At 40.1% G+C, this 72089-nt stretch overlaps 2 protein-coding genes and 1 pseudogene across 2 annotated transcripts in view; all 3 read right to left on the reverse strand.

Annotated features, from left to right (window-relative positions):
- The window catches only part of dph3 (diphthamide biosynthesis 3), a 4635-nt gene extending 3003 nt beyond the window's left edge, over positions 1-1632 (reverse strand). The window contains exon 1 of the mRNA XM_087836181.1: positions 1443-1632. Within this exon, the coding sequence (XP_087692307.1) occupies positions 1443-1550 (108 nt within the window). The 5' untranslated portion in view covers positions 1551-1632. The remainder of the gene's footprint in view (positions 1-1442) is intronic.
- Positions 1633-15285: 13653 nt separating this feature from the next.
- On the reverse strand, positions 15286-34264 carry LOC102776907 (adhesion G protein-coupled receptor G7-like). The gene is made up of 16 exons (XM_087835821.1): positions 34180-34264; positions 23311-24084; positions 22948-23052; positions 22743-22852; positions 22438-22578; positions 22271-22359; positions 21147-21295; positions 19932-20045; positions 19656-19846; positions 18967-19119; positions 18741-18853; positions 18138-18177; positions 17353-17671; positions 17178-17259; positions 16601-16889; positions 15286-15450 (listed from the first exon to the last, which is right to left on the reverse strand). Exons 1-16 carry the CDS (start codon positions 34262-34264, stop codon positions 15286-15288), a joined length of 2919 nt encoding a protein of 972 aa, XP_087691947.1.
- An 8510-nt stretch (positions 34265-42774) lies between these two features.
- On the reverse strand, positions 42775-43661 carry LOC148096035 (uncharacterized; annotated as a pseudogene).
- Between the last annotated feature and the right edge of the window lie 28428 nt (positions 43662-72089).

Consider the following 72089-nt stretch of genomic DNA (forward strand, 5'->3'; position numbering starts at 1 on the left):
ATGGGGACAACAGCCCTCTCTCAGCTATCTCCAGTAGTTCTGGGTTCTCCCAATAGGTCGTGATCTTAACACCTAAGCTGCCTCCTTTTAATGTGCAGGAGTAACATCTTTACCTGATACCCTCAAACTGACTGGCCTTCTCACCCAATCTCTGAGGGAAAGGCCAGCCACCCTTTGGAGAAAACGCATTACCTGATCAAAACAATTGCAGGATTAAAAGTACCACAGGCCACCCAACACAAATGCTGCCTGTAAGAATAAACTCTCCCCTGAGAGCACCGCAGCAAAGCCGCCAGGTCTGAGGAACAGGGTTCAGACAGAAGTGTAGGGACAGTGTAAAAACTGCAAGACACTGACTACAAGTTTGGGATGCTTCGCGAATTACGAATAAAGAACTTGTCATGAAGTCGGACTTTCCTGGATGAATCTGAATTTGGATGGTGCTGAGCAGGCAAACACTATTAAAACTGATAAAATCTGAGTTTCTTCTTGCTTATTCTGAGTATCTGTTTCAGTTTTAGAGTGTTCAGGTATGCCAGATGCATCCATGCGTGCATTTCTTCCAAACTATGTTTCTTTGTTTTAATGTTTCAAAAAGAAAAGAAAAAGAAGATCATCTCCATCAGTATATGAAATATCACTAAAAACACTCCATTAGAAAAAGTCTAAATTTCCCTCCTGTACACCCGTGTATTCTACCTGCAAAGAAATTAGATATCCTTCAAGTGTCAGATCTCAGCACAGAAGAGCCAACTCTTAGTCACTGAAGGCAGAGACCCACAAATAAGCTGCAACTCACTGCAGTTTTAGGATTTCTTCAGCCTGCTAACATGAAGGAAGTCTTGATATGGTTAACTGTCATCTTGTTCCGGAATTTAAGAGAGCTAAAGTTCACTTCAGCTACAAGTTTCTACTATTTCAGAAAAAAAAAAAACCTACTCTCTTAAATTTGAAGACTTTTAAATGGAGTTTGGTTCCGTTCACTGGCGTAATTTCACTGCTGAGAATAAAGTATGGTGCTGGTTTATTATGTTCTATTCTTGTGTTTTTCTTAATTTTTGCTGCTCTTAATTTTTTAATTTGTACGGTCCACTTTTTGTCGTGACCAAACAAATTTCTCACGTGTGGCACTAATAAAAGTTTATCTTATCTTAACACCAAACCAAACTTCAGTCAAATAATGAGAGATTTTACGTCCCACCTCTGCGGCAACTCAGAAAGGAAGGTTAAAATACTTTTTTTTTTTTTTTTTTTTTAAAACGGACATATATCAACGTGTCATCAATAAACCCCTGCCGAATCCAGAAGAAGACTGTATCGATGAAGGGAGTGGGGAACTCTGTTATGTCCTCCGTGTAAATCACCCACTATATGAAGATGTAAAAACAGGAGATTTCAAACTGAAGTTTGGTTTGTAGCTGTTAGCCGTGAGCTGAACTTACTTTGGTGATGGCGAAGCGGTCTCCGCAGGGACACGGGAAGTAATACGTCTCCGTATCCTCGTCGTATTCAAAGTCCTCGATCTCCACTTCGTCGTGAAACACCGACATTTTCCCCTAAACACACGCAAAGTCCACACAGAACAGCGCCAGATCCGCACCGGCAAAGCGTGCCTGCAGCGCGGTGTGATGACGTACACAACCTCTGACGCAACGCTGACGCAACTATCAAAACAATAACACAAACGTGGTCAATGTAAAATAAGGAAAAGTGAAAAATAAGAACAGTAAAAGAACAATAGAATAAGTTATAGTGACAATATTGAGTTTTAAAGAGCTAGAAATTTTTTTATTGTGTTTTTGTCATTTTTAACTATGACTGTAGCTTGTAGTTCCCACTCATGTCCACTATAAGGAGCCAATTGATCAGAAAACCCAGCTCATATAATTTCAACCGTTGTACCTTTATATTCATAATAAATACTAAATAAATACATATGTAAAGGATTAATAGATACAACAAGTCAATCAGACATTTAATAATAATAATAACAATAATAACAATGACAATAACAACAACAACAACAACAATAATAATAATAATAATAATAATAATAATAATAATAATAATAATAATAATAATAACAAGAAGAAGAAGAAAAAAAAGAAGAAAACGAAGACATTTAGATGATGTTGAGGATCAGTTTTAAAGGGCAAACTCTGGAAGCCTTTAGACTGTTTTTCAGTGGCGTTTGTTGTTTTATGTGCTGGTGAGGCTCACCATTCAAAAATGTTTAACTTTGAGCCCAACAGAAACTCTGCTGACATGATTTCAGTGTGATTTAAGACCAAGGCTGAGATTGTCGAGGCTAGGCTGTGTGGCGGGTCCAAACTCAATTTTCATTGATGGTAATTTGCAACAAACAAAGAAAAACGTACACAGAGCAGAGCAGGAGGAAAACAAACACACAACCTGAAAATAAACAGAACACTGAGCAGCGTGACAGGGATGATGGATTGAAATGACCTGAAGATGATTTCATGAAAATGTTTTTATACTTTCTGGTGACACGGCTTGAGGTAGCAACACTGTCGACAAAAATAATTTTAATAAAGATTTCTTTATTTAAAAAATTAAAATAAAAGCCAACAAATACAAATGAAACCTCTCATATCATCACTGAAATCTTCTAACTGTTGCAAAATTAAATACAAAGGAACATATTTTATATGTTTGGATCAGTGAAAAGTTATTAAAATAACATTTTCCCCCAAAGGCCTCAGAATCACCTCTGATTACAACGAAGGCCCAGCCCACAGCCTGTCGGTCTACATGAAGCTCTCACTTCCTCCAATCACAAACAAGCTGAGTCCTGAAACTTTCTCTGCACATGCTCAGTAGAGGTGTGGCAGCAGAAGTTTGAACATAGAGCTTATATTACAGGTATGAAAGTTGAAGATATTCAGTATTTTTTCTTCACCTGTTTGTAAAGTTTAAAAGACTGAAGCTTCAGACTGACATCAATTTAATCTTCAGGTTTGGTTGAAATGATTTTTCTGTGATTTCTTGTTTTTATTTTTGTAATCTTCTGATTTCTGTGTTTGTTAAATTGTTGGATTCTTGTTTTGATTTGTTTTGTTTAACTGTTGTGATGATGACTCTGTGATTGCTGTTGATTGTTCTTGTAGTGATGACTTTCAGTTTTTTCATCCTGTGTTTCTGGTTTCATGGTCTTGGTCTTCATGGTATTTTTATTAACTGTGGTGGTTTTAGTTTCCTCTGTCTCAGTCTTCATGTGACAGGATGTGTTGTTTTGCTACAACATGGTGGTAAAAGCTACCCTGAAGGCCTGTGATGGGAGTTTTATGATCCTTTATTTGAGATGGCTTTTAATCTCAGCGAATCGTTATGTTTGGAGCAGACGTTAATATCAGATTGAAACTTGCTAAATTGACACTTACATAAAGGAAAGTTGTATTTTTGCTTTTTTCAGAAGCTTTCTTAGATTATATTAAATTATATATTATATATATGATTATTTTCACTGGATTGTCTGCAGTCTGTAAGTTACTGCTTTTTCCACCTGGGTCACTGTAGTTTGTTACAAGGCCAGTGTAGACACTTTTACCAACATGAATCGCTTCAGATCGGTACAACGAGCAGCTTGCAGAGTAACACTAATGCTTAAAATGACAATAATATATATTGTGGGGCGACCGTGGCTCAGGGTGGTGGGAAGCGTATCTGTAACCGGAAGGTCACCGGTTCGATCCCCGGGCTCTCTGTCCTGGTCGTTGTGTCCTTGGGCAAGACACTTTACCCTACCGCCTACTGGTGTTGGCCAGAGGGGCCGATGGCGTGATATCCACATCACAATTTCACTGTGGCATATTCTTGCTGCCTGACTGACAGAAGTCTGCAGACTGACAGAAGCCTCGCTTCTGTCAGTCTGCCCCAGGGCAGCTGTGGCTACAACTGTAGTTTGCCTCCATCAGTGTGTGAATGTGAGAGTGAATGAATAGTGGTATTGAAAAGCGCTACATAAATCCAATCCATTATTATTATTATTAATAAAATCTTCAATCTTCATACCTGCAGTCTGTTCCTGAACACGTGACTGTCCTGGAGGTTTATTGTTGATGTGATCATGACTGTGATTTTCAATTGACTCTGATGCAGTTATTTTGTTTATGTCCACATTAAAAATAATTTAATGCAGACCCTCTTAAAATCATCCCCAGGTCATGGGTTAGCTGCTCGTCATGACCTCATCCTTGTGTTTCTACGAATTGGCCTGGCTGAAGAAAGGTACTGAACTGATCGGGACATGGCGGCTCTGAAGGTCGGTGTTGTGGCTGTGATGATAAAAATATGAAAACCCTAAAAACACAGAGCAGGAAAATAAAAGTTATTCTTTTCAGTCTTTTCAGTCACCTTAATGTTAGGAGCTTATTTTATTTTATATGTAGTCATATATATATATTCATATCAAAGCTCCTTACCATGCATGGAGGGTTTCACCCCAAGTCCAGCACCCTGAGGCTGTACGCTAAGCGGAAGGAAGGGGGCCGGGGACTGGTGAGTGTCAGCACCACAGTCCAGGGTGAGACAACGAACATCCACGAATACATCACAAAGATGGCCCCAACTGACCAAGTGCTCAGTGAATACCTCAGGCAGCAGAAACCCAAGAAAGAGGAGGGAGACGAGGAACCATCATGGAAGGACAGGCCCCTGCACGGTATGTACCACCGGCAGATAGAGGAGGTGGCTGATATCCAGAAATACTACCAGTGGCTGGACAAAGCTGGACTGAAAGACAGCACAGAGGCACTAATCATGGCAGCACAAGAACAAGCTCTGAGTACAAGATCCATAGAGGCTGGGGTCTATCACACCAGGCAAGACCCCAGGTGCAGGCTGTGTAAAGATGCCCCTGAGACATCTGTGCTGAATATGGCCTGGAAGTTCCGAGGTCAAAATGGGAGACGCCACCCAAGGGTGGTGGAGAATGACCGAGCTAAGACCTGTGGGACTTCCAGATACAGACGGACAAAATGGTGGTGGCTAACCAACCGGACATAGTGGTGGTAGACAAACATGAGAAGACAGCCGTAGTCAGAATCTGAGTGCTGGTTGCTAGTGTCTCTAAGTTAGCTGGACTTGTGAGCTGAGGTAAGAAAGACATGATTTTACTCATCTGGTTCTTTACTGAATCTGGAATCCTCTACATGTTACCTCAGAGCTGCATTTCTACAGGATCACCTCAAAGAGAAATACTCAAACTTTTTAAAAGTTAATTTAAAAAAAATCACAAAAGTAAAAAAGACTTTTAAACAGTCTTTTAAACTGTCTGTGTACACCATAATACATGAAATACACAACTGGCTGTTACCTGACACTTTTATTTCAACAACAGCAAAAAGCATTAGACAGTGCAAACCTCTACCAAGGAAGCTGTGCAGCATTTACATTGACGTGAATGGCATTGTATTATGTATATATGAATTTAGTTTTCTTTGTTATTTTTAAGTCTAAAAAAGAACTGTGAAGAACCATTTATAAAAAATATTGGAAGTGGCAAAATGTAATTGTCTGTATTTGTTTTCTTTTACCTTCTGAGCATGTCTCTCCAGTCCATTCATCAGGACAGATGCAGACACCGTTCTCTGATTTTCCCCCATTATCACATATTAGGAAAGTGGTGGTAGGAGGGGTAACCGTAGTTGGAGATTTAGTAGTGGTAGTAATAGTAGTGGTAATAAGCACAATAGATGAGGTATAGTCAGTAGTGGTAGCAGAACAAATTGCTAGAGGAGTACAAGGTAAAGTATTGTTATTGTGTGGGCTCGTAGCATTAATACCAATTGTAGTAGGAGTACTGTAAGTAGCGATATTTGCACCACTATTTGGGTAGAAAGTAGCAGTAGTGTTTGTGTAAGGAGTAGTTCTATTAGTGTCACTTGTAATAGTAGTCATAGGAGAATAGTGAGTAGTACTAATTTGATCAGTCATGGGGTTGGAGGTAGTATCAGTTATCTGACTAACAGTCCTATCAGGCCTGGTAAAATCTGTAGTTGTAAGAACAGGACTGGCACTAGCAGGAGGAGTTTCTGGATAATCTGGTGTTTCCGAGTCAGTGGTTGGAACTGTATCTTGTGTTGTGGTACTGAAATTAGAAGTATTAGATGAAGTGGTATTGTTAGGAACTGTTGTTATAGTAGTGATATCCCTTGGAGTTACAGTAGTAATGCTTTGTTCAGTAGTTATAGTTTATGCAGTAGTATAATTATCAAGTACATCAGTAGGAAGTAGTGCAGTAGTTACAGTATCAGGGATGTCTGTTGTTGTAGGAGGCTAAAGGAACAGCTGTGGGAAACACATCAGCATTGCAATGATCAGTTAGTTCATTAACAATGCTAATATTTAGCACGTATAAAAGTTACTATGCTCACCCTGATCTGTTATTAGCATGATTAAACACAAAGCCCAGCTGAGGCTGATCCAGATACTTTTGGAGGTACTGTTGATCTACACTGGCTACAATTTGTGAAATCACCATGAACATCTGAACCGTGATACCACAATCCATCTTCCCAGTCATTTAAATTTTCCAGAAAACTATAAACAAGATGATTGATATTGATGCTATTCTGGCTAAGAAATGTACACAGCCCCTGAAACATCTGGATAATATTTGTTTTCTATAACTCATGGAGAAAATTATCAGTGACCCTCAGCTGTGTCTTTAGTTGAAGTGTTTATTTTCAATACTAAAAAAACAGGAGTAGGAGTAGGACAACATGGGTGCCAAAAAAGCAAAACACACACACACACAAAAAAACAATGTAAGTAACCATCTATAATTGAATGTATGTCATGTGTAGTATGTGACAAGAGGTGCTGCATGTGTGCATACATTCTCACTTATTCCCATTTCGCATGAGAGAGAGAGAGAGAGAGAGAGAGAGAGAGAGAGAGAGAGAGAGAGAGAGAGAGAGAGAGGAGGAAGAAAGTAAAATACATTAAAAGATGAAAATATATATAATCAAAATACTGGCAGCCACCAGATCCACCTATTGTATCAATTTGAAAGTCCTAGGTGACATATTTCTCAAGTTGTAATATCATCAACCCAGTGGGATGATGACATTACCCCATCAGCCATAACAACTATTACGAAATATTGATAGTTATAATAAATGTCAGAAACTGAGAAGCTCAGTTTTTCTTACCCAGAGTGAAAACACACCAAATCCAGCTGTCCATGATGATGAGCAGCTGCAGATCAGGTTTTCTGAGTCGTCACAGTCCAGTTTTTAAAAGTTTTAAAAATCCTGTTGCTGTGGGAGTCTGTGTGAAAACACCCAGTTCCAGTACTTCAACAGGAGCCACCGATAAAATAATAATGAACATCAAAGCCGTTCAAAGGTTCATTTTAACTGCTGCAGGCATCTTTCCAATGCCAAAGTTTATGGTTTCTTTTTTTCATTTGATATTTATTTTATTTTATATTTCCTGTTGGTTGCATTGTCTATTTATTAATGATTCACTTCAGTAGAAGAATGCAGAGTTTTAACTGAGTGCTGCAACCACTGATGTGGTCTTATCAGCAGGACAAAAGGATTTTTCTTTTAGTGCCTGGTGGAGCCCACAGTTGTCAGGTCTGATACAGACCAGTTGTAAAGTGCATTCAAACAGGTTTTATGACCAACCTTAACTTTCATTCTTTGGATGCATGTGGCAACTCCACTAAATTGTGGTAGTTCACTGAAGTAATCTTCAGGGCCTTGATCTCAGCTATCTGAATCAAAATGATGCACATGTTTAGCTACGAGCTCAAGCATTTAAGAGTGTGGACACTATAACTCCTTTCTGGAACAGGCAAGAATAAGCTGGTACTACTGGTATGTGAATCATGTGGCACTGTTCTCTGTGCTGAGAGCTTTCATACATAGATAAAGTAGACAGAGAGTCAGAATCTGAGAGTCTGTGATTGACAAGGCAGTGGCAGCCTAAGTAACATTTAGGTTTTCCACAGGAAGGGCTTCTTCCAGAAACTAGGATCAGCAAGCTGTAGTAATGGATGAATGTAAGCAGATCGAAAAACAAACAAAAAATACAAAGCAGGTATGAAATTATTTCACAAAGAGTAAACAACTGAACTAGACTTGTTACCACAGTATCAGTTGTAACAGTTTGGCAACAGGTGAGTGGAGAACTGGCTCTTGTGCTCCAGGAGGTCATGAGTGGATGTGAAACAGATGTGTCCACCTGCCACTTGGCACACGCGAGGAAGACATACCTCCAGGCTAACCCACTAGGAAGTTTGACTGCCATTTAAACTCACATGTACACAAAGAAAGGGAAAGAGGAGGCTATAACTATCACATTCATAGAGGTGTAGAGAGGAGGCTGAACAGTTCTGGAATTTTTTAAGTCCCCCTTTAGCGTCTGGTTAGCAGGTGTAAATAGACCGCGGAGTGCTGGCCTGATGAGTTAACTCTTCTGTGTTGTGCTAACTCATCAGGCCAGGACTCCACAGTCTATTTACACCTACAGGCCAGTGGACACTGTTTCAATGATGAGGATGTACACATCCTGGACAGGGAGGAACCCTCTTTTGAGTGTGGAGTCAAGGAGGCCATTCACGTGAAAAGGGAAAAACCATCTCTGAATCAAGGAGGGGGCCTAACGTTACATCTTTCACCATCTTACAATGCTGTGATTGCAGCCATTCCCCAACTCTCTGTGAATGGTACTCATAGCCACTGATTAATGGCCATGATCAATGGTCATGACAGTTTGCATATTAATAATTAAGCAACTGACCTCATAGCCCATTTTTTGTCAGCTGTGCTAGTTTCAGTCATTGTGCAAATGTACTGTTTATAAGATTATGGAAACCTGCAGTCAGTTGAGACTGAAGAAGTCACTTGGATGAGTGACAAAACGTTTCTTGCACTGAAAACACCACGTCCAGATGAGCAGAATCAACCTTTTGGAATTTCCTTACCTGGATTATTGAGCATGCTCGATATTACCGAGTTATAATATTATAGAGTAATGATATACCAATACGAAAATTATCCAATAATATTTAATCCATCCATTTTCTTCCGCTTATCCGGGGCGGGGTCGCGGGGGCAGCAGCCCAAGCAGAGAAGCCCAGACCTCCCTCTCCCCAGCCACCTCCTCCAGCTTGTCCAGTGGAACACCAAGGCAATCCCAGGCTTGCCGAGAGTGTCCTGGGTCTGCCCTGGGGCCTCCTCCCGGTGGGACATGCCCGGAAAACCTCACCCAGGATGCCCCCAGAAGGCATCCTTGTCAGATGCCCGAACCACCTCAACTGGCTCCTTTCGATATGGAGGAGCAGCGGCTCTACTCTGAGCCCCTCTCAAATGGCCGAACTTCTCACCCTATCTCTAAGTGAGATGCCAGCCACCCTTCGGAGGAAGCTCATTTTCCGCTGCTTGCATGCGCAATCTTGTTCTTTCGGTCACTACTCACAGCTCGTGACCATAGGTGAGGTTAGGGACGTAGATCGACCGGTAAATTGAGAGCGTCGCTAGAGTGTAGAGAGCTGAGTGTAAAAAAAAAAAGAAAGAAAATTTAATCTCAGACCAAAAAAGTTTTACTCTGCTGTTCTGCTTTTTCATTGGTGTTAATTTTGGTCTGCTGTATTGTACAACATGATCCAACACATACCGTGGATGCTCTTTATGTTCCTCCAAACTTTGCCAGAACTGCTTTTAGCTCCACTGCACTGCAATCAGGGGCGATTCTAGGTTTAGAGCTTTGGGGGTGCTTAGCACCCAGAGAGCTGCCCAGCCAGGCAAGATAAACTTTACTCATCACGACGAGACTTCTTCCCTGTCTCTGTGAGTCCCTGCATCCTTAAATGTCTCCAGTTGTCCCGAGTTCCCTTTGACTGTCTCCTTGGTGCATTTAAACCCCTGTTCCTCCCTGTCCTCATCGTCTGTTGTCTTCATCTCCGTTATCACTCATCATAATCTTACCATCTCTGTGCAAGTCTGCAAATTTCTTTATTAAATCATAAGATTCTTAAATTCATCAAGTCTCTCTGTGCCTGGGTCCTCGTCACAAAACATGGCATCACTGTTTTGTACATTTTAACACAATTGAATCCCCATATTTGTGAAAGAAAAGCAAAACACCTTTTTTAAAGTCTGTAACAAAACCATCAAATCTGATAAAGGTTATTTAAATGCTGCAAAAGAAGAATGGACTGGAATAAAAAAAAAATACATATTGTAACATTAATTACTGGGGGAAATGATGAATGATGATCATAGTGAGTAAAAAGTAAACTGAGTGCATTTTTTGGACAGAGATTCACTTTTAATATATATGTATAATATAATAAAGATACATAAAAATACACTCCAAAAATAGAGTCCTTGAAATGTACAAAATATTGATAAAAATAATTATAAAAATGGAGGCAACTTTGCCTATGGTACAATGTACACAATGTATGAAAAGATCTTTACTGCAGATACTACTATAGCTCTGCAGATGTTTTTCTTTTATTTTAATGTCGCCTCACCTTGAGATTGGCAAATCACTTTTGGTGGTCAACTCTCTCAAGCAGTTTAACAGTTTCTGTTTTGCCTGTCACTATTCCCTCTCTGTTTAAGTTTAAGTTTTAAGTTTTAGATTTTAGATTTTAAATAGGCTATATAAATTTCAATAGGAGCAACAGGATTGTCAAATGTCGCTGATTTTACTACACGAGGGCGGATTATAGGGTAGCAAACATCGTTGGAAAACACGTTTTCAACACTGCAGGTTACCTGGTGTAATGTTTTTCAGCTAAAAAGAAACATGGTCTGACTCCTACCTAACTATATAAAGAGTAACTGAAGGTTAAATGCAGCTAATATGTCCTGTTTTAAACCAGGCACTTCCACCTCCACAATTTTTGTGGGGTGCTGAAGCACCCCACAAAATGGGCTAAAATCACCCCTGACTGCAATTACAAGCTTTTCTCAAATTGGAAGCCATCAGTAACCAAAGTGTGAATGTTGGCACCCTCTGCTGTTCAGAGCAGATACTATAACACCATCTCTCTCCATGTGATGAAGACAAAACATGATTTTCAGACCTCTTCTTCACTAAGAGTTTTGTACCAAGCTGCTCACTCTTTAACAAAGTTGTTGCAGTTTTTGATCTTCAAACAGACCTTCTGTTGAGTTTTTTTTTTTATCTTAAACTTTTATTTACATTTAACCTTTTCTTTTTCTATAATGTCTGTTTTGGTACCTAGCATTAGTTTATTTTAGCCTTTTTGGGTACAGCACTTTGTGACTGCCTGTCTATGAAAAGCACTAAAATAAACGTTACTTACATCATGGAGAGTTAAAGATCAACTTCAGATTACGATGTTAGAACTCTCATTGCAAAACATAATCCAGTAATATGTTTTTGTTAGGGCTAACTACATAACTCCAATGAAAATGTTAGGGGCTGTTAGACAACCTCTTCAAAAATGCAGAAGACCTGGTTTCGGAAGTGGACCCTTGAGTGAAAAACGACAGAAAAAAGAGCGTTTCTCTAAGGGGAGAACAGTCTTTAGACTTGGGACGCAAACACTAAAGAACTGGACCCTAAAAAAACAGGGATAAAGAGGTTCAGTGAATGTTGTGTTGAGGTGGATCAGAGTGTCAGAGGAGACTATGTAGAAGGACAGAGTGCCAGCAGGACAGTCCACCTACACTGCTACTCTGTTAGAGACAGAGAAGGAGGAGTAGGAGTGTTCTTCAAATATTGTGCCAGACAGAACGAAGGCCATAATCAGAGTAGCTCAGATGCTATGAATGTTCATTAAAACCAGGGGGGTCAGACCAGCACAGTCTTTTTCAGCATGCACACATGGACATTACATCACTCTCATACACATACTGTTAGACACTGATAAAGGAACAGTCCAACATTTGAACGGATTCAAACTGTGATCTCATCTTAATATTTTCATTTTTCTCACATTTATGTTCTTTGTATCAACCCCTGGTAACACAAAGAAATAAAAACAGTAAGAAACTAACTTCAGTAGCATCTGACACACACCCCTTCTGTTAATCACTGTTGAAGAGGTGCCTGTTGTACATGATAATGTGTGTAATTTTGCATGGCAGCTTAAAGACTTGTGGTTATTTGCCTTTAACCTGCAGTATGATCTCAGCTGGACTTACTAAATAACTTATTCTGCATGCTTGCGATCTATATATCCACAGTCAGAAACAGCCAGGCATGCTGACAGACTGATAGAAAAATAGTTAAAAAAGGGTTAAAGCTTTTTAACTATTAAAGTTAAAGTTTCTGCTGGCTCCATGTTGTGTGGTCGATGTGTTTCCCTAAAATGTGAAAATCCCAGTTTTGAGACCACGAGGAAAAATAGATCCCTGTGAGAGTTGTGCCAGAAAGGGCATCTAGTGCCTATATTTGTCATATCAAATATGAATATCAGTCTGCGGTGGTGAGTCAAATGTCTCTGAAGTGGGTTTGGTCCTACTTTTAGTCATTGAAGGCAGAGACCCACAAACAATCTGCAACTCACTGCAGTTTTAGGATTTTTTCAGCCCGCTAACACAAAGCAAGCCTTGATATGTTACCGCAGCAAAGTGAGCTGTCATTTGTGAGCCACGATGAAGCAAGCCGCCTTATTTCCGCCACATTTCTGCACTAAGCTTTACGGTAGCACTTCTTCTTTGTTGTTGATCACAAAAAAAATGCACGAGCACACCCATGCATGCACGGACATCTCACACTCACGCAAGCACGCATGCACGCATGCGCACACACAAACAATTTGGAGGTTTTTTCTGCAGGAAAAATGAAGATGAAGCTCAAGGACAACTGTTTTTCCTAGTGTTAATTTATTATTTTTTCAGTTTGGTTAGCAATCTTCATTCATCTCAATCCTCAGCAAAATTCCCGACAAGTTTAAGGTCAGTTATGCTCAAATTCAATACAGTCAATGCAATATAATCACATTATATTAAAAAAATCATTAAAAAACATCCTGATAGTTGATGTGACACATTCTTCCTCTCTTCCACCTACTTTATGTTCTGTAATATTCCTCAGAAATTATAGGATAGTTATACTCAAATTCAATACAGTTACTCAGTATGGCATCATATTAAAAAAAACAAAAAACATCAAGCATCGTGAATAAAATCATAATTTTCCAGTCAATGGACAAAGGGCAAAAAAATGCCCCCCCCCCCAGTAATAATATCATGTGACCACAGTCCATTTTAATGCATGTGCAATCCAAAAACACAGAAAGAGACCAACAAATGAAAAATAAACCCCTCAGATCATCACTGAAATTTTCAAACTGCTGCAAAATCCATTACAAAGGAACATATATTATATGTTTTGATCAGTGAAAAGTTATTAAAATAACATTTTACCCCAAAGGCCTCAAACGGAATCAGCCCTGATTACAACTAAGGCCCAGCCCACAGCCTAACGGTCACAGGAAGCTCTCACTTCCTTCAATCACAAACAAGCTGAGTGCTGAAACCTTCTCTGCACATGCTCAGTAGAGGTGTGGCAGCAGAGGTTTGAACATAGAGCTGATATTACGGGTATGAAAGTTGAAGATATTCATTTTTTTTCCAGTTTTTTTGGATCAGTTTAATCTTCAGGTTTTGGTTGAAATGATTTTTCTTTGATTTCTGTTTTGTTGAATTTTTGGATTCTTGTTTTGATTTGTTTTCTTTAGCTTTTGCGATTGCTGTTGATGGTTCTTCTAATGATGGCTTTCAGGTTTTCCATCCTGTGTTTCTGGTTTCATGGTCTTGGATATTTGTATTATCGGTGAGAGTTTCTGTCTTCATGTGACAGTATGTGTTGATAAAAGCTACCCTGAAGGCCTGTGATGGGAGTTTTGTGATCCTTTGTTTGAGATGTTTTTTAATCTAAGCAAATCGTTATGTTTGGAGCAGACGACCTAAAAGTATGCAGCCAGAGTCAATACAATAAAAATGATTATAACATAAAAGGTAACATTCATGTTTGTTCATATAAATAAAGGCTGTTTTGAGCCAGACATTATTGCGGCTGTGTCTGAGGAAGGTGATGTAGAGCATAACAAAACCCTGTTCTAAGAAAAAAAATACAACCTTAAAAATGCATAATGTCCAGTTAAACACATTTTGAATGAAAACCGGTATTGAATTTAATGAATTAATATCACATTGAAACTTGCTCAGTTGACACTCATATAAACAAAAGTTGCATTTTTGCATTAGCTTTCTTAGATTACACAGTGTAAGACCTCATTTAATGCACTAAATCCACCATCTGTAAGATGACATCAATCAAAGCAGCCGGCAAAAGATTAAAAACAACAAATTGTCAGATAATTAACAATTATTCCAGACACAGATGATAAAATTTGTTTTTTTGTAAATAATCATCATTTACTAAGAGTGAATTACTCCATTAAGCAATCAAATTCTGTTTTGCTTTTTGTTTTGTTTTGTTTTTTCCTTTTTCTTTACATTATTGATACTTAAGACTATTAAAAACAATTTAGACAACACAGATAAGCATAAAATACCAGTTCACAGTGTTATAAACATTTGATCTAAAGTGACACAGCTGTCATCCTAAACTGACAGCTTTTGCAACCATTATATTGAATCTGTTCGGAGTTCTTATCAGGCTCAGAAAAGCTTTATTTTTAATGTTTTTACACATTTATTTACACACACACACAGTGTGTCTGATCTCATTCCAGAATGTTCAGGAAGCAGGAATAGTCACTGCTTTTTTCCACCTGGGTTACTTTAGTTTTTTACAAGGCTAGTGTAGACATTGTTACCAACATGAATCACTTCAGACTGATACAAGATGCTACTTGGAGAGCAATGTTGATGCTTAAAATAACAATAAAAACCAGTCTTCATACCTGCAGTCTGTTCCTGAACACGTGACTGTGCTAGTGTTTGGTTTCTGTCTGGTCAAAGAAAATCTGCCTGCAGCAAAGCAGCCCAAACATCCTGGAGCATCGTCTGTGCATCCTGGGAAATTGAGCTCCTTTAGCAGATCTGCTTTTTGTCCCTACCCAGAAAATTATTAGGGAAAACTTGTTCATGAACAAAACAAACAAAATAGTCTAATTCTGCTTGTTCCACAGATTTGAATGAGTTTGAGGAGATTTCTGGAGGTTTATTGTTGATGTGATCATGACTCTGATTTTTGATTGACTGTGATGCAGTTATTTAGTTTATGTTCACGTTAAAAATAATTGAATACAGATGCTTTTAGAATCACCCCCAAGTCATGGGTCAGCTGCTTGTTATGACCTCATTTTTCCCTGTATTTCTCCGAGTGGTTCTTGTCCCAGTTCTTCCATAGACGGTACTTCACATTGTTAAACGAGATGCTGGCTGAGGAAAGGTACTGCACTGATCGGGACATGGCGGCTCTGAAGGTCGGCGTTGTGGCTGTGATGATAAAAATCTGAAGACCCTGAAAACATAGAGCAGGAAAATAAAAGTTATTCACTTCTTTTTGCTTCCTTTGCTGAATATGTAGCCACGCACACACACACACACACACACACACACACACACACACATATATATATATATATATATATATATATATATATATATATATTAGGGGTGTGCAACAATACTCGTACTGATATTGAACCGTTCGATACAGTGCTTTCAGTTCGGTACGCATGTGTATCGAACAATACAGAATTTTAAATTTATTTTATCAACTTTTCTTCTGTCGATGCTGTCTGTGTTGAGAGCTCAGTGGATCTGCGTTCGACTACTCCGCCTAGGCTGCACTGTCGAGCGCAGATCCACTGAGCGCAGCGCAGGCTAGCCAGACAGAAGTTAAGCTCGTTGCAACGTGGCAACTGCCTCAACACTAGCCGAAATTGAACCTCCACCACCCTCATTCAGATCTGGCGTTTGGAACTATTTTGGTTTTCATGTGAAGTATGACCCTGATGGTAAGCGCGTCATGGACAAAAGTAAAACAGTATGTCGGATGTGCCACGCAATGCTCAATTACATTGGTGGGAACTAGTGCGTTAGCGCGGTTAGCTCGTTAACGTGTTGATGCTGTCCAGCCCCACCCACAGGGTGATCCGTGGTAACTCATTAATGGAGATTTGCCGCGTTATGGCGTTAATGTCATTTTAACAAGATTAATGCTGACAGCACTAGTGGGAACACAACGAATATGACTGCACATTTACGCCAACATCATCCTGGTGCAAAGACAAGTGGAAGCAGACAAAAGCAACAAGCACGCGTGCTACAAACTTTACCCGAGTCATTTAGACAGCCGTTAGCACGTGATTCTCCTTATGGGGACCTGATATGTTTAATATGCTGCTAAGAAGATTATTAAAATCAAAAATCAAAAATTTTCCTTGAAGCAAAGCACAAAACACAAACACATTCAGTGGACATAAAAAGTGCACACACCCCTGTATAAATGCCGTGCTTTTGTGTTGTTAAAAATAAATCACTCCAAAACTTTTAATGTGATAAATAACAATAATAAAATAATACGATAAGCTGATTGTATAACCCTTGAAGAACCTTTTGATTTAATCTCTCAGTTGAAGTTATAAAATCAGCCGGTAGAGTCTTACCTGTGTGGTTGTGCAGAGGCAGAACAAAATGCTGAAGACCAGGTTCATTTTTCCTGAAGTGACGAGGACCAGATACCCAAAAACCCAGGACACACCCAGTAACACAGCCAGAGTGAAGCATTCAAGGAAACTCTTCCTGAAGCAGGACTTCCTGGTTGCTTTAAGTGAGACATAAACCAGCAGGATGATGTTGTAGATCAAGATCAGGCCAACTGGAAGGAGGAAACCCCAAAACAAAGGTTTCTCAAAGCTGAAGTGTTTGTTCTTATCCAGCGCTGCCAGCCAGCAACTTTAGTGACATGAAAAAGAATTATACAAATAATATGAATAAATAACTTTGTCTAAACTTTGATCAAAACGAAAAGGAATTATAATAAAGTTTGTAAAGATAAAAAAAATAAATTACAAAAGCTGTATAGGTACATCGAAAAGAATGGTTGTATCAAACTGAACATCTTTTAGTAGCATCATACAACAACAACAACAACACTGTAATATTGGTAAAAATGTGACTTTTGTTCATTTTGAAGTACAGGTCTGTCTAAAGTAGATAAATGTGGTTTGTGTGATTACCCACAATTCCTCCTGTCTGTATCCCAGAGGATTGTCCACTCTGTAGGTCACCCCCAGTGTGATGCCCATGAACAAGGCTGGCACTCCTAACACAATAATTCATTAATTGGGACAGAGTGAAGGGTTTTCAAGAATAAACAGCTTGTCAGATTTAAGTCCCCACTTTATAAATGTTTTACCCCATCCCAGAGCCATGCCCAGCAGAGTCCAGTGAGGTGGTAGACTGCGGCGTATTTTCTGAATCAGGATCTGAGTACCATTCACGCTGTTCCACATGAAGGTGGCCATCAGGAGGAAGTGCAGCAGAGCCGCTACAGCCGTACACGAACCGCGGTCTGGTTCTATGCGTTCATCCGAGTCAAGGAAGTCGTTGGTCCGATCGTCAGTCTGCACCTCAATGTCAATTTGTCTGCTGGAGTTTTGGACTCCAGAGACAAAGGTGATGATGAAGGCCAGCAGGCTGAAGTAGATGCACAGCCGAGATATCAGGGTTTTCTTCTGTTCATTCTGAAAACTACAGATGAAAATGAAAAAGTCACACATGATAATATGAAGTCTTACAGGAAAACTGTAAAAGAATAGAAATACACGGGAATGTAATTTTAAATATGACATAAAAAAATTATCAATTAATAAAAGGCTGAAAACAAGATTGTGATGTTGCAAAAATTAATTGCTATTTTTGTCATACAAAGTAAAAATCTCTTTAAAATGTTTGACTTTTCTCAAAACAATAAATTGCATTCATGTTATTTCTTTAAATGTTATTATTATTATTATTATTATTATTATTACCTTTTTTCTCTGTTTTCTTTCATTCTAAAATATTAATAAATATCTTTTTTTTGTTTGTTTTTATTTTATATATAATTCAGACCTCCTTCGTTTTGTTTGTTGACACTTTTGGCAGCAGTTACAGTCTTGAGTTTGTTTGTGTAATTATGATTCCACAAGCTTTGCTCACCCGATTGAGAGATTTTCTGAAATTCTTCTTTGCAAATACTCTCAAACTCACTCTGTTTTTTTTCCTCCTTAGATTTAAGTTAAAGGGGAGATATAATCTAAGGACATTTGGTCAGACCTTGGGTATCCTCTGGAACCTAGTGGTGATTGAATGATGGTGTTATTTTCCAATTATTTTTCCCAGGGCAACAAACTGTGTTGGTTTCACATCAAGGAGAACCCAGGAGCAATTTGTCCTTCTGTTTAACTTCAGCATCCAGACCAGAAATCTAATTTATCTACTTTGAGAAGGTAAGATTGGACCACGCATGACCATTAGGGTAGTAGTAGAAGGATCCTAAAACTATTAAAATATTACATTGTAAAAATGTGGAGAAAAGTTCTAGAAATAATTTAAAAATATTAAAAATAAAATATCTAGATTTATGGCTCAGTTTTTGTCATACCAATTTTTTTTGACCAATTTTGACTCTGTAGCTAACACTTCTGTTTCTAACATGTTTGCTGCATGTTAGTTGCAGTCAAATACATTTTAACTTGTTAGATAACTACACCTTTTTGTCAAATGACACATAAAAACAGAGGTGGGGTGGTCTAGTCTTACATTTCTTTAATGTTATAAATGATCGTCACAATCAAACCCAGAAAAGAAAGAGAGAGTCCCACGATGGAGATGGCACCCAGAGCTTCTGCATACTCGTAGTTCTCTCTGAATGACTGAAACACAGACATGATCAAAAGTCTCACTAAATATCTGTAATTTGCAATTGTTGATGAAGAATCAACAAACTGTGGCTTCATCTTTCAGTCTGCCGAGTTGTGATACTCACCCAGAGAGCAGCAAAGTTGGTGGTGTGGTTACAGAAACATTTCATTAGTCCATCTGAAGTGTTTCCTTTAGAGCAGCCGCTGGTGCTCCAGTCCTTCTGACTGTAGTTCCAGAAAACGCAGGAGAAGTCGTACAGAGACGTCCCACTGATGTTCTGAAACAGGAGCGCACAGACAGCCCTTTAATTTAGATCATTTAGACTTAACACATATTTTTAGTGCAGTTTGTTTGCTTTTCTTTTGTTTTGTTAACACTATTGATATTTTTCTTACAGTATTTGTGTTTGCTTTGAATCAATTCTGATATTGTATATTTGATATCAACATGACATCATTGTATTTTAACATACAGATTGTTAAAGGTAACACATCTACAACATATTTTTTATTATAATATCCTGGCAAAAATCCTTCCACTCCATACAGAACTAACATGCATAACATGCAAACTTTTTCTGCAGTACCTACAACTTAAAGCATTTAAATCCATTCCTCACACGAAAACAAGAAACCAAAACCCATTCTCAACAATATACAGAACAACATATACAGACTGGACAAGTTAGCTTTTGTGACCAATTTTACCCCATTAACAGCAGGAGGAACTGCAGCTGTGCTAAAGACATTAAATTATAACCAGCAGACATCAGTCATTAGATTTATATATGAATGAAGATACTGGATTTCTTACTCTTGGTCTGAACAACATCTCCACATGTTGTGGCACCATGTTGGGTTCCTGCCCTCTGATGCTGGCTGACAGGACCCTTATGGTGGCCCGTCGCCTCATGTAGTGTTTTGAACGAAAGAAACGATCGTTCTGATAGAGAACAAAACCCAGAGAGACGTTCAAGTCTGTTTGACGACTTCTGACATCTTCGCCTAACATGAGAGAAAAGAATCCACTGCTATTAGTAAGAACTTTTTAAAATTAGAGCATTTTTCAGCTTTAAAAAGACAGACTCACCTGGCGGGAATCGTATGTAAATGAGGGCATCAGCTATGAAACTGTTTTCCATCACGACCTGTGTTGCATTTGTGTTCAGATGAATTCTGTTGGGCAAAAAATTCCCAGAAATCCCTGTAGTGACAAGATGACTGCATGTCAGTGAACACATCAAAAATGTACAAATTTACTGTCGGTTCTTCAATTTTAAAGTGTAAGTTCAGATTAAAATTAAAGTTAAGAACAAATTTAAGATAATTTCTTCACAACACCATTTTTTGAAAACAAGGTCATTTCATTTTATTTTATCTGATTGGAGAAAGTAACTTGCTTCTAGTATCTCTTTGTAACTTTGAAGTAGTCTCGAAGAATTGAACTCTAATCCTGACATTTGAAATGTTGAGCACTACTTTTTAAATCTTGATGAATTTGACAATTTTATTGCTTTTTTTATTTTTCAGCAGAGCAATAAAGAACCACCAGCCATGGACTTCAGCCATAAAAATATTCTTGGGAGCTGTCCCACAGAAGAGTTCAGATCATATTTATTCAATGGCAAATTAACTGGATCAAAGTGATACTAGTTGACAAAAGCAGACAGAATCTCGGGTAGATTCTTATCTTCATCTTTAGTTTCTGAGGACTTTATCAAGTTTTTTTTTTATTGTTGTTTTCTGTGTTTTGAGTCTGAAAAAATACATTATTACATGCAAATTTAGAGAGTGAGGCCAAGTTATTTACATCATTAAGTTGAGTTCAGGTTTATAATCCTCCCACAAGTTTGGAGGTCTCAAAACTATTTTGTGTTTTCAGTCACGGTAAACATGAGTCCATCACACGTGTTAAAAATACAGCAATAAAAAGACTAAATAGTGAACAGGACACAGAGCACAACAACAATGGTAAAACCATCAAAGGACACAAACAAACTTGCTTTATACAGAAGATAAGAAATCACCACAGCTGGACTTTAGAGCCGTCAACTGGGCAAACATGTCAACCTTGAGAGTTCACTCAAGAGTTCAACTGCTGAAAGTAAAGTAGAAATCATAACCTGGTTAATAAACTACAAAGTAGAAGCCAACCTGGTCTCTCCGGCGTTCAAATCTTTGCTTTTAGATCTGTCAGTTACATTATTTGATTAAACCTGCAGGTATTTGCTTTAGAATGCTTTATAATTTAATAAAAACCAGTCCACGGGATGATCACTGCTGTTCGACACAGTTTCTTACTGACCTCTGAGAGAGGTGAACTGGACTCCGTGAGTGTCTGTAGCAGGGATCTGTGCCGACTGGACCACCAGGTTCGGCTGAACCACTTGAGATTGAGATGTATTTTGACTGAGGCTGAGGTTCACTGAGAGCTGGTCCAGAGTCACCGTAAGCCTGGACATAAAAAAAAAGACCCCCCCCCCCCCCCCAAAAAAAAAAAAAACAACAACAAAAAAACCCAACAAATAATAATAAAACAAACAAACACAGAAACACAAAACATTGTTTGTCTTAATCAGATTTGTAGTTTCTAATATTATAATGGATTGCATTTATATAGCGCTTTTCGGGGCCCTCAAAGCACTGTACAATTCCACTATTCATTCACTCACTGGTGGAGGTAAGCTACAGTTGCCCTGGGGCGCACTGACAGAAGCGAGGCTGCCATATTGCGCCATCGGCCCCTCTGGCCATCACCAGTAGGCGGTAGGTGAAGTGTCTTGCCCAAGGACACAACGACCGAGACCGTCGAGCCAGGGCTTGAACCGGCAACCTTCCAATTACAAGACGAACTGCCAACTCTTTGAGCCACGATCGCCCCAGTATATAATATTGAGTTGTACCAGTCCATTTTTGGCTTACCGCTCCCCCTGAACTATAAGTGTCAGTTTAGAGCTTCAACTTTACCTTTATTACTTTCATCTCAAAAGGAAACTCACCTGAATACCACAGATATTTAAGGTCTAATGAGAATATTTACAATTGGAGGTCTGTACAGTTTGAATTGGAACAGGAAAGACTAAGACTGCTGACACTCTTAAAACAGTGTCACAGTGAAATATTTCTTTATACTGCTTCTTTAGCTGCTTAGACTGGTTGTTCGTCTAATATAGAAAAAAGTGAATTATCACTGAATATGAGTTAAATCTGGTTCACAGAACTTTAGGGAAATAGATACAGCTGATGTTAGCACTTTGGTCAAAGCTCCTTTGTATTTCAGTTTAACCTCAGCACTGCTAGCATGACTGTAGTTTCATGATGAATATTTTAATGATCTTTCCCATAGTGCCACCTTTACAGCAGTTTTTAACAGTCTTAGCTTCACTGCTGATGAGATTATTTATTTGTTTATTTACATATTTAGTTTACCCCAGAGTTGCGTTGTTTTCCTTGGTATCATCTGCTACAGTGGCGTTCAGCAGCTGACTGACTGTTGCTACTGCTGACACTCTGACACTCTGCACAGACACAAATATGAACTGAGATTAACATCTTACTTTCTTTTTTCCCCCTTACGATTTGCTGAATGTTTGTACCTCTGTGGCGTTTGCAGACAGCAGCAGTGTGTTGACAATCTCAGCCGCTGCTGTAACATTTTCAGCCGTCAGCTCTTCTGCTTTTGATGTCAGAATCTGAGTGCTGGTCGCCAGTGTCTCTAAATCAGCTGGACTTGTAAGCTGAGGTAAGAAAGACATGATTTTACTCATCTGGTTCTTTACTGAATCTGGAATCATCTGCATGTTACCTCAGAGCTGCATTTCTACAGGATTACCTCACTCAAACTTCAGCCATATGACACTTTCAATCTTTCTTCAGAAGAAAAAAAAACTGCTGTTCTTACATTTTTTTGTATGTCGCTGAGCGTCAGGTCACACTGGAAGATCTGTGGAGGGCTGAAACCTGGTGATCCATTCATGGACAAACATCTGGCTGAAGATTTAGATTTACCAGCTGAATGGAAATGGTGATAGAAAGATAAACATCAATACACTAGAGTCTACGTGAAGGAGTGATGTTGGACTGAAGGGAAGATGTGGATGACTTACTACCACTCGTCCCTACTTCACATTTTTCCTCAGAATACGCAAACCAGCCGATGGGTGTACGAGGGAACCTGAAGCCTCCTAACTGCTGCTCTTCGCAGAAGTTTTCTACGAAAAGTTTGTTAAAAATAAATATTTTTTCTGTTTGTTTTTTAAAATACTAGGAATTTTATTTGTTTTTAATCACAAAAGAAAAAAAAACTTTTAAATAATACATGCTGAACTTGATTTCAGGTTGTAGAAATCCTTACAGCTGGTACATTAGACATTTTGAGCAAATTATAGTTTTTGGTCTCTGGCATTCTCTCTTTCGTTCTCATCTGAATGTTTTTGACCCATCATACTCTAGTCGGTAAAACTTCATACCTTCTGAGCATGTTATTCCAGTCCATTCATCAGGACAGATGCAGACACCGTTCTCTGGTTTCCCTCCATTATCACATTTCAGGACAGTGGTGGTAGGAGGGGTAACCGTAGTTGGGGATATAGTGGTCGTAGTAGTATTAGCAGTAGTAATAGGTATAGTAGTTGAATTATAATGAGTGGTGTTTGCTGAAGGAATTGTTGTAGGATTAGGAGGTAAAGCACTGTTAGTGTATGGGCTCGTAGTACCAATTGTAGTAGGAGTACTGTAAGTAGCAATATTTGCATCAGTAGTTGAGTAGAAAGTAGCAGTAGTGTTAGTGTAAGGAGTAGTTGTATTAGTATCACTTGTAATAGTAGTCATAGAAGAATAGTGAGTAGTACTCATTTGATCAGTCATGGGGTTGGAGGTAGTATCAGTTATCTGACTAACAGTCGTATCAGGCCTGGTAAAATCTGTAGTTGTAAGAACAGGACTGGCACTAGCAGGAGGAGTTTCTGGATAATCTGGTGTTTCCAGGTCAGTGGTTGGAACTGTATCTTGTGTTGTGGTACTGAAATTAGAAGTATTAGATGAAGTGGTATTGTTAGGAACTGTTGTTATAGTAGTGATATCCCCTGGAGTTACAGTTGTAATGCTTTGTTCAGTAGTTATATTTTGTGCAGTAGTAGAATTATCAGGAACATCAGTAGGAAGTAGTGCAGTAGTAGCAGTATCAGGGATGTCTGTTGTTGTAGTTAACCCTGCTCCAGCTGTGAAGGAGGCTAAAGGAACAGCTGTGGGAAACACACAAGAAGGGCAATGATCAGTTAGTTCATTAAAAGCGCTATGAATGCTGATACTTAGCACGTATGGTTTTCATTATACCTGATCTTAGTATGTCATCATTAGTGTTGGGAAGGTTACTTTTAAAATGTATTCCACTACAGATTACAGAATACATGCCCCAAAATATATTTTGTAACATATTCTGTTACGTTACTCAATGAGAGTAACGTATTCTGAATACTTTGGAATACTTAATATATTATCATGCTTTTTACAACTACATGAATGTACTATTGTTGTGTGATTTATTACTAATATTGAAGGTTACTCGCCATACCAATACCAACTACATTTTTAAATCTTAACCTCCTAGGACCTGGCGTCCACATATGTGGACATCACATTTTCAGTTGTCTAGATCAAAGTACAAAATTTTGCTCTACAAGGCCTGATATCCACTTACAAGGACATTATACTGCCACTGTTCTATCGGAATTTAAAACAAATGTCCTCATATGTGGATCTAATTTTTCTCAGAAACAAAAATCATGTAAAATATATATATATATATATATATATATATATATATATATATATATATATATATATATATATATATATATATATATGGAAATTCTTTGTTTTTACATTCATCAGGTCCCAATCAGCCCAAATAGCAAAGAGAAATTAAAAATGCATGCCATGAAAGAGTTCGGGTCTTAGGAAATTAATATAAGGTGGACATTAGGTAAGACTGCACTTTTTGCAGCGATCTTGTATAGAAAACTATTCCGCGCGGATATAACACAGGTCCGTGGCTCCGAACCGCAGTAAAGGGACTTCTGGCTAATACGTCGGGTTCCGTGTTGGGCTTGTAGCTGAAAACTACCTTTACTTTGTTGTCTGGGTCAACTTTTTTTTCCAACAGTGTCTTTATTTATTTTGAACATAGCAGTGTACATATCTATGAAACGTAACAAAACAAGAAGCTAAACTTACAGAAACTACAAGCTACATATACTGCCTTTATACACATAACACCATATAGGAGAGGATGAGAAAAAAAACCCCAGTAACGACAAAACTACAAAAACAACACACAAAAGCAAAACAAACAAACAAGGGAAAGAAAAAAAAAGAAAAGGGGGGAATAACTGTGTGCATCTCCCATAAATTATGCACCCTCACAGGTATATGTTAAATGTAAATTAGAAAGTAGTTGTTCAATGTCAAGCAATAAACATATTCCCAAATGGCCAGCAGAGGGCCACCTATGAATCCTTCCCAAATATTTCCACCAAGTGGGGCAAGTCTTTACTAGCAAGGAAGTTTTTGAAGGGGCCCCAGATGCTATCAAAGTATCGCCGCTTACCCCTGATTGCGTAGGTGATCTTTTCTAAGGGCAGGGTAGATGTTAACTCTGGAATCCATTTACTTCTTCTCGGTCTATCTAGCTCTTTCTGAGTAATGGCAATCACTCTCTTAGCCATCAGCAGCCCTATGTCTAAAAATAAGCTATGTTTCCTTGTTATATTACAGTTAGCTGGATAGATGCCCAGCAAAAAAAGTTTTGGTTCTAAATGCAGTTTTATTTCTAATATTTCTTCAGTACATTGTTTCACTTCTTCCCAGAATTTCCTAATTTCAGGACACTGCCACAAACAATGGAGAAGTGTGCCCTTTTCCTCGTCGCATTTTATACAAACATCTGGAATGGTACTGTAGAAAGCATTAAGTTTGACTGGAGTCATATACGTACGCATTAACCAACTGTACTGCAAGAGATTTAAACGAGTGTTCACTGTTTGTGATTGTGCCCTGGCGCAAGCCCTCTCCCACTCTTCAAGGGAGATATTCTCCTATAAGTCTTCTCTCCAGGATTCAAGCTGTCTGGGTCAACTTTGCTAGCGAGAGACAGAGAGAGGTGTTGAAATACTGCTCCAACAAACTTATTGTTTTGGAGGAAAACACGAACACAGTGTACAGTTGAGTCTTAACAGCTTACTTACAACTGGGCTCGTCAGGCACTCTTTTTGGCTGCAGTGGTTATTATTATGTTCACATGCTTCATACATGCCATGCCTGTAACACTCTGCCTATTGCCTTCATATTAAACAATGCAGCTGTGACTGACTTTACAGTTACGTCTGTGACAGTAACAGTGACTGTGACACACTGAATACACACAGTATAAGCTGAAGTCCATACACTGACCAGAGCTTCAAGAACAGCAGCTGTCGGAGGTCAATATATGTATAACAAAACAATAACAACACTTTAAAACGTCTCCAGATGGGAAGACAGTATCAGCAATGTATCCTGACTTTATGTGTGGACAGATTTTACTGTTCACGTGGATCAGAAGAAATGTAAAATTAAAAAACAAAAAAATGAATAAATACCTGACCTTTCAGGGGCTCCGTATATTCTAACTAGTTTATAATACTCATTAATTTTGTATTCATTAATAATGAACTTAGACATAACACATTATCAGTATTATTCTCTTATTCATGCTTATATGAAATCGATGCTTGTATTATGTTTGAGAAGAGCAACAAAAAACAATAAATTTTATCCTAAGCTGTCTGTGTAACTTAATAGATCATACATATAAACTTTATTTGAAAACTCAAAATGAGAGAGTTATTGTGCAATTATGACCTCCTGACTCAACAAACTAATGGCTCTGGTAATGTCAGAAACCGAGAAGCTCAGTTTTTCTTACCCAGAGTGAAAACAAGCCAAATCCAGCTGTCCATGATGATGAGCAGCTGCAGATCAGGTTTCCTGAGTCGTCACAGTCCAGTTTGTTAAAAGTTTTAAAGATCCTGTTGCTGTGGGAGTCTGTGTGAAAACACCCAGTTCCAGTGCTTCAAAAGGAGCCACTGATAAAATAATAATGAACATCAAAGCAGCTCAAAGGTTCATTTTAACTGCTGCAGGCATCTTTCCAATGCCAAAGTTTATGGCTTCTTTGTTTTATCTGACGTTTATTTCAGTTTATATTACTTGTTGGTTGCATTGTCTGTTTATTAATGACTCACTTGTAAATGCTGGACTTTGAACTGCACTCAGCAGAAGAGAGCAGAGTTTTAACTGGAATGCTGAAACCACTGATGTGGTCTTATCAGCACGACAATGGGATTCTTCTCTTAGTGCCCGGTGCAGCCCACAGTAGTCATGTCTGATTCTTGAAGGCTGTGACTCAAGTTGTGAAACAACTTTAGCTTTCATTCTTTGAATGGATGTGGCAACTCCACTAGAGTGTGGTCTAGTTCACTGAAGTAATCTTCAGGGCCTTGATCTCAGTTATCTGGATCAAAATGTTTAGCTACAAGTTCAAGCACTTAATCCTCTAGGCTCTATGGTGGCCATTTGTGGCCACTTCACTTTTCGTTTTTCAACCATTTTTGCTGTGTTAATGCAAATGGAATTAAACTTCCAAAGGGTCTAGATTTTTTCTGATTTTTATTTTTATTTTTAACTTCAGCTGCTTAAATATATCAATAATATACACTATACATCAAATTGTTACTCTTGGCTCTATTGTGGCTATTTTTGGCCAGTTGAAACCCATTATAACCACTTTTTTTGATTCCTTGTTATTGACAGTACTAAATCATGCAATTTAGGTAAAATTGCTTTCATTCTAAACTTGACACATGAAAATTGTAGTTTTTAATGTTTTTTACCAAATAACATAATTTACCATTTTTGGCCAAACAAGCAATTTCATGTAATATTCTTAGTTTCCAATAAGGAAACTGATGGCTTAACACACTCGAATGGACCAATAGAATGACACAATTTTGACATAGGTTTGATCTTAAGGATCTAATAGTTTGTGTTTGTGCATGACATTGTAGCACAAACATGTATTTGCAAGATAGACTGGAATAAATTATGATGCATCAAACATTACACAGGCTGCAGTGAATTTCTGTAGATGCAGGCTATTGAGCTTTGAGGTTCCCAGTCAAACGTAGCTTTGAAGCACATGCTAAAAGCACTTTTACTGATGTATTTTTCATAAAAAGAGACCATACCCAAAATATTAACACTCAAACGACCAAGAAAAACCAAAACTCAATCACAAGACATTTTGCAGAGTTCAAACCTGCAGCTGCAGCGTAGCCTGGAGTTTATGCAGGTGCAGACAGTGCTTTGTATGATCTGGTCAGAGAGCAAGGACAGCAAGCAGTTCTCTGCCCTTGAAGAAAAGACATCTGCCCAAGATGAAGAAAACGTCCTCTCCAGAAGATGAGGGGACAATCTCCAAAGAGGCTGCATCACCGCTGATGATGAGTACTAGCCAATGCCTGAATCCTCTTCTTTGAGGGAGGATTGGGGTTGGGGTCATGGAGGTGGAGGCCGAGCAGCTGATGGAAAAGAACATAGAAGCATTTTCTGAGAACGAGGAGCCGGCGTCTGAGTGGATCCCTCATGAAAGGAAAACCATGTGGGTCCCACTACTGAAGAGAGACTGCTCTACAATCCAGTAACCACTGGTATCAAACCAGGGCTCATCCTTTATGCAGTTCCCTTCATTAGCAGCCTGAGATCTATTTTTGACTTTTTAATGACAAAGGAGATCTTTTAGCTGCTGTGCACCCTTACAAACCTGCACGGGAGGCGAAGGTGTGAGGATTAGAGGATTATAGATGAAGTGGAAATGTGAGCCTACATCAGAATAAAGCAATACATAACATGTGGGATGACAACACTGAAAGCTCTCTGGAAGTAAAAAAGGGAAAGGGGTTCAGACTCAAACTGACAGAGGAGCTCCAAGGACAACGTCTTTACTTCGGTAACCTTGGCAGAGGAACTCCTCAGATGAAAGCTCCTTCAGTTGCAACAGAGGAATATTTTGTTGCCTGTCTTTGGCTTCACCAAAACTACCACGGCGATATCCCAAATGCCAAAGCAATGGAGGAATGTGCTTCTTTTGACCACAACACACAGGGAACCAGCAGATCCCTGTGTGTGATGGGGAATAGAGGAAGCCTGGAAGCAAGAAGCAATCCTGGACTACAGTAGGCACAAATACAGCTTGAATAACTTAGAGAGGATGTTGGCAACTCGAGTTGTTGAAGGAAAACTAACTGATGGCTGCTGGCTCTTTTCTCCAATCTCCTGGATGTCTTGGGATATGATGCCTTTGTCCCATCAGAAACAATTTCACAGAAGTGGGGGAGTCCTCTACAACCTACAAATAAAGAGTGATCCCGGAAGAGCTGGGGCACATGCTGGTGACCTCAACAATTGCAAGACGGCCTTGTCCCTGATTCTCAGCCACTTCTGCCATTGATCTCAAGATACAGTAGTCTGAACCAGAGTGTGACCCACACCCCACCAACAAAATGAGAAGAAGGTGCAAAAGGCGCACCTCCAAGATTGGAACAGCAGCCCCTTGCACCAGGTGTAGAAAGTGTGCCTACAAAAACCACTCTACTGTGGTTAGAACATCTTGCTGCTTGAGGATGCACACAGAAGCACACACACTGAAATATAAATTTTGATCATTTTTGTGGTCATATCAGTGGTTATTTGGTCATTAAATGGCCTTTCTGGCCACTAACACACCATGACTGATTTTCATTTTGGCCATTCATCCAAAAATAAATAAAAAAATAAAATAAAGTAAAAATAAATCATTGTTACAAGTTTCTGTAGTAATACGTAGTAAAACGTAATAATAAAACGTATGTGACTGGTATTCAAAGGGTATAATTTCTGAATTTGAGTTATATTTTGGTTTTCATGGCTAGGACCGGTGCTAATTTAAAAAATCAAGTCAATGAAAGTAGAAAAATGTTTTAATATATATTAATTTTATAGCATTTTGTGAATGTAAACAGGAGTTTCTATGTTTTTCTGTCACTCAAAAAAAAACAAACAATGATGCCCAAAAATCATTGATACTGTTAATTATTGCTATTCATCTAACCGCCATCATGGTTAGAACATAAATCAATTTGCATGTATTATTTGAAAAAAAAATTGGGACTTTATTTTTTCCATTTATGAGTTCTTAGGATTATGTGATCTAACTGGTATTTAAAGGGTTAAATTCTGAATTTGAATGAAATTTTGATTTTCATGACCAGCACTGATGCAAATGTGTGTATATATATATATATATATATATATATACTAACTATATAAACTGATGTTTTTTACATATATATATAAATAAACGCCCAGCACGCCCCTGCGGGCGGTTTATCCTTCAAGCTCGGGTCCTCTACCAGAGGCCTGGGAGCTTGAGGGTCCTGCGCAGTATCTTAGCTGTTCCTAGGACTGCGCTCTTCTGGACAGAGATCTCGGATGTTGTTCCCGGGATCTGCTGGAGCCACTCACCTAGCTTGGGAGTCACCGCACCTAGTGCTCCGATTACCACGGGGACCACCGTCACCTTCACCCTCCACATCCTCTCAAGCTCTTCTCTGAGCCCTTGGTATTTCTCCAGCTTCTCATGTTCCTTCTTTCTGATGTTGCTGTCATTCGGAACCGCTACATCGATCACTATGGCCGTCTTCTCATGTTTGTCTACCACCACTATGTCCGGTTGGTTAGCCACCACCATTTTGTCCGTCTGTATCTGGAAGTCCCACAGGATCTTAGCTCGGTCATTCTCCACCACCCTTGGGTGGTGTCTCCCATTTTGACCTCGGAACTTCCAGGCCATATTCGGCACAGATGTCTCAGGGGCATCTTTACACAGCCTGCACCTGGGGTCTTGCCTGGTGTGATAGACCCCAGCCTCTATGGATCTTGTACTCAGAGCTTGTTCTTGTGCTGCCATGATTAGTGCCTCTGTGCTGTCTTTCAGTCCAGCTTTGTCCAGCCACTGGTAGTATTTCTGGATATCAGCCACCTCCTCTATCTGCCGGTGGTACATACCGTGCAGGGGCCTGTCCTTCCATGATGGTTCCTCGTCTCCCTCCTCTTTCTTGGGTTTCTGCTGCCTGAGGTATTCACTGAGCACTTGGTCAGTTGGGGCCATCTTTGTGATGTATTCGTGGATGTTCTTTGTCTCACCCTGGACTGTGGTGCTGACACTCACCAGTCCCCGGCCCCCTTCCTTCCGCTTAGCGTACAGCCTCAGGGTGCTGGACTTGGGGTAAAACCCTCCATGCATGGTAAGGAGCTTTCTTGTCTTTATGTCAGTGGCTTCATCTCCTCCTTTGTCCAACTTATTATACCAGCTGGGTACCTGATCACGGGCAAGGCGTAGGTGTTGATAGCCCGGATCTTGTTCTTACTGTTCAGCTGACTCCTCAGGACTTGCCTGACCCTCTGCAGGTACTTGGTGGTTGCAGCTTTCCTAGCTGCCTCTTCATGGTTCCCATTCGCCTGCGGGATCCCCAGGTACTTGTAACTGTCCTCTATGTCTGCAATGTTGCCTTCTGGTAGCTCGATCCCCTCAGTTCTGACTACCTTCCCTCTCTTTGTTATCATCCGACTACACTTCTCCAGCCCAAATCCTCTTATCCTGGTATGTGGATCAGTGAATCGATGTCTTGTTCACTCTTGGCATACAGCTTGATGTCATCCATGTACAGGAGATGGCTGACAACTGCTCCGTTCCGTAGTCGGTATCCGTAGCCAGTCTTGTTAATGATCTCACTGAGGGGGTTCAGGCCTATGCAGAACAGCAGTGGGGACAGAGCATCTCCTTGGTAGATCCCGCACTTGATAGTGACTTGTGCTATGGGCTTGGAGTTGGCCTCTAGTGTTGTACACCACATCCCCATTGAGTTCCTGATGACGGCTCTTAGGGTCCTGTTGATATTGTACAATTCTAGGCATTCCAATATCCAGCTGTGAGGCATTGAGTCATAGGCCTTCTTGTAATCAATCCAGGCAGTGCAGAGGTTGGTCAGCCTGGTCTTGCAGTCTCGGCTGACTGTTCTGTGTACCAGTAGCTGGTATTCTTGCCAATCCCTTTCTGTGCCCCGCTCATGTATTGACCCATGTGCCTGTTCATCTTAGCCGATATGATGCCTGACAGGAGGTTCCATGTAGTACTGAGGCAGGTTATTGGTCAGTAGTTGGATGGGACCGGTCTTCTTGGGGTCATAGCCATTCCGGGTGTCTCTCGTCAACTAGCAGCTGGTTCATTTGTGCTGCCAGATGCTCGTGGAGTCAATGCAGTCAGCTTCTTCAGCCAGTAGGTGTGAACAATGTCGGGAACTGGTGCTGTCCAACTCTTCATACTAGAGACCCTTGCTTGGATGTCTGCCACCGTGATGTTACTGGACCCTGTTCAGGGAGGTTGCTATGGTCTGCCCTCAGATCCACTAGCCACTGAGCATTGCCGTTATCGGTTGCGTCCTTCTCCCAATATATATATATTAGGGGTGCAACGATATTCGTATCGATATTGAACCGTTCGATACAGTGCTTTCGGTTCGGTACGCATATGTATCGAACAATACAAAATTTTTAATTCATTAGATCAACTTTCCTTCTGACGATGCTGTCTGTGTTGAGCGCTCAGTGGATCTGCGCTCGACAGTGCAGCCTAGGCGGAGTAGTCGAACGCAGATTCACTGAGCGCAGGGCAGGCTAGCAAGACAGAAGTTAAGCTCTCCTTGCAACATGGCAAATTGAACCTCCCCCACCCTAATTCAGATGTGGCGTTTGGAACTATTTTGGTTTTCATGTGATGTATGACCCTGAAGGTAAGCGCGTCATGGACAAAAGTAAAACAGTATGTCGGATGTGCCACGCAATGCTCAATTACATTGGTGGGAACTAGTGCGTTAGCACAGTTAGCTCGTTAAAGTGTTGGCCGTCCAGCCCCACGCACGGGGTGATCTGCGGTAGCTCGTTAACGGAGATTTGCCGTGTTGTGGCGTTAACGTCATTTCAGATTAACGCTGACAGCACTAGTGGGAACACAACGAATATGACTGCACATTTACGCCAAAATCATCCTAGTGCAAACACAAGTGGAAGCAGACAAAAACAACAAGCACGCATGTTACAAACTTTACCCGAGTCATTTAGACAGCCGTTAGCACGTGATTCTCCTTATGGGGACCTGATATGTTTAATATGCTGCTGAGAATATACCCCAGAAGAAGCGTATAGTATAGCTTTTATAGCATTTTTTTTGTATCGAAAAGATATCGAACCGTGACACCAAAGTATCGAACCGAACCGTGAATTTTGTGTATCGTTGCACCCCTAATATATATGTGTGTATGTATATAGCCCCCCCCCCCCGTGAGAGGGGCCAACATGTGAGATTATTATATTATCTTATGCCATGTTATGCCCCTAATTAAAGATTGTGAAATCATTATGTAGTTTTAGTTTGCATTATTTTCCTGACTTTGAAGAAGGTGATAACTATTACATTTATTAAACTGATTTGTATTACATTAGACTGCTGATTTATTGTGAATGAATGATATTATTTTATGAGGCATGATACTGCTGCATTATAAGAAATACTTTTTTAAGAGAATCATGGCTTTATTTGTCTGATTAGAAAAGAACAGAACATACTGCACAGGAAGCCAAGATCATAACTTAGGCTCACTGAGAGAGAGAGAAAGAATGTGGATGCTTAGGTATTATGACTTTGGAGGGGGGCTGAAGCTATAAGAATGTGAGAAATGCTCAGACACTTCGGAGAGTCATGTAATTGCATGTCATTTGTAAAATGATTAGAAATGTGACACCAACGACCACCTCAACTTAAAAAAAGACACTGAACTTCTTCATACAAAACTGCTTGGCTGTTTAACTATCATTACAACAACAATAGTAGGTACAGATGACACTTCCATCACTCTCCAGTTCTCCCACAGCTTTATTTTACATTGCAGTGTCCCACCCCCATTTTGGTGCCACCTTATACCTTTCAAATGTACTCAGACTAGAACCTCTGTCTAAGGAGCTTTTAACCTTTATTTTATTGCTGCAGCTACCAGTGTCTTCCAGTCGGGTGATTCTCTGCTCTTCTTTCTTCGATCTCAGGGGTTAGACCACCCTTCAGTTGTTGCACAGATTAGGAGATTATTCTGCCCCGATTTTCAAACAAAGATCTGTGTATTCTGGGGTCACCGCTGTGTCCCCCTTTTTACCAAGATCCTCTCGAACCTCGTTGGTCTGGTGTTTCTGGATTTTCGCCAATCCCTTCATGGTTATTGCTGTGTTAATGGGATCCATCCTCTCGAGGTGACAAGTCGGAGCCCAAACACCATGACACTTCACCCCAGTTGCTGTCTTGGCAGTCTCTGTGTCTGTCTCTGCTGCAAAGGATCCTCGTCTCTGTGTGACCTCGTCTGGTGTCTGTTCCTTTCTCTGTAAGAGACAGAAAACCAAAACACCTCTCTTCCTAGCCTTAATAATCTAATGTTGTTATCCATTGTTCCTCTAGTGATTCAAAATCGGTTTAATTCAATTCAATTCAATTCAATTTTATTTATATAGCGCCAAATCACAACAAATGTCGCCTCAAGGCACATCATGTTCAGGATTTCCTGACCCAGGGACTTATTCTAATCATAATCTATGTATGTGTAAGCGTGTTTGCATTTAGCCCTCTGCACTCAAAGTCATTTCCTACAATTTATCAGTCTGGACATCACGCCGAACGAAGCTTACGACCTTCAGAAGACTGAGTGTCAACTCGAGCACATTTGCAATGTGTGTATGAAAATTATTATAACCGCTTAGCTTAGTAAAAGAAATAAAAAACAAATTAACCATTTTTAATTCTAACACATTATAAGCTTAAGTTTTACCATACCTAAATTATTAAACACACAAATAAAGTCATAAAAATATTCATAAAACCATTGTTTGATGATAAAACTCAACTTCCCCCTTTTTGACACACTCCCATGTGTCAATTCATTGGAGCTAGAAATTAAAAGAAAAGGTTACTGACATCATATCTCCGAAAGTATCAGAAATTCTCCTTTCCAGTATCGTTGCTCCAGCCTTGTCATCCTGTGCTAGGGAATGAAATCAATTTAATTATCATGTTAGATCTGTTCAACTCCTGGCTCCGAGCCCGTGTCCGCAGAATTGCCTAGAAACAAAACCTGTATTAATATGTACTTCACATATAAAAACGCCTTTTTTGTCTGTCATCCCTCCATGCCCTGGTAACTGGGCCATCCAGAGCTGTATCATTTTGAAATATACATACAACAAACCAAACCACACCTTGGTCACATCAACCCTTTCTCCACCCTGAGGATGTCTAACACCATCCCAGTCTGGACTGTAAAAGGTGACTTTAACGCCGACTGTTCCGACAATCCAATACAATACCATTTCCTGGTCAGATTAGCCAATCTCTGCACACTGGAATAAACATAATCAACATGGTCAGCATTTTACTGAGTGTTGTTTTACCATCTTATCGATTCCAACGCTCCATCCTTATGTGGTTTGCTACATTATGTTTACCTAGAACTCCACTCTGTCTCTAAATGTTTGAAGAATTTTTATGTCTGGTGTCCAATTTCAATAATTTGACCATAAGTAAAATTCATGAGGTTATCACTCCCATTGGGGCTTACCTTTCCCACTTTTGGTGATATTCCTCCCTCGAATATTCGCAATTACCCCTTTGGTGGCGAAAAACTGTTGGTGTGGTCAAGTGGGTGCTCAACAAAAGCTCAGGACAGAACAGTTATCAGTCATGTGCTTCATACAGAATTTGCATATATCATGATTCCATATTGATCCTCTGAGTGTAATGGTACATAATAGGTTTTCCTTCTTTACTTTGCTCTTGTTCTTTTGCAGTACCAAATCCTATCACATGCCCCTGTCGGTTATATTCTACTTTTTAAATTATTGACTATTTCAAGGGAGAACCTAAATCACGTGGACCAGTGTTTGTTATTACATATCTCTATTGTGAATGTGACAAATCTACCATTTCCCTATTATTCATAGATATTGTTAAAGTTTTGGCTATTTTCCTCTATAAAATTTAATTGACTTTTTACAGTGGCCTGCTATGGTTAGTAATAACATATTCCAGTCATAAGTGAAATCAAACGTTTTCTCCACTGTGGCATTTGACATTCCCAACAATATAATGTGATACATTAATCGAAACACAGCTAATAAAACACAATTTTCTTAATGCAAACATCAGTAACTCAAAATTAGCAACCAAAGGGTTAAGTCTGCAGCTCCACAGTCTCATGTGAAGCTACATTCTCCCCCTCCGGTCTCTGTTATCTTCCTGCAAAAACAAAGCAAGACAAAACATCCACCCTTCTCTTACAGGCTTGGTGCAGTGCAGTTTTTGTCTCAGTATCCAGTCAGTTAAAACTTTTAGTCGTCAGTCCATCACAGTCCAGTTACATACATCCACACACATTCATACCAGATATTGCTGATAATGGAGTCTCACGCGCAACCTATTTGAGCATCCATCACCAGCAAGATGACGTCATCATTTTAAAGGAAAACAATTCCTTGTTTGTTTTTTTTTCGTATGGATTGACTCGCTGCATTCCTTTTAGACTCAGGACTATCTCATGTGATCAATGTCCCATATAAGTGAATTTCTCCAGAGCCCATTATAATCATGGAGAAGCACACTTTGCAACTGTTTTCAGTAAAAATATTTCATAGCACTTTAAATTTCAATCTTCCAGGCCTGGTTTAAAGAGCTGATTGTTAAATCACGAACTCACCCCTCTCAGATTTTCTTATCTCCGTGCACTGTAACAAAAGCAAAAACAAACGTAACCAATCAAACACTATTAAAATAACTCTTACTAGGGCCCGTTGCAGACATGTTCAAGCATAAAACCATCTCTCTCTTTCTTAGAGAAAGAAAACAACCCAAACCTCACTGATAAAATCAACCTAATGCTAAGCAAAACCCAAAAATCAACCAGAAATTCACAGGAAAGTTTCGTCCTGGGACAATATTGTGTGGGAATGAGAACCTCAGGTACCGTAGCACCTTTTGTTCCTCCTTGAATTAAATCTCAATCACAGAAACTATGGCACTCTGAAATAAAACTCACACCGTTAATTCATCATTTGCACTCTGTACCACTGCTCCTTATCAGGCTGTGTGAAGCACAGTAAACAATTCAGTCGAGGCCTTGAGCAGCCATAAACAGACATCACGCAGACATTGTTTTTATAACCAAACTGTTTTAGACCTTGTCCCTTAAATCTACATAAATGCCCTCTGGGTGACATAAAACACATTTTAAGTAATTAATGGCTTCTTATAAAAATTATGTATTTGGATGTTTGTGTGCAGCATTTTGCGTATCAGCATAAGCATTTGTTAGCAAAGCATTCCTCATTGCATCAGCATGTGTGTGTATCACTCTTCATTGCACAAGCGTGTGCATGTGTGTGTGTGTGGATCACTTCTCAGTAAATCTGGATTTTGATTTAGGTGTGTGTGCCATTTCTCACTCAATCAACGAGTGCACATCTGTTCAGGTGTGTTTCTCTTCATTCTGAGTCAGTGTATGTAGATGTGTGTTTGTGTGTTCGTGTGTTCATCACTTTCCTGTTCTGGTGCTTTGGGTAAATCACGGCCTGAAGCGTGCCCTGGGGTCCTGCCCTCCTCCTTTTCAGTCTGTTTGCAACCATTTCTGCTGCTGTTCAAAGTTCAGTCCATCCTGGTTCTGGCCCCCATTGGGGCAGTTCTTTTCCTTTTCTCCTTTTCTCACTGCAGGTGAAACCTGCATCTTCTTCTGTGTTTTTGTCCGTTCTGAGGTGCCTTTTGACCTCAGTTACTCCTCCTGTCTCTGGCACACCCTTTTTTGCTGCCCGATCATCCGTGTTGGTCCATCACTGTCCTGCACAGTGTTAATGCAGAGTTATCAAGGTCAGCATTCTATTGCTCGGCCTCACTTTTCATTCGGGCTTAATGGGCGTCCCGTCACAGCTCTGTCAGCTGAAGCTGTCTGGAAATCTCCTCCGTGTAGTGAAACAGGCCTTGGGTTTAACACTCTCCGCCCTGCTGCATGAGATCGCTTTCCTGAAGCACTGTTGAAATTTTCAGGTTGTTGTGGTGGGTCCAGCTGCTGCAGCATTTGGTCAGGGTCACGTCGAAGATGGTAGAGGGGAGAGCAAGAGTCCAGGTCAGCCTCGGCTTCCAGGGCCGGCAAAGCAGCCTGTTATCAAGCATAAAGAGAAAAAACAAAACAAAAACAGACAAACAGGAAAATGATGTTGTATTGGCTGTGTTATTCAGAGAGGGGAGAAACACCAGGCCAGGCCCTGTGTCAGCCTTCTCCCCCCCTTTTTTTGTTTTTTCTCACGATATAATCAACTCATAGGCCACCAAGTTGACAGGACAACACTGGTACATATTTAAATTCTTAAGATCATGTTTAAACTCAAAATGGGAATTTTCCTTCCTTAAGTAATCACTTGTATTGATCAATCAGCAGAAAACATCTCACAATTTGACTCTTAACCACTAAATTTGTTGTTTCATCGCTGGTTGGTCATACCAGTCTCTTTCTTTTTCTTTTTTTTAAGTTGTTGTCCTGCAACCCAGAGAGTTTATTTGTTTGTAGTGGATAAACTTTATCATTTAACAACAGGTGTATGTTAAGTTTTGCTGCTTTAACCTTGCTGAAAAATCTTCACATGTTTATAAGTATAAGTTGCTTTTTCATTGCACGTAGGCGGGTTAATTTTATGTGTATTCAGTGAAGTTGCAGGTCAGGCAAAGCTTCTCTCTGCCTTATCTTTTTTTTTTTTTTCAAAAAATGTGTTTCCTTAAAAGGTGCTTTTCTCTCACATTTCTCTGGTTGTGTGTGTGTTTTTGTATATGTTTCTTTGCAGTGTTTCAGACTCCTTCACAATTTTCCCACTTAAGCAGTCAGTTTTCTTTCCCAAGGTTGCTAACCCAAATTTTGATTTCCCACCTTAAATAACAGCATTCCTTGTCTTCAGCCAGGAGTAGAGCTTGCTTGTGAGATTCAGGGACACATGGTGCCATCACCAATTCAGCCAGAAACTTGCCTGAACATTTCCAGTGATGTTAACCTATAACTTTCTTCCGACCGCTGCATGTGGAAAATTGGTCCAGGTCTGCTTGCACCTAGAGATACCAAAACTGAGACATTGTCATTATTATCATCAGTGCTTAACCGACCCGTTTCTTTCTCTCTCCGGTCAGAAATACCAATTTATGTGATATATATAAGTGTAAGCTGCTTCTTCATTGCATATGTATTTTTATAATCAGGTTTAATTCATGCATCTTTGCACTGAGCTGTCGATTCAAACTGTCTCACTTCTGATTCTTTCCAAAAAAAAATAAAAATAAAACACACCAGCATTTAGTGCTGAAGAGAGGTTACTATTGAAAGTAATATATTGGTCTTAGGTATGTACAGTGCACTCAGTGTATCTCAAACTCAGTCAATTACTATACATCCACTGCAACAACTCAAAATTTTATTTGTAATATTGTAATCAGCAAAACCAGCGTCTTAATTACAAGCATGTGACAATATTTGCAACAGTGTTTATGAAGCCAATAATACTCTAAGCCCTTCGCCGCCATTTTCACACACACACACACACACACACACACACACACGCAGTCTAAAATTAGCATCAACCCTTCAGCTCACTACTGACTTACAGACTTCCTCCACATAAAATGTCTTACATTATATTACAATGACGTCTTTTATTTACAACCATTATGTGATTACACAACTGATTGTGTAATAAAAGTATGAACATGTATTTATAAGTTACACTTGTGTTTGAATCCTGCAGCTTATCACACATTTGATTTCCATGTGTGACAACTGCAAGTGTCTAGAGTGAGGACAGACTGAGGCTACGTCCACACTAATACGTTTTCGTTTTAAAACACATTGTTTTCTCTCCGTTTTGACCTCCCGCCCACACTGAGATGGTGCTTTCCTCAAGGAAAAATGCAGCGTTTTGAAAACGCTCTCGAAAACGCATACATTTCAAAACGCAGCTGTCCAGTCGCAGTGTGGACACTCGGAAAATGCATACATTCAGTAGCGGTTTTTGATACGGGCGACACGGGCGCTTGCCCGGGGCGGCATCACGGGCATTGGCAAAAAAAAAAAAACAAAATTGCTCGTACTCATGCTGCCCGACATCAGCCAGCGCATATCGGAAATGGCATAGGCACCGATCGGTTTTCTATCGCCCATTTGCTGGCAGTAAAGGCGCCCTCCGTTTGCGAGCTGCGCCTGCTGCTTGCGGCACAGGAAGGAGAAGGCGGGGGATTCTCTGGCTGGCTGGAGCAGCATCTAATAACCAACTTGCAAATAAAACAAAATAAAATCAAACCAACAAACACAAAAACACCAGACATTATGATAAAAAAAATTAAGACGGACTTTTGCAAGATCTCGCAAAAGTCCGTCTTAATTTTTTTTTCTCCCATGTCCCCTGCGGGGCTCCGTATGATACAGACTTATAATGTGCACTGATGTTTTTTGGAAACGTCAAAAGTGAGCACGAGAGCCCTCGGTGCGCCTGCTCGCTGCTGAAGTCAAAGTAAACTTTGTCATCTCCGCTACATACAGTCCAGTATATACAGAGACGAGACGACGAGGCTCCAGTTACAGCAGTGCAAGTAAACAAACAATATATATACGAAGAGTAAGAAAATAAATATACACTTAAGACTAGGGGTAAAGGGATCAATAACAATTTAAATTATTATTATTTTACAGTTTGATGATTTAAAGTCTCACACACAACCCATCGAAAGGGGAGGTGGGGGCAGCTGCTTCCAAATAGAGCAGATTTCTTTCATAATGTTGTAAATCCAAGTCCATTATGTATTCATGATCTGAATCCTGGGTTGTGTGAAATCCCAGAAATACACCTTAGACAAAGTGAATCTGTGAACTAAGGTGTAGGTCTATTAGGTTATGTTGTGGTGATCCTCGAGTTGGTGGATTTGTGTTCATACTGGAGGGCAAAATTAAAACCAATGGAAGATGGACAAGAAAAGTTCAAAGCCATCAGGTGCTCAGTTTAGAAAAAAGAGAAAAGAAGAGGAGGAGAAACGAGCAAAAGATACAGGTAAGCAGATGTGTCATTGGATAATGACAGGTCATCCTGAAACAATCAGAATCAGAATACTTTATTAATCCCTAAGGAAGTTATGTGGGTTACAGTTGCGCCAAAGGGAGTGTTCACCCGGGGCGCCAAACAGGCTAGGACCGCCACTGCATACATTTCAAAGCGCAGCTGTCCAGTCACAGTGTGGACACTCGGAAAACGCATACATTTCAAAACGCAGGTGTCCCGTCGCAGTGTGGACACACGAAAATGCAGACTTTCTAAAATGATGACGCATGTTGGTCATATGATGCAGTTATGTGACCACTTTAACCAAGATGGCGGACGGCATCAGACAGCAGTTGTTTTGTTTGCTCACAATTTTGGTAGCCCTTTTGAAGATTAATATTAGTTTGCACATGCTCCAAATAGCTTTTCTACGAAGAAGACGGAGTGTTTACTCCGAGATGTTGTTCAGCGGCAGATCTCGATGAGAATTGCGTTTCAGACCATACATCGATTGGCGATTTTGGGTGAGACCTGGACGCTGCCGTGCCTGGTGAGATAACTTTGTGTGTGGAACTGTTGTACCCGAGGAGTGACGTGAGAACTTTAGAATGTCGAGAGACTCTCTGTACCATCTGAGTGAACAGCTACAACCTTACATTCAAGGCCAGACAACACGGTTAATAATAATAATAATAATAATGGATTGCATTTATACAGCGCTTTTCAAGGCACCCAAAGCGCTTTACAATTCCACTATTCATTCACTCTCACATTCATACACTGGCGGAGGCAAGCTACAGTCGTAGCCACAGCTGCCCTGGGGCAGACTGACAGAAGCGAGGCTGCCATATCGCGCAATCGGCCCCTCTGGCCAACACCAGTAGGCGGTAGGGTGTTGCCCAGGGACACAACGACGATGTTTCTCTGCCATTCACCGAATGTGAGGTACAGACACTTGTGACAAACTTCTATGCAACACATGGCATGCCGCAGTGTCTAGGAGCTACTGACTGTAAGCATATCGAGATAAAACAGCCTTCAGCAAACTCCACAGACTACATTAACAGAAAAGGCAAATACTCACATTACAAATACACATTCATTGATGTAGTTATTAATTGGCCAGGTACTATTCATGATGCCTGCATATTTGCTAATTCTAACATTAGAGCCTACTTAAGAGACAGCAAGATTCCTTGTTGTCCAAAAGTAATCGTGGAGGCGGAAGATCCTGTTCCTGTTTTTCTCCTCGGTGACCCAGCATACCCCCGATGCCCTTTGTGATGAAAGAGTTTGCTAATGGAGGTACTACTCCTCAGGAACAGTATTTTGGGTTGTCATTGTGTAAATGCAGAATGGTGATTGAGTGTGCCTTTGGACGTTTAAAAGGCCCATTTGGAGCACTACAGAGGGCGATGGACACCAATCTGGATGACCTTCCATTTGTGCTTACCAAGTTACTGGACCCCTGAATGCTCCTGTATTGTTGTTGGGTTTTTTTTGTTTGTTTTTTTCAGAAGATAATGCCACCAAATGCTGTTTGTCATTCACAATGTCATTTTTTTTGGACTTGGTATGGAAAGTCTCAGCATAGTAAAGACTTGTAACTCTGATAATACAATACACACATTATATACTCAAGTCAAAAATTAGTGTGCAAAAGAAGAGGGGGCAGGGAATACAACTGGAGCATAGAAATAACCATGCTGCTGAGGTTGTGCCCTGTGATGTGATAGTGGTGGCGCAGCTGCAGCAAATGGAGTCTGGGCCATTGTTTGTCTCATTAGAAGAAATACCTCCGTAACTGAATTTGTGAGTTTTTCAATGTTTGAGGTCAATCTCCCAATGTTCTCTGAAAACTCTTTGTTTGCAGCTTCCATTATCTCGAATGTCTGTCTCCTCAGCTTTAGATCCTCCTGTGCAAGCGTTAGTAGCTGTCCCTTGTTGGACAGCTTTCTTTTGAGCCTCTCGTGCCTGTAGGATGAAAGCGTCGTATTCAGGCGGTTTCGTCTTTGTTGAGTCTGTCCATCTGTGTCGGAGTCCTGACTGCTTGTAGCTGGAGACGGAGCCGAAGTACTGGGCGAAGGAGTAGTCCTTTTGTGTGAGCCTGACCGCGGGCAACTGCTATTGGTGGTCCTGCTGTGGTCGAGTATGTCGCTCGTTTCGATGCCACAGTTTATGGCAGTGATGGCTGGAGAACCACCCCAGATCTGCTTACATAGTTCAAAATACATCAGCAGAACTCTTCCATGCCCGCTTCTTTTTACGGTGTCTACTGCGTGTCTGTACTTGAGTCAAATAGCCTTCAATTTTGTCGTTATTACTAGTTTGGTTAGGTCGTCCTTACTGTGGGGGTAGGCCGTCTCTCAGGATACTGCTCTTTGAGGCGTTCCAGTATTTCGGCGTATTTGTTCTGCACCGTCTCCCAGTCGATGTTCTTGCTTGCTTTGGAAACCTTGTACTCGTTGGTGACTCGGAGCAACAACTCCACCTCATTATCAGTCCACTTGAAAAGTTCGGTGCTTTGTCTTGCCATTTTGCCGCCACGTTTCAAAGAGCTGGAATGTAAATAAAAGGAAAAGGGAAATGACGCAGGTCGAGTCGTCTTGCGTTTCACACATGCGTGGAAATGCAACGTCATCTTTTTTAGCTGTTTCAGTGTGGACGCGCAACTTTTTGAAAACGACTAAAAACGCTAGTGTGGACATGGAGCGTTTTCAGTCGGCAGTTTTATATGCTTTATATATTCTGAGGTAAGTTGATCTATAGTGTTACATCATATTCCATAAGGATGTTATGTGTTTGTATACTTTCTGCCCAGTTTGACCCATTTAGCAGAAGTCAGCCTGTTTAAGGCTCTGATATCTATTCTGTATGACATAAGGAGTTATGACATGGTATGATTTTCTCACCCAATATGTAAGCATTGAGCCAAATTTAGTAATGCCAACATATTGAGCGAACAATATTTGTCTCTTTATATATAATTAGGGATGGGTACCGGTATCCAGTGCAATTATGGCACCGGTTCTGACATAAACGGTAGTAACCAGACCGAAAAGCAGCGCACATTTTGGTGCTTTATTTCGGTGCTTTTTTTCCCCTGAGATATCATACACTTTGGATTCTAGCCAATCATTTTACCTTTGCAAGCGTAGTAGGCGGGCCCAGGTATGTACATTCTTTTAGAGCAGAGCTACAGATTAAAAATGCCCAAAGCGAAGCAGTCAAAATTCTTGCTGTACTTCACAGCAAAATATGCAAACTCAGCAGCCTGCAACAAGTGCTTTAAGCTGATACTGTGATACTGTCAAAGGAGGTAACTCCTCGAATTTGATGAATCACCTAGCAATGTATAGCATTTTGTTAAAAGCCGAGAAATGCACCGTATTTGATAGCTTGCTGCGAGACCTCACATCGTGCACATCTACTGTGGGTGTGGTGCCTGTTATCGGATCCAGAGTTAGCAACGTCCCCCAAGAACCCGAAGAGGAGAGTCCTGGCCCCTCCCATATGGAAAAGAAATAGTAAAAACGATTTACTGATGAAAGTGGCCACTTTTTCATTACTTTCATATATTGTTTTAGTAAGTATCCAAAACATACAAGTTTCATTATATAATTTTTCAAGGGATCTTATATGTGTTTTCTTGTATGCTTTTCATACAAGTTTCACACAAGACAGATACAAACTTTATAAGATTTATATATATCTTTTCCATGTGGGCTAACCCTGCCAGTGTAGCAGAAATGATGATGGATGATGTTGATGGCAGCAGCAGCCGTTCTTCTCTGCGTGAGTAGCTTAATGTTGTTTGTGTGTAATTTACGTTGAGTAGGCTAACCACATTATTACATTAATGCACGTAAGGTGAACTAGCAAACAGCGTCGTAGTTACATGCGGCTGTCTTCTTGTTTGGTGGCAGATACTCCCTTCATCCTGGCCAAAAAGGCTAAAATGACCAAAGAAAAAGCTAAACATGAGAGGTTTTTGGACAAAGTTTATTGTTTTTTTCCATTGATTAAGCACTGCTTCCAGCCAAGAGTGATACCATATATGCCCTATAGCTGCAGAAAAGGCTAATATTGTTATCTTTCTACAAAAAACCCCCCAGCTAAACGTGAGAGGTTTTTGGACAAAGTTTGTGTTCTCCATTCTTTAAGCACCAGTTTGAGCACTGTTTAAGCACCGGCACCGTTTCAAAAGTACCGGTTTGGTACTGGTATCGGATAAAACCTAAACAAAACCCATCCCTATATATCATACATCTATATATACACTGTCAAAGATACTTGTCTTTGAGTGAAGATTTAAGATGATAGTAAATTTGAATAAATGCAACTTGAATCTTTACTGAAGCTCAGTGAATGACAGCTCACTGCTGTAATATATCATAATAATATGACAATAACTATAATATTGGCCATATTACAGTGGGATGCAAAAGTTTGGGCAACCTTGTTAATAGTCATTATTTTTATTGCAATAAAAAATGTCAGTTAAATTTATCATATAGGAGACACACACAGCGATATTTGTTTATTGGATTTACAGAAAGTGTGCAATAATTGTTTAAACAAAATCAGCCAGGTGCATATATTTGGGCACTGTTGTCATTTTATTGATTCCAAAACCTTTAGAAGTAATTATTGGAACTCAAATTGGCTTTGTAAGCTCAGTGACCCCTGCCCTACATACACAGGTGAATCCAATAATGAGAAAGAGTATTTAAGGGGGTCATATGTAAGTTTACCTCCTCTTTTAATTTTCTCTGAAGAGTAGCAACATTGGGGTCTAAAAACAATACTCAAATGACCTGAAGACAAAGATTGTTCACCATCATGGTTTAGGGGAAGGATACAGAAAGCTGTCTCAGAGATTTAAGCTGTCTGTTTCCACAGTTAGGAACATATTGAGAAAATGGAAGACCACAGGCTCAGTTCAAGTTAAAGCTCCAAGTGGCAGACCAAGAAAAATCTCGGATAGACAGAAGCGACGAATAGTGAGAAGAGTCAACCCACAGACCAGCACCAGAGACCTAAAACACCATCTTGCAGCAGATAGAGTCACTGTGCATCGTTCAACCATTCGGCGCACTTTACACAAGGAGATGCTGTATGCGAGAGTGATGCAGAGAAAAACTTTTCTCAACCCACAGCACAAACAGAGCCGCTTGAGGTATGCTAAAGCACATTTGGACAAGCCAGCTTCATTCTGGAATAAGGTGCTGTGGACTGATGAAACTAAAATTGAGTTATTTGGGCATAACAAGGGGCGTTATGCATGGAGGAAAAAGAACACAGCTACCCCGGTAGGTACCTTATGACACTAATGACTAATTTTCATATTCTGATGGCTCCATTTGAACCCTTTTAAGCCTGGCAGAGCTGATTTTTACATTTTTGTGGAGCATTTCAAATTGCTATGCATCAATACAACCAACAGAATAGAATAGAATAGAATAGAATAGAATAGAATAGAATAGCCAGTTCTAGACAGGCATATATGAGGGGGCAGACAGTAATGTAAAGGGAGCACATAGTGGCAATGGAGGCGAAAAAGGTGTGGGGGTTGGGTGGGGTGCTCTGGATCAGGGCTGCCACAAATGATTATTTTGATAGTCGACTAGTCACCAATTATTTTTGCGATTAGTCAACTAATCAGATCATGCATCCACTGGACATAAAACGTGCAGCTTATTGCACCAGCATGCATCTGCTCTTATATAACTATCATTAGCTTACAGCTTGAAGTGTTTAACATAAATGATAAATGGCCTGTATTTGTATAGCGCTTTTCTAGTCCCTAAGGACCCCAAAGCCCTTTACATCCACCCATTCACACACTGGTGATGGCAAGCTACATTGTAGCCACAGTCCCCCGGGGGCGCACTGACAGAGGCGAGGCTGCCGGACACTGGCGCCACCGGACCCTCTGACCACCACCAGTAGGCAACGGGTGAAGTGTCTTGCCCAAGGACACAACGACCGAGACTGTCCAAGCCACAAAGGATACTCCCGACCCATGCTTCAAATCTGGAGAAATGAAGGACGCATTTGTCGGCCGCATTTGTAGGAGTCTACGAATTTTGACGGCCTCTGTTGCGTCGCTGTAACGTAGTTGGCTTAAAAATGCAGACTCTATAGGATGTGGCCCATAAATTTAGACACAGCTATGATACCAGAGACTGCTTCTTCTTCTTCTTTGGCATTTAACAGCAACTGGCATCCTTGTAGATGCATTGCTGCCATCTTCTGTTTCAGTCCATTATTGCACTCTTAAATCCTACTACTTATTCCTGCGTCTTTCAGGATCTTACAAAGCTTCAAACGATGCACCGACTATGAAGTTAGTCGTTGATGATTTTGATAGTCGACTAATCGTGGCAGCCCTACTCTGGATAACTGTTTTTGTCATGTAATTGATTGCAGTTTGTCAGGCCTCTACCCAAAGAACTGACCAACTTGGGTGTCCCACCTAAAGGCTGAGCTTCTGCTGGTCAAGCTTTTATGATCACTAGGGCACACAAACCCCCTGACCACGTTAAGGTGGCAATCCCTCAGGGGGAAAACAGAAAAGCAAAAAACAAAAAAAACCAAAAACAAATATTCCTCATCAGATTCTAACAACTCAAAACATGACATTTAACTTAATTGGATAGCCTATATCAAATATATTAGAAACCAACAATAACACATCTCACTATTGCCAATATTAACAAAACTAAAAAGGGTAGGCCCGGTTACAAAAAAGAGAATTCACAAAGTCTTGAAAAATAAAACTTAAAAATAGAAATAAAGAATACAATAAAATATCCATCCAGATCTTTACAATCAACAACATAAAATCTATCTTAATTGGAGGGCCTTATTCAAATAAATTTGCAAAATTAAGTGAGAATAAAATAAGAGCTCTCAATATAGCCAATACTTACAAAACTAAAAAGGGTTAGCATAGTAATAAAAAAGACAAGAACTTAAATACCTGTTTATTGCGGTTTCATAGAAACTCAAAAACAGAGAGACATTAAACGCACCTCATTGCCTGCTGTTCCAAACAGGAAAAAGTACGTTCTTTGCAGCTGCACTTCGTCTCAGAGGTAGGTTAAAGAGCCACCGGCGGGAAATAATCGCAGGAATAGTTTGTGGTATCCTTGGTTGATCTGGTCAGTAAAAAGATAAGGAAAGTAAAAGAGAAAAAGGAAAAATGGATCGGGTGGTTGTCGCAGTTGCTACCGGCATTCTGTACCTTCAGGCTGAAGCTGGAGCAGCGCAACTGAGAAGACGGATCCGGGAGAGAGGAGCCAGGATAAAGATGAGGGAGAGGAGATGTGTACATTTTGTAAATATAATTAATAGCCTGGTGTTTCTATGCATGTACTCCCAAATCTAGAGAAAAGGTCGCATTTGCTGTGTATAATATGATACGGTGGTAGATCAATGCTATATAAAGCCTATAGAGTCGAACAAAAATATCACTGTGGAGTACTGAAACAAGCTTTACTCTCCAAAGACACAAACAGGACATTTGTATGTCATGCAAATGGTCAGAAATACACACTTAAGAAAGCCATCGAAGTTTATATTGTGTTTTAATCACAAATTTAAGTAAAGATGACATAACGTATACTAAAAATAACAACAAATATTTCAGTAACTGTTCAATAAATACATAAAAAACCTCATTCATATCTGTTTAAATACTGTGTCTTTTTTTCTTTTTTAAAACAGGGGAAAAGCTCAGCAACAATATAAACACAAATTAATTACAGTATCCCCATCCTTTTAATCTTCTTTACTGGAACTGACCTAAAACCAGCCTTCAGACTGTCAAGAGCAAGCATTAACATCTACGTCTGCCACATCTGCATTCGTCCACCTGGGGAAACACATAAAAGGTTATACATCAATAGGAAACTGTTCCCCTCTATCGTGATGCAGGGCATCTATGACTCCACAGGTGCGTTCCTAGATGTGTAAATTAGTAATTGCGGATCTGTGCATGATGCACTTGTATTGCAAAGATCCCCAATGTACAAACAGGCCCTGTATCCATCAGCAGGCTACTTCCTCTTGGGAGATGGAGGATACCCTTGCTTTAAGCACACAGAGGCAATAATGACCCCATATCGCCAGCCTGTGTCAAGTAAGAAAATAATTCCCCTTTTCTTTACACCTACAAACACATGTAGTGCTACATCTGTTACTGTGAAGCATGCTTTAACAAAACAAATACAATATTATAATTCTACGTATTACACTAATTGAAAGTTTACTAAGCACTGAATAAAAGTGTGTACTGTCTTTATTTTAAAGCTCAAGCTGAAGAAAGGTTCAATCGACACCACGCCAAGGCCAGAAACATCATAGAGCGTACCTTTGGTATCCTCAAAACACGCTGGTGCTCCATTTTCTTGCGAGCACTTGCGATCCGACCTATGTTTGCTCCCAAAGTTGTGGAAACCTGCTGCATCCTCCACAACATCTGTGTGGCAACAGATGACGTCTGCCAAGAAGAAGGAGACGAGGAGGAGGCGGCACAAGAAGGACCAGAAGCCAAAACAGAAGGTACAGGCGTGAACAGGGAGCTTTCAGGAGCTTGTATCCGAGCCAGGCTTGCTGCACGACTGTCTGCTCCTGAACAGCTGCCTGGATGTCTGTTTGAACGTGACTACATCTAGGTAAAGGTTTCATTTATAAGATGTAGTCATGCTCAAACAGATTTGTAGGCAGCTAAGGCCAAAAGAAAAAGCCTCCTGTTGGTTTAAAAAAAAAGTAAATTCAAATATTTTTTTTTCCAAATTAGTGTTAGTTATTAGTTAAGTTAATTAGTTAAAATACATCTTTATTTGTTCAGCTTGTAAATAGTGTACATTAGTGTTCTTTTTTTGTATATTTGCTTGTGTGCTCACGGTTGTATAAGTTGAATCCAATGTTAAATGTTATTGTAAGTGTTACACTTGTTTACTTATGTTTTACTTTGACTAAAGATATTCCCTGTTACACATGCAGCAAAAACCTCACTTCATTATTGAGATTTAAATTGCTTTATTTAAAAATTTTCAACAAGTTTTTCAAACAGTGATAGATATCGGTCTGTCCTTTCAGTAGCTGCCCTCTCCCTTTCTTCCTCCCTAGCCAGCGCCTGTCTCCCTCTCTCTTCCTCTCTTTCCGCCAGGTCTTTTAGAAACTGAAGTACAGCCTGGCGGTCCCTGGGCCTCTTCCTCAACACTTCGGTAGAAGGGGACGAGGCCGGAGTGCTGACTGCACCACCTGCAGTGGATGCGAGGTTTGCTGCAACTACCAGGGGTGGACTTATTGAGTGCTGCCCCTGGAGCACAGCATCCATCATTTTGTACCACTGCCAGGTGGCGGCAGTCGGGCTACCTTCCTCTACCCCCTTGCTCCTGAAAATATGTATTAATTGCTATATTATAACAGATACAATTACTCTATTATTAAATGACAAAGTATATTTAATTACCAAAAAACAAACAAAGAAACAAAAAAACAAAACAGCCTTACATTTCATGAATGGTAAACAGGTATTTTTTTAAAACCAATCTAAGAAATCAGATAGGAACAGGTACATTACATTGTATTTGGCCTTCAGATTGTTCCATTTCTTTTGTGCTTGCTTGGCTGTTATGGCCAGGCCTGAAGAGCTAACAAAGTCCCTGGAGGAAAAGAATGTCACTGTCACTTCGATAGCTAGTTATTCAGTTATATTTAGTTATGTGCTCCTCTAATCCTTCCCTAGAAAACATGGAGCAGCAAAAGCAGTCAGTATTTACTCCCATCCAGTCTTGCAGGAATTTCTCTTTCCTGTAAAAAGGCTCTCATTTTCCGCCCGCCTCTCAGTGAGACCCCGTGTTTCCTCACTTGACCCTTGATTAAAATATAAAACATTAAATATTGCATTAATATTGTGGCGAGCTCAGACAAGGAGGAGACTAGGGATGGGTATCGTTTAGGTTTTATCCGATACCGGTGCCAAAGCGGTACTTTTGAAACGGTGCCGGTGCTTAAACGGTGTTCAAACCGGTGCTTAAAGAATGGAGAACACAAAATTGGTCCACAAACCTCTCGTGTTCAGCTGTTTTTTTTTGTAAAAAGATAACAATGTTAGCCTTTTCTGCAGCTATGGGGCATATATGGTATCACTCTTGGCTGGAAGCAGTGCTTAAACAATGGAAAAAAACACAAACTTTGTCCAAAAACCTCTCATGTTTAACTGTTTTCCACTTTTTCTTTGGTCATTTTAGCCTTTTTGGCCAGGGTGAAGGGAGTATCTGCCATCAAACAAGAAGACAGCCGCATGTAACTACGACAGTGTTTGCTAGTTCACCTTACATGCATTAATGTAATAACGTGGTTAGCCTACTCAACGTAAATTACACACAAACAACATTAAGCTACTCACGCAGAGAAGTACGGCTGCTGCTGCCATCATCATCCGTCATCATTTCTGCTACACTGGCAGGGCTAGGGGCCAGGACTCTCCTCTTCGGGTTTTTGGGGGATGTTGCTAACTCCGGGTCCGATAACAGGCAACTCACCCGCAGTAGATGTGCACGGTGTGAGGTCTCGCAGCAAGCTATCAAATACGGCGCATTTCTCGGCTTTTAAAAAAACGCTATGCGTCGGCAGGTGTTTCATCGGATTTGAGGTGTTACCTCCTTTGCACAGTATCACAGTATCAGCTTAAAGCACTAGTTGCAGGCTGCTGAGTTTGCATATTTTGCTGTGAAGTACAGCCAGACTTTTGACCGCTTCGCCTCGGGCATTTTTAATCTGTAGCTCTGCTCTAAAAGAACGTACGTACCTGGGCCCGCCTACTATCCTCGGAAACGTAAAATGATTGGCTAGAATCTAAAGTGTATCACAGCTCAGCAAAAAAAAGCACCAAAATAAAGCACTGAAATGTGCACTGCTTTTCGGTCTGTCGGTTTCGGTTACTACCGTTTATGTTTATGATACCGGTACCCATCCCTAGAGGAGACCGAGGTATCGTTTGGTCTTGCTTCCCGCAGAGTTAGCCAGGGAACACAGACGTTTATTTGCATTCAACAGGAAAACACAGCTGCTAGCCCAAATGCTCGGCGCAGCACTAGCATCACAACAACAAAAAAAGGCGCTCTCTCACCCAGAAACACACAGTCGCAGAGAGAGAGCGTCACCTGTAACCATGGCAACATAACGCTGCCGCCTGGAACAACAGAACACAGCTGTCAAACAAAACCCAAACAGGCCTGACCCGCTACAACATATTAACAATCCAAGCAAATAAAAGGAGGGAAAAATGACAGCAAAACAGTCAGATGCTTTATTAAAACTTAATGTTGATACAAACGTAAAAATAACTTTTATATAGAATAGTACAAGATTTGTGTAAATGACTGGCTATTAAAATTGCCAAAGCGAGTTAAATCAGAGCCTTTAGACATAGCAGAAATTTCCAAATGAAATGCCGAGATTAGGCAGTTTTCTTCGGGCACACTGAGCCTCTTGTGCTCGCTATTTGGTGGGCAAGGCCCCTCCGAAAACAGCATAGAAAATTTTTAATTAGGGTCTGTATTGTAAAATTGACTAAACATCCAAATTTTAAATTACTATATTCTCACATAAAAATGCATTGAAAATGCACTGCATATTACAACAATAGTAGTATTTAACTTACAATTATGCGTCTTCTCCTCGGCCATTTTCACAGAGGTCTTGCGAAATGCATTCTGGGATACCAAGTCCACACAAGTCACCACCGATGCATGCTCGATAAAACAGGCGGAGCGAGAACACATTCTGGAATTTTTCGCCTTCTCGGCTTGATGCATACTTTGAAATGGAACAGTTCTTGGTCTCCGACTGATGACGTGTCACGAATACACGAGAACGCCCTTAATTTGTGCCCTTTCTAGTGGATTTTTATGGTGCCCTGAACGGACTGCAACTTCAGAAGACACCAGCAATAAGAAAAACGCTGCAAAAGCACACAAAAGACAACGGAAATAGGAAAAACGACAACGGAAATAGGAAAAAACACAACGGATATAGAAAAAACGAAAACACAAATAGGAAAAAATACAACGGAAGTGTTTCTGGGGAGACAATAACCCGACGAACCAGTTGCAGGAAGCAAAATAAGCTCCGGACCCCATGTGACTACCAGTTGTCAAGTGACCATTTTGGCAGCAACGTGAACAGCGCCACTGTAAGCGGCACTGCAGAAACTTTTTATTCATCCCACTTTAATTTGCATGAAATCGAGCTGTATATCAAAAAAATAAATAGGTTAAATATTACCTACCTATATAATGCTCCCGGCTTGCTTTTCAAAAGCATTTCAGCGGAAGAAGACGTCCCAGATCTATGCTATCCGGACATACATAACTACCTTATAAACTTCTCATGGTACTACTCGGGGGACTCGGGTTACAAATGGACTCAATCTGGCTTTGTAACAAACATTCAGCTGTGGAATCTTCAAGCAAAAAAAATTCTGCATCATCACTGGAAAGATAAGTGTCATATTATTCCAGGTGGTGTAATGTTAGCATTGTTAGCATTAGCGTTTGTTTACATTAGCTTCACTAAAACGTGTCTGGTTGTCAGTAGCTATTTTGTGTTTTTGGTGTACTTAACCAAGATTGTTAACATTTGTAATTGTATTTATAGGTTCAACATTCCCAAAGGCTTAACGAACCGCCATGGGTAGTAGTGAGAAAAGACGGGGTTGTCTTGGGAGCACACTGTAACTGCACAGCTGGCCTTGGTGAGAGCTGCTCACATGTGTTGTTCAGCACATGGCAGCATACCATTGGAAAAACCAGAAGAGATAGCTGTTACATCTAAGAAGTACAAGTGGGTCATCCCAAGTCAGGAGTCTTTAAAGAAAGTGGAGTATCAGCAATGCAAGGACCTCATTTTTAACAACTCTAAACAAAGTTTTTAAAAAAGAGAAATCTGCAAAAGATCATCCCGGCCTTAGCTTTCCCACCTTTGACTGCTGCTGAGCAAGACCAACTGTATCACAACCTCTCCCAATGCTGCACACAAGAGGGGAAGATCATCAAACCTAAATTAAAATTCAAAATTAATGCAATTTTTGTTATTTATATAATTCAGTGTTTTATATTGCACCAAGGCAATAAAACATTTTTTCTGATTTTGATTCTGACATGTCAATCAGGAATATGAAATGTGGTTAGTGGAAATCATTTAAGATGGATGTGAAGTTTAAAAAAAATAGTGAGCCCAGGTGATGTCTGCCATTCTCTTATTCTGATATTTGTAGGACAAAAAAGAAAGCGTTCCCTTCAAAAGTCAAGTTACAATAAGGAAACAAAAATTATATATATAGTTATAATGTGTATATGTTGGTTGAGCACATCAGTCACATCATTTTCATTTACATCACCGGAAGGGCACCACAGATTTAGATACATTGGTAAGCTCACAACATACACCCACAATCTTGTCAAGATAGGTCACATCATTTTCTCTGTCTATGTAAGTTATGGGGTCAGTGCTTTGCAAGATTGTGTACTCCTATTACTCTTTTATATGTATCCTGAGAGAAGCAAGACATCTGGTGTTCTCCAAATCAATAGGATCCAACTGTTTCTTTCCACGAGTAAATGCTGGAATCTTTAATTCTGCTTGGCATCTCTGAATGGTCTCTTTAACCAGGAAACCCCTATCTGCTAAAACTACATCACGTGGGAGCAAATGAGATAAAAAATTACTTTGTTCTGTAATAAACTTATCAGTTGTGCGACCTCCCCATCCAGAGGAGATGAAACAAATAGAACCTTGAGGTCAAATTGCAATTAAATATTTTACTGTGCGATGTGACATGTACGAATAGTAACACTGAGCACTGGCTAGCAATTACTCGGTTTCTCTAGAAATATTTCTAAACAATCTATGATGCAAACAGTCTTCTCAAAGCTGGTGTTCTGAAATGCATATAGAAAAGATTGTCTTAGGGACTCTCTGTCAGGCCACAACACTAGACTTGGCACCAGTCTACAATGCATCACACTGATACAGTGTTTGAAAAGCTTTGAACCAGTGGTTGAGTCAATTTTGAAATAAAAAGTCAAAGGACAAGTTCATTCTAAGCTCCATGAACGTTAACATGTACTGCTGAAAACATGTTAAACAAGACACGTTTGAGAAAAGCAGCCACAAGATGAAAAACTGTCATGAGAATTGTATATGTTGGTTAACCAGTAAGAATATCAACCCTTTTATCATCATTATGGAAGCTCATTTCATTCAGTGTAGTGTTATTTGTTTTTTTCTTTCAGCAACATATTTTAAGTCTTCAGAGCTTGGCATTCTTGCTCAAGAGATTGGAAGCTTTTACCACATGTTTCAGTGCTACATAATAGAGCATTCTCATGGATAACAGGCTGGACATCATTTCCAGGTTCTTTATTGGTGGAGCCCTTCAAATGCTGTGAGACAGGAGTTTGGTCTGCAGTAGGATTCTTGCTGTTATCTTGGGGATTATCGGTTGGTTGACTGGTGAAAACACAAAAAATATATATTAAGAGGTGTTAAGATGTAAACCGCACTTTTGTCAATCATTCTATTCCTACAATATACTACTACAGTACATGATACCGCTTCTAGCTTGTACTAAACTTAGAACCAATTGTGCAGAAACGTTTTGGTTTATAATTTTACCAAGTAGGATAAAGTGGGGTTGAACAGATTAAGAAGATCTTTTACATACATTAATTTAAGTATGATAGTCAGAGTAAGAGACCAAATCAACATGCAACAGAAAAACAAGTAGATCCAACATATATTACAACAGTTTGCTAGAGAAAGACTATGATATACTTACCCTGGTGGGATGCCTTTTGCAGATAGCTTTATTTGCTCTATCCGTTGTAGCTTTCCTTTCTGTTTTCTGTTGAACACATCCAGCCTCATTTTTCTTCTCCTCTTCTCTGGAGATAGAATGTAGTTGAAAATAGATGGATGTCAATGGAAAATTGTATTTAGTAGTCAGTATAATCTTTTAATGATATAAGTTTGCATATGATAGAATACTGCATGTAATCATTTGTGTTTAGAAGTATATAGTTGGTGGCATATTGAAAGAATGTCTCATCCTAGGAGGTCTGTAACAACGTTGTGTACATTCCAGAGTGTTCTGGCATCCACCCCCACATCCTAGGAGCATGGGAAAGGTTGTACCTTGTCTTATTGTTTTACGGTAGGATTAACGTAGCTATGTCAGTTTTAGTCTAAGTGCCTTTTTTTACATATAGATGAACTGTTGGATTTTCCAGAACAGCAGGTTAAGGGAAGTCATTTATGGGCTCACACACACACACACACACACACACACACACACTTCCACATTCCAATGTATGGAACAAACGCTCACTGAAGTATATAAATAAAGACCAGGGCAGTCCTCAGTGCGAATCTTGGAGCCTCACTCTTGGTGTGTGAGCTCTGGAGGCTGCCCTTGCTAGCAAGAAAATCTGTGTGTTTCTCCTCTCTGATTCTCTGCTGAAGAAGTGTTTTAGAATATATCTCTTAACAATGGAATAAAGTCCAGACTCAATGGATTATCGCTCTTTCTGCCTACAAAATAAACAAACATTTCAGTATTTCTACTTTAGAGCTTGCTAACTTAGAAAGCATGACAGAAAGGCCACAATGCATGCAACTATGTGATTTGGGACACTCATCACAAACCACAATGATAGTCTAGTAAATAATGAAAATACTTATGGTAGAAAGCTTGTATTTGGTAACTTACCCGATATGAAATGATCGCTGCACAAGCGGAATCCGACGGCTGGAGGGTCCCATCTTTCAGTCTTGTTTTGCTTACTCCTGGCTCTTTTATTAGCGCTAATCAATTTAGCTCGCTTTTCCGCATCTTTGGGAATGCGGTAAAATGAAGTACCTTTCTTTTTTCCTCGTCTATTTATACAACCTGGAGCGCAACAATTATAAACCATGGTTAGTCTCCTTCACCACGGCAGTTAGCCGATTGGGTAGAACCTGTGTGACGTCATCTCCCGGACCTCTGGGAAACACTTAAAAGAAGTGGAGGATCTATCGGTTTTGTGAGGAAAGATGAGAGGTAAGTGTGTTAGCCTAACTATTAGCCTAAAATCCATCATCAGTATTATATGAATCATGATAAAACACACCTACCATGTTTTGTTTCTATAATTTCCTTCGGGATTAATAAAGTATTCTGATTCTGGGTTCCTGCAACTGGTCTGTCGGGTTATTGTCTCCCCAGAAACACTTCCGTTGTGGTTTTTCCTATTTTGTGTTTTCGTTTTTTCCTATTTGTTCTTCTTTTTTCCTACTTCCGTTGTCATTTTTCTTATTTCCGTTGTGTTTTGTGTGCTTTTGCAGTGTCTTTCTTATTGCTGGTGTTTTCTGAAGTTGCAGTCCGTTTGGCCTCTCAGGGCCACCGTACATTTTTCAGCTACTGTAGTAAATCTTGTCCATAATTATTTTGTGGTTAATTTATTATTTTCTTTCTAAACTTCTAAAAGTTTGACTTAAGGGGGCAGGACGTTTGTTTAAGGGGGCATATGACTATCCAGAGTTGGGACCTGGAAGCAGAGTTGCAGTCTTACATGCCTCTCTGCAGCTTCTCTCCTCCTGCTACCCCCCCAAAAAACCCATCTCCATAGAGACTGTGTCAGCTTCCAAAAAGACAAAAAACAAACTAAAAACCAGCAACAAACAACTTAAACATAAACAATTACAAAGAAAGAACAATACAGTATCCACATCTGAACCAAAGAGTAAAACAGTGAAATGTGGATTATTAAATATTAGGTCTCTCTCCTCCAAGTCTCTGTTAGTACATGACTTAATAATTGATCAACAAATTGATTTACTCTGCCTTACAGAAACCTGGTTGCAGCAGGATGATTATGTTAGTTTAAATTAATCAACACCCCCGAGTCATTCTAACTACCAGAAATCTCAAAGCACAGGTCAAGGGGGCGGTGTGGCAGCAATTTTTCACACCAGTCTATTAATTAATGAAAGACCAAGACAGACTTTTAATTCATTTGAAAGCCTGATGCTTAACATTGTCCACCCCAGCTGTAAAACTCAGAAACCAGTCTTACTTGTTATCATCTATCGTCCACCTGGGCCTTACACAGAGTTTCTGTCTGATTTCTCAGACTTTATATCTAATTTAGTTCTGAGCTCAGATAAAATAATTATTGTGGGTGATTTTAACATCCATGTAGATGCTAAAAATGACAGCCTCAACATGGCATTTAATCTGTTATTGGACTCAATTGGTTTCTCTCAAAATGTAAAAGAACCCACCGACCACTTTAATCACACTCTAGATCTTGTTTTAACATATGGCATAGAAACTGAACATTTAACAGTGTTTCCTGAAAACCCTCTCCTGTCTGATCATTTCCTGATAACATTTACATTTACAATAATTGATTGCACAGCAGTGGAGAGTAGACTTGATCAAAGTAGATGTCTTTCTGAAAGCGCTGTAACTAAGTTTAAGAATATAATCCACCCACTGTTATCATCGTCAATGCCCTGTACCAACACAGAGCAGAGCAGCTATCTGAATGTTACCCCAACAGAGGTCGATTATCTTGTTAATAATTTCACCTCCTCACTATGTACGACTCTGGATACTGTAGCTCCAGTGAAAACTAAGGTCTCTAATCAGAAATACCTGACTCCGTGGTATAATTCTCAAACACGTACCCTAAAGCAGATGACTCGTAATCTGGAGAGCAAATGGCGTGTCACAAATTTAGAGGATCATCATTTAGCCTGGAGAAATAGTTTGTTTCTTTATAAGAAAGCCCTCCGCAAAGCCAGAACATCTTACTATTCGTCACTGATTGAAGAAAATAAGAACAACCCCAGGTTTCTCCTCAGCACTGTAGCCAGGCTGACAAAAAGTCAGAGCTCTTTTGAGCCAACCATCCCTTTAACGTTAACTAGTAATGACTTCATGAACTTCTTCACAAATAAAATTTTTATCATTAGAGAAAAAATTACCAATAATCATCCCACAGATGTAATATTATCTACAGCTACTCTTAGTAAAATTGATGTTAAGTTAGACTTTTTTTCTCCAATTGATCTTTCTTAGTTAACTTCAATAATTACTTCCTCCAAACCATCAACGTGTCTTTTAGACCCCATTCCTACAAAACTGCTCAAAGAAGTCCTGCCATTAATTAATTCTTCGATCTTAAATATGATCAACCTATCTCTAATAATCGGCTATGTACCACAGGCCTTCAAACTGGCTGTAGTTAAACCTTTACTCAAAAAGCCATCTCTAGACCCAGCAGTCTTAGCTAATTATAGGCCAATCTCCAACCTTCCTTTCATATCAAAAATCTTTGAAAGAGTAGTTGTCAAACAGCTAACAGATCATCTGCAGAGGAATGGTTTATTTGAAGAGTTTCAGTCAGGTTTCAGAGTTCATCACAGCACAGAAACAGCTTTAGTGAAGGTTACAAATGATCTTCTTATGGCCTCTGACAGTGGACTCATCTCTGTGCTTGTCCTGCTAGACCTTAGTGCAGCGTTCGATACTGTCGACCATAATATCCTATTAGAGCGATTAGAACATGCTGTAGGTATTACAGGTACTGCACTGCAGTGGTTTGTATCATATCTATCTAATAGACTCCAATTTGTGCATGTAAATGGAGAGTCCTCTTCACACACTGAGGTTAATTATGGAGTTCCACAGGGTTCAGTGCTAGGACCAATTCTGTTTACATTATACATGCTTCCCCTAGGCAGCATCATTAGAAGACATAGCATACATTTTCACTGCTATGCAGATGACACCCAGCTCTATCTGTCCATGAAGCCAGATAACACACACCAATTAGTTAAACTGCAGGAATGTCTTAAAGACATAAAGACCTGGATGGCCGCTAACTTTCTGCTTCTTAATTCAGATAAAACTGAGGTTATTGTACTCGGCCCTGAAAAGCTTAGAAATATGGTATCTAACCAGATTCTTACTCTGGATGGCATTACCTTGGCCTCCAGTAACACTGTGAGGAACCTTGGAGTCATTTTTGACCAGGATATGTCCTTCAACGCACATATTAAACAAATATGTAAGACTGCGTTCTTCCATTTGCGCAACATCTCTAAAATTAGAAATATCCTGTCTCAGAGTGACGCTGAAAAACTAGTTCATGCATTTATTACTTCCAGGCTGGACTACTGCAATTCATTATTATCAGGATGTCCAAAAAACTCACTGAAAAGCCTTCAGCTAATCCAAAATGCTGCTTCAAGAGTACTGACAGGGACTAGAAAGAGAGAGCATATTTCTCCTGTTTTGGCTTCCCTTCATTGGCTTCCTGTTAAATCCAGAATTGAATTCAAAATCCTGCTCCTCACATACAAGGTCTTAAATAATCAGGCCCCATCTTATCTTAATGACCTTAAGTAGAATGGGAGGGAGAGCCTTCAGTTTTCAGGCCCCTCTTCTGTGGAACCAGCTTCCAGTTTGGATTCGGGAGACAGACACTATCTCTACTTTTAAGATTACGCTTAAAACTTTCCTTTTTGCTAAAGCATATAGTTAGGGCTGGACCAGGTGACCCTGAATCCTCCTTTAGTTATGCTGCAATAGACGTAGGCTGCCGGGGGATTCCCATGATGCATTGAGTTTTTCCTTTCCAGTCACTTTTCTCACTCACTATGTATTAATAGACCTCTCTGCATTGAATCATATCTGTTATTAACCTCTGTCTCTCTTCCACAGCATGTCTTTTATTCTGTCTTCCTTCTCTCACCCCAACCGGTCGCAGCAGATGGCCGCCCCTCCCTGAGCCTGGTTCTGCCGGAGGTTTCTTCCTGTTAAAAGGGAGTTTTTCCTTCCCACTGTCGCCAAAGTGCTTGCTCATAGGGGGTCATATGATTGTTGGGTTTTTCTCTGTATCTATGAAGCGCCTTGAGGCGACTTTTGTTGTGATTTGGCACTATATAAATAAAATTGAATTGAATTGAATTGTCCCCTCTTGACCCAGTGTATAGCCGGCCCAGGTTGTATATCCCCAAGTTAACAAATATTTATGCATTGTATGTTACTATGCACATCCACAGCAACTACATGAATTGCTAAAACATGCAATAAATGACAAAGAAATTCATTTTTATTTTTGCTCATTTTTCTAGCTACAGAAATGTCAAGAGGTGTATCACTCAAAACTGTAAATGCAAAACAGTTGCACAAAATAGTTTCCAACCAAAGGAAATTTATTTTGAGTGTCTTCATAATTTCTTTTTTTTTTTGAGGTGCACAAATTTTTATAAACTGCAGCAAAAATTGAAAATATATATTATTTATAATTCTTTTTTTTTTTACATAGCATCCATGCTACGCCACATTGAGACAGTAATTCATGCAAAAGGGAGCCATCCCAAGTACTGAGTACATATGCATGTTTCTACTTTTCAAAGGTCCGACATTTCTCTATTTAAAATCCTTGTTTTATTGATGTAAACTGCACACTTTAGCTGTAGAGCTGACAACCATTAAAATGAAATCAGATACATAAAAATATGTGAAAAAACAAGAATGTTAAAAAGAATGAATGAAAAAGAGTTTCTTTGCTCTCGTGAAGCGACATTGATGAAGTCATATTTGCATTTTCTTCCACAGAAGTATCCATGTATCCAATGTTGTTGCGTCTGTCCTTCTTATCCTCCCTCGCTGGTGTCTGATCTTCTTTTCTGTGCCTCTTTGCTGACTTTAAGAACGCCCATTTAGGATAGCCGCACGTTTTGAGTGCTTCCTTTACATGTGTGTGTTCCTTCTTTTTTCCTTCAGGCTTAGAGGGAACACGTTCTGCCCGGTGGTGCAGGGTCCTAATTACTCCAAGTTTGTGTTCCAGAGGGTGATGGGAGTCAAAGAGGAGGTACTGGTCCGTGTGTGTGGGCTTCCAGTAAACTTCGATGTTGAGGTTGCCATTCTCTTCAATGTGCACAGCGCAGTCCAGGAAAGGCGAACAGTTGTCCTTTGTGTCTTCCCTGGTGAACTTGATGTTTTTATCCACAGCGTTAATGTGCGCAGTGAAGGATTCCACTTCTTGTGTCTTGATTTTGACCAGGTGTCGTCTACATATCTGTACCAGTGGCTGGGTACTCTCCCTTTAAAAGAGCTAAGAGCCTTCCTTTCCACTTCCTCCATGTAAAGGTTGGCTACAATAGGTGACACGGGGGAGCCCATGGCACAGCCATGTTTTTGTCTGTAAAAGCCTTCGTTGTATTTGAAATATGTAGTGGTGAGGAAGAGGTCTAACAGTGTGCAGATCTGATTGGGTGTGAAGTTGGTCCTGTCCTCCAAGGAGCTGTCTTCTTTTAGTCGTTTTCTGACAGTCTCCACTGCCTCTGTGGTGGGTATGCAAGTGAAGAGAGAGACTACATCAAAGGACACTATGGTTTCATCTGGATCCAGGGTAAGTTTCTGGACCTTGTCAGTGAAGTTGGTGGAGTTCTTGATGTGGTGTGGGGTGTTCCCCACGAGAGGTGCAAGGATGGTAGCAAGGTGTTTTGCAATGTTATAAGTGGCTGAGTTTATGCTACTGACTATGGGTCTGAGTGGGACAGCTTCCTTGTGGATTTTAGGAAGTCCGTAAATGCAGGGTATGGCATCCCCTGGGTAAAGGCGGTGATATGTAAGGCGGTCAATGATTTTGTCCTTTTCAAAGTCTTGAAGGCAAGCTATAACTTTCTTTTTGTAGCTGCTTGTGGGGTCTCGCTTTAAGGCTTCGTAGGTAGTGTTGTCACTGAGGAGAGTAGTGATCTTTGTATGGTAATCTGTAGTGTTTAGGACCACGGTGCATCTTCCCTTATCAGCTGGTAAAACAGTGATGTTGTGGTCTTTGCTCAGGGAAGCGACGGCCTTCTTTTCCTGTATTGTGAGGTTGGACGGAGGGACTTTGGCACTGGAGAGGGTGGCTGAGACTTTCATCCTGATTTGCTCTGCTTCTGTCTGTGATAATTTATTAATCCGTATGGCAGATTCTGTGGCTGTGATGAGGTCCACTATGGGCAACTGTTGTGGAGAAATGGCAAAATTGAGTCCTTTGGCTAATACTCTCTTTTCAGGTTCAGTGAGATTCCTGTCTGAAAAGTTCTTAACCCATTTCTCCTGACTGTCTTCAGGTGTGTTTTCTTCTCTGGGTTGTGTAGGTTCAGAATGAGGAGTGTGTGTTTTTGAAAGCAAGGTGTGAAATTTCCTGCGTTGTCTTTCTTTTCCTTTAGAGTGTTGGGCCCGCTGAGCCTTGTCCACAAACTTGTAAACCTCTTCTAAGATTGGAGAGGGTAGAAGGGTTTCCAGTTCCTGCAGAGTCTGGCTGATCTTGATCTGGAGGGCATCTATAGTGAAATGGACCTGTCTTATCCTTTCACTTAAAAGGTGATTTTGTGCTCTCTGTAGAATCAAGTCTGCTCTGTATCCCCTGACAGTGGATCCAAGGCGCAGGCTCTTAGGAACAACTCTGCTTTGTCTACATCTTAGGTTGAAACGGAGATGGTTCCTATAATCCGCTAGTTTCCTTGATTCCCTTTCATACTCCCGCACCAGTTGAAGGGTGTTCCTCCCAAAATGTACGGCAATATGTCTGTGAAGGTTCTCAGTCATCCAGGTCATCGTAGTCAAAGGAGCTTGCAAAGAAAAGCGTCTGGACTTCTTTAACAGGGCTCGCAAAATCGCTAGCCCGACGTCCCGGGGCTAGTGATTTTTCCAGTCGGGCTACCAAAATCTATCTCTGCCCTGCCCGTGGGGCTATCGTAGGAAGGAAAAATATATGTCAATGCTTTTGCATTCTTTCGGAAATGTAGCTGGGTAATTATGTCATTGGCATCGGTGAGCCACTGTCAATATGTGACATATTGAAATTGCGTTTGAATTTGCGCTTGTTTTTTGCTTTCACTTTGCAATCGCGCAAACTGTGTATAGAGAGCGACAGTACTGTGAGTGAGTGACTATAATTTGCGCACCAATTCCTCTGACATCGTCTTATCAATCGTTAGCTTACTATGCAAACATGACAAGTGAAATCTCCCGCAGCAAGCTTAAACATGTGAGAGGTTGATCGCGCAGAGAATCGCTGAGCGTTATGTGAGTGCGTATGTAAAAGCAGCAGGATATATATTTTAGTTCTGCTGAGCCAAATAAGACAGGTCAGGGTGAAGAAGTGACAGCCAAAGAAAAGCTAACCACAAAATGGAAAAGTTATGACAAATCAGACTATAAGGCAAAAAGAAAGTGCAGCTTTATGGTTTCATGGACAAAAGAATTTCTGTGGCTGCAATATGACAAGCTATATAACCAGGGGTGCACATAAGTGGTCCGCAGGTGCGCATTTGCTGTCAAAAAAAAAAACACGCACAAGATAAGAAGGAGCAACACGTGTTTGCCTACATAAGATTTTCTGGAGGAGGACAGACATTTGTTTAGAACTCTTAAAGATGTCGAAGAAGCAAGCTTCTTTAAGCAATTACTGTGATGTTCCTCCACCTCCAAAGAAATGTCAGGAGTCCGAACTGCAAAAGAAGCGCGTATTCTCGGAAAAGTGGTTGCAGGAGGTGAGCTGGCTTCAAACAAATGATGAACGCACAGAGATGTGGTGCAGAATGTGCTGTAAAAATCCCACTCTAGCGGACAAAAACAGCCTTTTATATGGACGCAAACGCGCGTTGCAACTTCTTATCTGGTGCGCGTCTTTTATTTTGACGGCAAATGCGCACATGTGGACCACTTATGTGCACCCGTGTAAATAACAATGTTCTGCCGGGTGTGTTGTTGGTTTTCCCTCGATTTCTGAGTCGACAAGTGCCTTTGTTACTGGGACCAGTCATTTTAAGAAAGGCCCCCATTAGAACCCATGAGAAATGCAAGAAATGCATTATTGCTCAGTCTGCAATATCTTTCCCAGAACAAACACCAATTGCAAATAACATACTAAAAATAAACCTGAGAAATCTGTTTAGAACAGCGTACTATGTTGCAAAGAGTGAACTACCACTGGCAAAATTTAGCAGTCTTTGCAAACTTCAAAAAGCAAATGGCCTCGATCTTGGTTCCACTTGCCTCTTACCCGTGACTTCAGTGGAAATTTCAAATTCAGGATCTGACACAGACTGATTCATGTTCTACACAGTTCTTACAAGTTCATAGAAATTTCTGTTCAATTAGAACCAAGTATTTGAGTTGATGATTGTAATTTTTATACGATGTTGTAATTTGTGTTTCAACAATTTTTTGATTAATGTTTTGTTTCCGTTACAATATTATACTTTAATGTATAATATTGTAAAGGAAACAAAACAGGAAACAAAACATCAATCAAAAAATTGCTGTCTTTTTTATTCGGGCTACTTAAATTTATTTTGGGCTACCAAAAACTGAAGAGTCCCTGCCCAAAGGGCTACCAGGGATTTTGACATTTTGCGAGCCCTGTTTAAGTTACTTGAAGACGTTTCACCTCTCATCCGAGAAGCTTCTTCGGTTCTAAGGTCAAATGGTGGAGAGTCCCAGATATAAAGTGGGAGTATCCCCCCACAGAGGGACAAAACCTGAGTAGCGAAAGACCACGTGGGATCTAAAAACAATGTGCCAGGAGTTCGCTGTTCTCACTCCGGCTAGCCATCGAGCTGGTGATGTGATGTCTTGATAAACCGAGCATCTGGGATATGGTGGGCCTAAAGGATACACCAGACCCATCCTATAAATCTGGGTAAAAGGAGGGTGCATTTGTCGGAGTCTATGAATTTGGACAGCCTTTGTCATTTCGCAATTTTAAAAAGATGTGTTTTTAGCTGTTTTTTAAAAGTAATCACTGAGTCTGCAGATCTTAAGTTCTGAGGAAGAGAATTCCACAGTCTGGCGGCCACAGTAGCAAAAGCTCTATCACCCTTGGTTTTCAGTCTTGTATACTGAATAACAAGTAGGCCCTGATCACAAGACCTCAGGGACCTACTAGGGGCATAGGGCTGTAAAAGTTCGATGATGTACGCTGGTGCTTGTTCTTGAAGAGCCTTAAATGTCAGAACCAGAATCTTAAAATGGACTCTGAATTTAACGGGGAGCCAGTGCAGCTGTATAAGCAATGGTGTCACATGAGAGTACTTAGATGTTTTTGTCAGAAGCCTTGCTGCAGCATTTTGGACAATCTGCAGACGCTCAAGGGAGTTTTTGTTTAGACATGTAAACAGTGAATTACAGTAGTCCAATCGTGATGAAATGAATGCATGAATAACAATCTCCAGTTCAGTATGAGACACTATGGGGCTCAATTTAGAAATGTTTCTTAAATGATAGAAGCATGACCGAACCAGAGATTTGACGTGGACATCCAGGGTAAGAGCAGAATCAAAGGTTACCCCTAGGTTCCTAATAGACGATTTCACACATGTTGAAAGAGGACCAAGAGCATTCATTATGTTAGGTACATGTCTGTCTGGAGCACATACAAGGACTTCAGTCTTTTCTTCATTAAGTTGGAGGAAGTTGTCAGCCATCCAACCTTTGATGGTTTCTAAGCACACATTTAGAATCTGCAGCTTAGAAACATCTTCAGGTTTAAAAGATATATATAGCTGGATGTCGTCTGCGTAGCAGTGGTAGCAAATGTCCTCAAAGGGGCTCAAAATATGCTGGAGAGGAAGTAGATATATTAAAAACAATAAGGGCCCCAGCACAGAACCTTGTGGCACACCATAGGACAGGGACGTGGAAGATGACCTGTACTTAGAGACCGCCACAGAAAAGTATCGTTCGTAGAGATACGAGGAGAACCACTCTAAGGCAGACCCAGATACACCAACCCAGTATTTCAGCCTTTCAAGCAAAATATAATGGTCAACGGTGTCAAAGGCTGACGTGATGTCCAACATTAGGAGTACAGAACACTTTCCTGCATCGTTTTGCATAAGAATGTCATTGGAAACCCTAAGAAGGGCTGTTTCAGTAGAATGAGCTCTACGAAAGCCAGACTGGAATTTGTCAAAGATATTATGTTTGTCTAAAACTGCTGTAAGCTGCTTAGCCACAACCTTCTCTAGTATCTTAGCAATTAATGGTATTTTTGAGATTGGTCTGTAATTGCTAGTGAGAGATGGGTCCAGCATAGGCTTTTTTAACAGGGGGTGTATAACAGCAGTTTTAAAATAAGAAGGGACTTTACCAGATCCCAGTGAGGTGTTAACTATGGTGAGCACACAGGGACCAATAGAGTGGAAGACATTTCTGAATAACGATGCGGGTAAAATGTCGAGTGAACAGGAGGATGCTTTTGTTGCATTAACTATTTTTTCCAGCTCTGATAGTGAGATGGGTAAAAAGCTTTCTAAAACGACAGGCCGAGCTGGCGTAGGAACTGACAATGCAGATGCTGATGGGGGCAATTTTTTCCTTACATTACTAATTTTTTCTAGAAAGAAAGAAAGAAATGTTTCACAGTCTTCATTAGAAGAAATAATGGCAGCAGGTGGAGCAGGAGTAATAATATCAGTAATAGTGTCAAATAATACCTTAGCATTACCTCTGCTCTTTGCAACCAGATGAGAAAAATAAGCAGCCCTCGCATCTCTAATTGCATTGTTAAAAGAGGCTAAAAGATCCTTTAAGTAAAGGAGATGAACATTTAAATGAGTTTTTCTCCATAAGCGCTCAGCTTTACGACAATCACGTTTTATGGAGCGGATGTTGTCGTTTAGCCAGGGTAAGGACTTGGAAACAGAAACGGGTCTCGTTTTAACCGGACAGATTTCATCTAAAATCGAAAAACAATGGTTATTAAATAGATCTGTTAAGAAATCAACGCCGTTTTGCGGGGATAATGTTAAATTAAAAGCATCCGAGAAATTCTCCGCTGTGGAGGAATTTATGATGCGTGAGATAATTGTCCGGTGAACAGGAATAACGTCGCTTCGGCGACGTTATTCCCGCTGTTCAGTCTATGGACAGCCAATCGGTAGCACGCAGTTTGATGATGTCACGTTTTAGTACCTGCTCGTATTGCTTAGAACAACAGCTGAGGAGGTACTAAAGAAGTACATGGTACTATGTACCAGGTACTATGGCCCAATGGAAAACCCTGAAAACCATGGGAAACCCTGCCAAGTCAATCCGAATAGGTACTAATAGAAAAGGGGCTAAAGACGTTTTCTCAGAGAAAGAAGTCAGCAAAATAAAACAGTATGGCTTTTACAAAACAAGCCCACTCCACACCTCTCTCATGCGGCTCTGCTGTAGTTTCCCTTTGAGCTTTCTTCTGTAATTGTCGTCAGCCTAACTGATCTTGCCCTGAACCATTCTCACCTCCACTAAGTTGCCCACTCTAAAGGCCTTCTTATTGTTGTTAAGAAGTGCTGTGATATGCTTTATCATACACGACTTGGATGACAATGGACAGTATGACAGTATGAGCTGGGGCAACAGTCCAGAAAGAGTGTCTCCTAGTCTGTCACCTCAAAACATCCCTGAAGTTCAGCAAAGGCCTCCTAGGACAGTTGAGTCTGTTCATTTTTTTTCAACTTTCAGAGAGTATTCTTTTACACAATCATCTTCATTTTTCATTTTTCCTATTTCCTGATATTAAACCTGTGAGATTTGTTGTTCCAGTTTAACACTGACCTTTAATTTTGAAAATTTTACTTTCTCCACCTTTGGGTGCTTGATCAATTGTGACTGCATTTGTAACATTAAGCAACTTGTCAAACCAAACTGATTACATGCAATTTTGCTACTTCAGTTAATGCAACTTTTGTTGTTGTTGTTTACTTGTGTAGTGAGTAAAAGCCACCGAGTAACCGTTAAAGGTGCAGAAAAATTATTTACTGCTAATTACCTTGTGACCAGAAAACATATGGGAACACACATAAATAAACATCCAGTTCTCACCCATGGAATGGCATGTTGTATTTTAATTCTGTGAGCTGTCAGCAGCATGAGCAATATTAAAATTACCACCCCTTCACAACACTTTTTCAGGTAGCCTGGAATATCCACCAGAGATGGCAGAGAATCTGACTTGTTTCATTTGACTACTCTCATTCATAAAAAAACAAACAAACAAGCAAAAAAAACAGTGACCAAACTGTGGGAATCAAAGTTAAGAAACAAACATTGTAACAGTCTGTGATTGTGAAATATCTGATAATGGATCTGCCTTTGTTTGCCCAGGGAACAGAATTTGTGTGGTAATATGTTTTTTGAATGTTATGTCCTGTAGTCCTAAAATGCTTTGTCTATTTTTGAACGCTGATGTGATTTCCCAAGTCCGCGAACAATAAGTGTTGACAAAGGTTTGTGGTTCAGATAAGAGTGTGTACTCTTTTGCTACACGAGGGCCCCTTCCTAATGTAACACTGGCAGGGTAAATATTATAACAAAAGAGCGTGACACAAGACCCTGTCTTGCCTGTCTTTCCCCCTCATTCAGCCCTGAAGAGAGGCCCACCATAGACTCGCAACACATATCCTGACACCATTTCACTTTCTCTTCACACAGCTGTTAAGCCCTCACCATGAACAAAAACAAGGTTCCTCACAAATAACCCTTTTTTATGCTGGCATTCATGTTTCTATTTGTTTCTGAGATATGAGCCTGCAGACAAAGAAATGTTGACATAAAAGAAGAAAATAAGGCTGTAATTTCCCGTCTCTGTAAACAATAAGGGTGGTCAACGGTATATTGATCAGATAAGAGTGTGTATTTTTGCTACTTGACAGCGACTCCAGATTTTAAGACTGAAAGAGTAAAGATTATAACAAAAGAGCCTGACCCCCTCATCCAGCCCCAAAGAGAGGCCCAACATAAAATCTAAGACTAGCAACACGTATGTATCCAAACTCTCTCAACCCACATGTTTGACAGAAAACTATTAGAGAAAGAAGTTTAAAGTATGCAGAAAAAAACAAACAAAACATGAACAACTAAAACATGCATGCACACAGGTTCTTACACATTTTATATGTACCAGTTTTCTTAAACATCAATGGACTTCAGGAAGACCAGGAAACACTTGACCCCTGTTTTTAATCCAGGGGGTCAGTGTTGACATTGTGGATTACTATATATACCTTGGAGTATACATTGACAATAAACTGGACTAGGCTAAAAACACCACAGCACTTTACAGGAAGGGCCAGAGTCGTCTCTATTTTTTGAGGCGACTGAGGTCCTTCGACATCTGCCAGAAAATGCTCAGGATTTTCTATGAGTCTGTTGTGGCCAGTGCAATCCTCTACGCTGTTGCATGCTCGGGGAGCAGGCTGAGGGTCGCAGATGCCAACAGACTCGATAAACTGATCCGTAAGGCCAGTAATGTTGTGGGGATGGAGCTGGACTCCCTCAAGGTGGTGTCGGAGAGGCAGATGTTGTCCAAGATAAAGACAATGTTGGATAACACCTCCCACCCACTCCATGACATGCTGGTCAGTCACAAGAGAAGTTCAGTGAGAGACTAAGATTACCGAAAAGCACCACTGAACGACACAGGAAATCATTCCTGCCTGTGGCCATCTCTCTGTACAACTTATCCACTTAACACACTGTATACTGCAATAGCTACACCCTTTTTGGACATGTTCTTCCCTTTTCAGATATTTATTAATAAGCGACTTTATGTATATATATGCATGTATATATGGTGCTATTCTTATTTGTGTATTGTCTGTCTTTTTACTGTTTGTTTGTAATGGAGCACTGTAACGAAAAATAATTTCCCCTAGGGATCAATAAAGTATTCTGATTCTGAGTAAGTGCACTACATCTGTAACTTACTCACAGGAGAAAGTTGTGATATTCTTTAAATTTGAACAAAATAAAAACTAAAAGACTTTCAAATTAAAACAAAAATATTTTATTCACAACATAGATAAGATGACAAATGTTCAGACTGGGAAACTGTACACGATATGGGCTGCATGTTTTGAAAAGAGCTATGAATGCTGAAAGGTATATAAAGGATTTAGACCAACATATGCTCTGGGTGACATCTGTTTCAGGGATGGCCTTGTGCATCTCAGCAGTACAATCCAAAACCACATACTGCAGCTATTATGACAGCATGGTTTAACCTGAAAAGAGTCCGAGTGCTGAAATGGCCTGACTGTCTGACTGAACATTTGGCACCTCATTAAACATAAAATATATCAAAGTAACCAACAACTACTTCAGCAACTGGAAACCTGTCAGACAAGAATGGGATCATTCCTGTCCAGAAACTCATACCCTTGATGCCCAGACTGACTGTTCTCTAAAGAGTAGAAGATGCTACATCATGATACACATGTGCCTGTCTATTTTGAGACCTGTAGCAAACATCAAATTTGAAATGAGCTCAGTTTGTGCTTAAACTGGAGAAGCATCGCTGAATATTTTTCTAAACCAACTTCATTCTAAGGCAAAGACTAGAAAATATGGTGAAGCATATCTTCCCTTTTGTTTCACCTGCACAAGTGCCGAGGTAGGTCTTCCCTGCAGATTTGGTCTTTCCTTTGTCGGGAGCAGCGCTGGGCTCACGGACAAACAGTATCCCACATTCTTGATTTTTAGTTCACAAACACTTGTTGTAATGACTAACTACTCCTGACATTTTGGAGATGTTAGCTCTTTATACAGTAAAGTTACAGCGGGATACAAATAATATCAGGCTGATCCTGCCACGATTTGTTCCCTGGTTCAAATCACGGACAAACAGTATCCTACATCTGTTTATGTTTTTAAACCCATTTTGCACAGAGAGACATTTTTTAAAAAAAATTTATTGATAGCAATGTTGAATATTATTACACAGGAAAAAAACAAATACATGTAAAATAATTACACCGCGACGCCTCTGCCTTCCTAAATAGAGGGACAGTAACTGCACGTTTATATGTAAGAGTGTAAAACCTGAAGATAGAGACAAAATACTGTGAATCT

This window comes from Neolamprologus brichardi, chromosome 23, assembly GCF_056152115.1.
Source record: "Neolamprologus brichardi isolate AB-2024 chromosome 23, ASM5615211v1, whole genome shotgun sequence".
Lineage (NCBI taxonomy): Eukaryota > Metazoa > Chordata > Actinopteri > Cichliformes > Cichlidae > Neolamprologus > Neolamprologus brichardi.

Excerpts from the sequence above, each read along its gene's own strand:
- LOC102776907 (XM_087835821.1), bottom strand. The coding sequence starts at position 34,264 with ATGGATCCCATTAACACAGCAATAACCATGAAGGGATTGGCGAAAATC. Across the intron at positions 24,085-34,179 it reads CGAGGTTCGAGAGGATCTTG|CTGTTCCTTTAGCCTCCTTC; the intron begins GTAAAAAGGGGG and ends TGTTTCCCACAG. Across the intron at positions 20,046-21,146 it reads CCAGTTCACCTCTCTCAGAG|GGATTTCTGGGAATTTTTTG; the intron begins GTCAGTAAGAAA and ends TTGTCACTACAG.